At 41.0% G+C, this 71786-nt stretch overlaps 3 protein-coding genes, 2 long non-coding RNA genes and 3 other non-coding genes across 11 annotated transcripts in view; 5 read left to right on the top strand and 3 right to left on the bottom strand.

The window, feature by feature from the left end:
- LOC138964642 (uncharacterized) overlaps positions 1-2255 on the bottom strand; it is a 10882-nt gene extending 8627 nt beyond the window's left edge. Inside the window, exons 1-3 of the long non-coding RNA XR_011455162.1 lie at positions 2097-2255; positions 1683-1805; positions 509-583 (exon numbers count right to left, since the gene is read on the bottom strand). This is a non-coding gene — a long non-coding RNA (uncharacterized lncRNA). The remainder of the gene's footprint in view (positions 1-508; positions 584-1682; positions 1806-2096) is intronic.
- Positions 2256-16553: 14298 nt separating this feature from the next.
- LOC138964640 (uncharacterized) lies at positions 16554-23483 on the bottom strand. 2 transcript variants are annotated; one of them, XM_070336650.1, is made up of 3 exons: positions 23173-23483; positions 20029-20564; positions 16554-17318 (listed from the first exon to the last, which is right to left on the bottom strand). In XM_070336650.1, exons 2-3 carry the CDS (start codon positions 20527-20529, stop codon positions 17028-17030), a joined length of 792 nt encoding a protein of 263 aa, XP_070192751.1. In that variant the 5' UTR covers positions 20530-20564; positions 23173-23483; the 3' UTR covers positions 16554-17027. The 2 variants fall into 2 exon arrangements, with proteins under 2 accessions (XP_070192751.1, XP_070192750.1); XM_070336649.1 differs by having other exon boundaries at positions 23080-23481.
- Positions 23484-26947: 3464 nt separating this feature from the next.
- Positions 26948-43426, top strand: LOC138964639 (solute carrier family 25 member 3-like). Of its 2 annotated transcripts, XM_070336647.1 has the most exons (9): positions 26948-27060; positions 27184-27328; positions 27990-28079; positions 29050-29174; positions 29401-29580; positions 29885-30066; positions 32724-32896; positions 34435-34545; positions 42692-43426. In XM_070336647.1, the coding sequence occupies exons 2-9, from the start codon at positions 27190-27192 to the stop codon at positions 42847-42849; spliced, it is 1158 nt and encodes a 385-aa protein (XP_070192748.1). In that variant the 5' UTR covers positions 26948-27060; positions 27184-27189; the 3' UTR covers positions 42850-43426. The 2 variants fall into 2 exon arrangements, with proteins under 2 accessions (XP_070192748.1, XP_070192749.1); XM_070336648.1 differs by lacking the exon at positions 27990-28079.
- On the top strand, positions 34633-34868 carry LOC138965755 (small nucleolar RNA SNORA53). The gene has a single exon (XR_011455524.1). It is a non-coding gene; the product is annotated as a small nucleolar RNA SNORA53 (small nucleolar RNA).
- Positions 40712-40947, top strand: LOC138965754 (small nucleolar RNA SNORA53). Its single transcript, XR_011455523.1, has one exon. It is a non-coding gene; the product is annotated as a small nucleolar RNA SNORA53 (small nucleolar RNA).
- LOC138965753 (small nucleolar RNA SNORA53) lies at positions 41504-41740 on the top strand. The gene has a single exon (XR_011455522.1). It is a non-coding gene; the product is annotated as a small nucleolar RNA SNORA53 (small nucleolar RNA).
- A 6771-nt stretch (positions 43427-50197) lies between the features above and the next one.
- On the top strand, positions 50198-58536 carry LOC138964637 (protein rolling stone-like). 2 transcript variants are annotated; one of them, XM_070336644.1, is made up of 4 exons: positions 50198-50293; positions 53697-53843; positions 56286-56384; positions 57706-58536. In XM_070336644.1, exons 3-4 carry the CDS (start codon positions 56295-56297, stop codon positions 58528-58530), a joined length of 915 nt encoding a protein of 304 aa, XP_070192745.1. In that variant the 5' UTR covers positions 50198-50293; positions 53697-53843; positions 56286-56294; the 3' UTR covers positions 58531-58536. The 2 variants fall into 2 exon arrangements, with proteins under 2 accessions (XP_070192745.1, XP_070192746.1); XM_070336645.1 differs by having other exon boundaries at positions 50246-50293; positions 53702-53843.
- An 8668-nt stretch (positions 58537-67204) lies between these two features.
- On the bottom strand, positions 67205-68066 carry LOC138964638 (uncharacterized). Its single transcript, XR_011455161.1, has 2 exons — positions 67960-68066; positions 67205-67887 (listed from the first exon to the last, which is right to left on the bottom strand). It is a non-coding gene; the product is annotated as an uncharacterized lncRNA (long non-coding RNA).
- Between the last annotated feature and the right edge of the window lie 3720 nt (positions 68067-71786).

The raw sequence follows: 71786 nt of genomic DNA, 5'->3' as shown, positions 1-71786 counted from the left end.
ACCGCACTCAAAAGACATCCCATCAGTACCACACCGCACTCACAAGACATCCCATCAGTACCACACCGCACTCTCGAGACATCCCATCAGTACCACACCACACTCACAAGACATCCTATGAGTGGCACATGCACCCACGAGACATCCCATCAGTACCACACGGTACACCCCACTAACGAAACATCCCACCACTAAACCCACGAGACATCCCATCAGTACCACACCCCACTAACGAAACATCCCACCACTAACACATCTCCCCAGTACCATACCCCATTAATGAGACATCCAGTCAGTACCATTCTCCACTAACAAGACATTTATCTCTCAAGATTATGGTTTTGTTTATGTATTTCACAGTGTGAACAGCATTGTATGATTAAATGACAAAAATGTAAGTATAGATGATAGATCTGCTACCCACCCTCTATAAAACCTAAAGAAAAACTATCATTATCAAAAGTATTACTACATACTAAAGCCAGGCATGTGATAATTTGAACAGGACCTTGAGACTGAGAGCGAAGTGATATGGCAGGTACAACATCTCATCCATGGGATCTTGTCTTGCTTGAAGCACTGTCTGAAAAGGAAATAGAAATAAGAAGAAAAAAATGAAGAAGAAAAAAGAATGTACACAACCTGTCAGAATCAACTTTTGACTATTGCAATTCAGATGAAGATGTTTCTGTTTATTATATTCCATAGTCAGGAATGTCGTTAGGCGTCGGACATCGGACATTTTACAAAATCCCCAAATGTCCGATTCACATTGCCGCATGTCGGTCAGATGTCCTATCATTTTAGCCTGAGCGTGGTCATTGTCCGATATGTACTCCATTCCTTCGGACAGCGCGATATTCGTTAATTTTCATTTCAAGATACAAATCTTCAAGAAGACCGAACGCTCTCGTGTTCAGCTGACACCCGTAGCGCCAAAGCCAGCAATCTGGATGCTAGCAACGTAACGCACATATACAGATACAGACACTGAAGTTGCCAGTGCCGCGTGCGGATCTTTTCTTTTGTCGGGAATTCCCAAACCGTTTGCGGTATGCGCCGTTTGGGTATAACCGTCTGGGTGCAGCGCACTGATCTAAAAAATAATAGTGGATTACAGGAGTATGGGAGACAACTCCGACTAAATTTGTCGTCTGCTTTTGTTTTCGATACGAGATGAAGCACTGAATTATGCCGCTGAAAAAAAACCTAAAGCCTGCAAAAGATCAGCATTAGATCAAACTGATCATTTTGTTTTCCAACTTTTATCCTGAAGTTGTTCATGTTGGTTTCTTTTTTGTGGTTTCTTTGAAACTAAACAAATACAACATTATACGCACACTGTGTTGATGTATTTACTATATTATGTGTGTATTCTACAGCGTGGGTGTGTGTGTGTGTGTGGGCGCATGATCGACATTGTAACACTTCCATGGAATGTGTTATAAGCTGTTTGGCGCAAAATCATAATTATAATGTCCTATTACACTTTCTGAAAGCGGTCAAATGTCCTAGTGATGCTGAAAAACTCAGGACATTTGTCCTACAGGTATGAATTTGTAGCAACATCCCTGCATAGTGCCTTCTTCTACCATAAAACAGGAAAAATAAATAGCCCTCTATATAATATATATTAATTATATATCATTAATTTATATATATAAATGTAATATTGTACATACTATGATTTACACTGCAAGGACTCAGTTTTCAGTTGATGGTCAAGACAACGTCAAATACAAATTAAGCACTGAACTGTCCTGGATCTGGATAACCGGCCTGGGTTGGTGGTTGGCGGGTGCGTCCTGTAAATAGAAAACATATCTTGCGTCCTGTAAATAGGAAACATATCTAAATGTGCATCTAATATTGTACAACATTAAAGGGCAAGTATGAGGCAAGCTCATTTTGAAAATTATTTCTTTCCCCATGCCTATACTGTCATGTTCAAGGGGCATAACTCATTGAGAATGAGATCATGGCGGGGTCCGTTTCACAAGGAGAATAAATTTGCAGCATTTTTGTGAATTTCACCTTTGAGAACTCATATACTTCAAACAAGTAGCAGCAACATCTCCCGCTGCAACTAGGCTTACCATTTTCAACTGCTGTCAACAGCTTGTGGGGCCGAGTCAGTGTTTTGACACAGTGAACATGCCCGCATGCTTCGCCTTTCCGCGAGATTCAACGTGTCTTATAACCAAAATCAGACAAAATTTGAACATTTTTCCCGAATCGCACACCTTTTGGCAACTGTTCGTGTTCTTGCTTCAACCCCAATGTTTGAGGTCAGTCCTGACCCTGCCAGCTTAGCAATCTGGCGGTGTTCCCGGCGGCATAAATTAGTCCATCATCAAGCTAGGCCCGACAAAAGTCCGACAGTGAAACAGATGATCATATCATTGAATATAGCCTGGTTTTGTGTGCGTGTGTGTGTGTGCGTGTATTACATAATTTCGATAAATCCCTCTCTTTCTGTGCGAGAGATCATTTCAGTCTTATCAGTCTTGGTGTTCCACACGGACCCGGACGGAAAGTCTCAGGGACAGTGAGATTTTGAATGAGACTACACAAAACGTAAACATTTTATTTTTTATTTTTTATTGATATGAAATGCTACTTTCCCTTAAAAAACAACAACCAGATCTGTACCGTGTCTGAATTCAATATCAAGAGTACTTTTTAAATTTTTTATTGCAATCGTCAAATATTTACGAAAGAATCGGCACTGTCTCCGATCTGATCGGCTGTAGAGTATATCCTCGGTGAACCTCGGTGATCCTCGCCGAGACGATCGTAGCTTTGTCGTTCGTCGTTGTAAACCAAAGCTGCGATCGAGCGTAGGGTAATATGCCAGGGGACTCAAGTCATCCCCTGACGCTGCTGCGCAGCAGGAGATATTTACGAGTTGACTCCGATCGTAGCGGTGTGCATTGCCTGCCTGGGGTTTAGGGTGTGTTGCTGAGGCTGCTGCGCAGCACGAGATATTTACGAGTTGGCTTCGATAGTAGCAGTGTGCAATGGGTGATTTTCACCCTCCTCATGGCACTGAAAGAACGCTCGCTTGTAGCATTCGTGACAGGCATCACCAGAACAAGTTTCAAAAGAACACCAAATTGAGACATCAGCGAAATTTGGCTCTTTTGCAGTCCCTGAACTACAGAGATAGAGAACCTGGCACTGTAAATAACCATGCTCAAGAACCTAGGTTGGGTTAGCTTAGAAGATCGAAGAAAAAACAACCGATTGGCCATGCTGTACAAGATCAACGCCGGCATGGTAGGCATTGAACCAACTGCCTTTTACAAGCGCTCTGACCCACAGGAGCTTGTATCAAATCGCCGGTCGATCATTATCTACAGTCCACTACTACGACATACTACTAAGTACTATATACTACAAGGAATATAACGCAGAGTGCTCCGCACTGCCGACTCGCTCCGTTTCAAGCTTTCTACATCACTTTCTGCACCCCCTTCCCGAACGCACGAACATCACACACAAACAAAAATAATTAAGCTTTCACTTCATGCAACAAACTCGAAATAACCATTCACCAACTTCGAGAAGTTTGTCAAGAACGGGGTCGGTGTCCACACCACTCCATGAGAGGAACCTGGAGCCTCGACGAATCGAAAGTGGAACTCGCGCTGATGTTTTCCGCTTTTCGTACGCTCTCAAGGGTGTACAACATTCTAGTGGCCTGTAATTAGTCCAATATAACTGATGAGGGACACAGGAGTCCCCAAACACGTGAAATGATAGACAAAACATTCTTTTTGCGCTTAATATTTTGACTCAGCCGTTTCCTTCGGACGAATACAGAAGGTCATTTCCGCCTGCAATCGGCAGTCAAAAAGCGCGTGACGTTTCGATTGGTCAAAACGAATAATAGAAAGCTTTTTTTTGATTAGTTGTAAATAAATCGAAAGGAAACAGTATTAACAAGTTATCATCGAAGCAAGGATGAAGTTATTAACATGGTAAGTACTTATGTTAATGATTATGATGTGAGTGTGTGTGTGATCGAGTGTGAGTGTGTGTGTGTGTGTGTGTGTGTGTGTGTGAATGTGTGTGTGACAGAGACAGCATAACAAATGTGCTGTTTTGGACCCCTCCCCTTTTTTTTGACCAGCAATGGGAAAAAATGCCATCTTCAGAAGGTGTAAATGTACAGTTATTGTAATATGTGAGTGTATGCTTGAGTGGGGTGGGGGGGTCTTTTTCAGAATGGCTGTTCTGATTTATTATCAAAGTACAAGGAGTGTTTTTCTTCACATTCTGACTGAATGTGCAGTAGAGAGAATCATGAAGGACTGAAAGAATAGATATATATACAAACAAGTACACAAACAAAAATAAGGTATTTTTACATTTAGTAAAGTTTTGATTTTCATTGTCATGAGTTATCTTTTTAATATAAGTCTCCGTTTGGATTAAATAATCTTAATTTGTGATGTTTCATTTTTTAATTATATGAAAGAGGCTATTTCATTTTTCAAATAATGAAGATTTCTATGTCTAAGTGTTATATAATTACACATTAACATGCTTCCATTTGAAACTTAGAGGTCGTCATCGTGGATTGACGCCCGACCAAAGCTAATTGAAGCCTGACAGAGGGATTATGTTGTAATTCAATCTGACGACGATCTCTTTCCTGCTTTAATGCGATGGTAAACAGACAGAATTGGTTCTGTTCTGTTCACACACTACTTTCAGTCCACCTACCTGCAACTGCAAGGGTCAAGTCCCAAGAAATATGTCTCTGTATTCCTATCTTATCACTTTGCTCCTGTTTTGTTTTCTTTCACATACATTTTCCCTTATTTTTTGATGGGTTTCTGGACAGCTAACTCAAAACAAATTCTTTTCATCACAAAAGCGATGTTTGGAATTGACTGACGTAGTCAGGAAGAATTCATGCATCAACTTACATCACTTTGCATACCTTATGGTCTCGGTATTTCGCTGGCCTTCATATTTCCTTGTAAAATGACCCTCAAAGCTAACCGAGACTATAGTTGAGACTGTATCAATGCGCCTTGCCAGCAGGTAGCTAATGGCTTTTTTAGCAAGTGGTTATCGACAATTAGTGACAGGTAATTTTGAATTAGTTGGAGCATTCTGACCAATCACAGTATCTGTTTCATTAAAATGCCAACTTGATTGAATTACAATATTTTTTAATACTTTAACACAAAGTTAATTATATTTGTTCCAATTAAAACACAAAACCAATTCGTCCAACCATCTATTAAGACAAGACACATGTAATGTTGTTTCTGTAGCTGAATTTAATTTTTGCTTCAGCAAAGGAAATGAATTTAAGAATATTTCGAATAACAAACTAAAACATTTATTGTCAAAGCAAGGCAGATAATCCTTTTACACAATGTAACTTTACCACAAACGACTTGCATATTTCCTAACATTCTAGACGATTCATTACATTTTGCTGTTTGCACTGTCAATTACCATGAAGGCATAACAACATCCAGGTAACATTTAACATTCTTGAAATAAGCACATTACTTGTATGGTACTAATTAAATTCATGCTTGCAAAAGTAACCATCAGAAATCATAAGGACATTAATGAAATTACAGACCATAAAATAATGCAGCATAGTCCCCACACTGTAGAGACCTTATAATGTTATTTCAACATAACAATAACAATAAAAACACTTTATTGTCCATAGAGGCTCAAATGTCCGATTCACATTGCCGCATGGCGGTCACATGTCCTATCGTTTTGAACTGAGCGTTGACATTGTCCATAAGAACTCAATTCCTTCGGACAGCGCGATATTCGTTAATGTTCCTTTCAAGATACACATTTTCAAAAAGCGACCAAGCACTCTTTCTTTCTTTATTTGGTGTTTAACGTCATTTCAACCATTCAAGGTTATATCGCGACAGGGAAAGAGGGGAGATGGGATAGAGCCACTTGTCAATTGTTTCTTGTTCACAAAAGCACTAATCAAAAATTTGCTCCAGGGGCTTGCAACGTAGTACAATATATTACCTTACTGGGAGAATGCAAGTTTCCAGTACAAAGGACTTAACATTTCTTACATACTGCTTGACTAAAATCTTTACAAACATTGACTATATTCTATACAAGAAACACTTAACAAGGGTAAAAGGAGAAACAGAATCCCTTAGTCGCCTCTTACGACATCGGGTAAATTCTTCCTCGTCCCAACCAATATGGGACTCCCCCTAACCCGCGGGGCGGGGGGGGGGGGGGGGGGGGGGGGGGGGGGCAAGCACTCTTGCATAAGGTGCACTAAAGTTGTGCAATGCAGATCTTGCGTTTGGGTGACACTTTTCTGCAGCACATTAAAGTTAGGAGTATGGGAGACAACTCCAACTGACTTAGTCTTGCGTCTGCTTTTGCTTTCAGTTCAAGACATTTTGACGAAGCGCACTTAGTTATGCCACCAAATAATAAAACTAAAGCCTGCCAAATAGTATATAGTACTTAGTAGTATGTCGTAGTAGTGGACTGTAGATAATGATCGACCGGCGATTTGATACAAGCTCCTGTGCTCTGACCCTAGATCTAGTAACACGAGGGCCAAATCGAATTAATCAAGAACAAGATTACCACCCGGCACACATTCTTCCACAGAACCATATCATTATGACAAACTATGCACTGAATGTAGTGATGAACTAAAAAGATCTATAGTACTAAATCACAAACTTAACTACACACCTTAGGAAATACGATAGCACAATCTCGTGAAAAAGCAGCAGACACACCAAATCGGAACTTTCTGTCTCTATTGCAAAAGAAGAGCGTTATCGAGTTCTTTCCCTTTGAGGCTCTCTCTCTCTCTCTCTCTCTCTCTCTCTCTCTCTCTCTCTCTCTCTCTCTCTCTCTCTCTCTCTCTCTCTCTCTTTTCTCTTTTTTGTCTTTTTTTTTTAGGGGGGGGAAAGTGGTGGGGCTCTAGCCCCATGGCCCCACCTGGATAAGACGCCCCTGGAACACAGGAGAGTTGTGTATACAACTCTCCTGTGTTCACTTTCAAGTGAATAACTATCGTTCTGATATCATTTTAAAGTGAAGCTAAAGAAACCTGGTATCGGCACTGCTGTGCATCTCCTATGATCTCAATGGTATCAAGGCACGGGTCATAGCCCTTTGCCGCGACAAGGTTTGCCGATACCTATGACGGCTTACTAGCGCCAAAACTAAAAATTAGTAATTAACCCGTGAAAGTTACTAATTTTCACGAGAAAATTACAATTCTGACGTGAAAATTAGCAATTTTCACGTGTTAATTACTAATTTTCTAGTGTTAATAACTAATTTTCAAGTGTTAATGTCTAATTTTCAGTTTTGGCTCGCTTCCTGACGGCTTACTAGTGCCAAAACTAAAAATTAGTAATTTTCACGCGTACCTCGTGACTGTGGGGGCTCAATGCGCATGCGCGACTGTTTCACCTGCCAGAGCAAAACATCCTTCGATTCGAAACTTTTCTGGTCCATAGTTCTTTAATTAGATGTAAATTAACACTAAGAGCTGAGCGCATGTGTAGATAACCGTGACATACAACTGTCTGTCCGAAAACTTGTTGAATAACGAATTCTATCGAAAGATATTTGTGAAAGTGTGTGAGTCTCGATGAAGAGATCCGTCTGCTAGTCGTCGGACCTTTTGCACATGTCCGACCGGCCGCCATTTTTCCTCTCTCGGTTCGAACATTTTCGGATCGATTGTCCTTCCCTAATACACTTTTAAGCAAATGTATGAGTGTGGTAGTGGAAACAAATATGAAGTACAGCTGTCTGCCTGACAACTTGTCGATTAAGGAATTATATTGAAAGATATCTGTGAAAGTGTGAGACCACAGCCGATCAAAAGTCCGTCTGCTACGAACAGCTTCGATTCGAAAGTTTTCGGGGTCGATTATTCTTTTCTAAGATACCCAAAACAACGTTTAGGATAGCGCTATTGTAGAAAACAGTGACATGCATCTTCCCATCGAATAACTTGCTCGATAAGGCCTTCTGTTAAAAGATATTTTAGAAATAGTTTGAGAGTGATGTTTGCCGGACGTTGAAGCCTCTCAGTGCGGACTCTTAAAATCCGACTACTGTGACCGAAAACGAGGCAAAAATGAAAATTAGTAATTAACACTGTTAATTACTAATTTTCACGTGAAAACGATAACCCTAGGTTTTGGCACAAGTAAGCCGTCATAGATACCGGCACTTGTCTTGTCTAGACAGTGACGTCATTCATAGATGACGCCAATCATAAATGACGTTTGTCAAGGGAACTTATGCTTTCAAGTGTTGCTGCTTCCAGTGACAGGAAGGTATAGAGATTGATCATTGTATACAATCAATTTATCATTGTATACACAAATTACACAAACGTCATCTTGTGAGGGACCAAAAAATATTGAAACTCTCGGATGATTTTTTTGTGTGGTATCAACCTCGACCTACGGTCTCGGTTGATACCACACAAAAATCATCCTCGAGTTTCAATATTTTTCGGTCCCTCACTCGATGACGTTGTGTAATCTCTATATACACATCTATGATGTAGCCTACTTACAGGAACACGACTGCCAACAGAGTCTCGGCCCGCTCAAAATAATAATGACCGAGACTTTCAGTACTTCCTTCGCGTGACGTCTAACCCTCTTACGTCATAATGTGACGTCAATGTAATGTGACGTCTTCTAATGTTAGAGTTTCTACCACAGACATACACACGCACAAACACACGCACACACACACGCACGCACAGACAGACCAAGTTACGATCGCATAGGCTACACTTACGTGAGCCAAAAATGGGGAGTAAAAATTTCATGGAGGGAGTAATTTTTTCGTGCCTTGGGGAGTTCTTTTCTCGTACGAAAAGTGTACTCGGAGTAAGAATTTCGTACGAAATATTTGCTCCGGAGTAAAATTTTCGTGGAGTAAAAATGTCGTGTTACACCGGCCAAGTTGTTTACTACACCGGCTAAAAAAGCTATAGATAGGCGGTATACAGCACTGAACAAACAAATCCCTGACGGCATAGCTGCGCAGAGAGCGAACCAGTCTCTTCGATTTTAGTGTACACGATGATTTACACGGAAAGTTTCTACGTAGGCCTATCTTAATAAAAGTTGGTAGACACAGGTAGGCCTACTTCTACGAGAGTTCAAAATTATTGTCGACGCATAACTTATGAAGAACTGTGTGGTTCAGTCGAGGGAAACGAAGCAGGGCGTCGGCCTTTCGCAATGTAACAATTATTGTCAACATAAAATGTAAACATCTATCGACCGAATTAGCAGAAATCCGATGTCTCAATCGCTGTCGTTGCACTTACGACCCAGGTGTGTGCACTGAGCGCCAATGTCATGGCTTTTGATTATGTTATGCTCGTCACTTAATGGTATTTCTGAGACTACTGACGGGGAGCATCACGCAAACACACACGCACACACGCAAGCACACAAACAAACACATACACTCACACGCACACTTACACATCGACACACACACGTGCGCGCGCGCGCACAAATACACACACACACACACACACACACACACACACACACACAAATACATGGGTGGGACTAAAAAATTTCATGAATCCTGACGAATTTTAAGGTGGGCCCCCAGACGCTGAAGGATTTGTATAATTAACAACAACAAAAACGTCACCACAGACATTACGAATCCGGATTTCCGGAATATACCAGAAGAATCCCACCTATGCAAATACACACGCACACACACACACACACACACACACACACACACACACACACACACACACACACACACACACACACACACACACACACACTGTTAAAACAACGTTTAAGTAACTTTATTGCTTCGAAATTGATTTTGTGAACAGCTCAGATCATGGGTAATTTTAACACCTTCACATTTAAATGCTTATTTTATAGCCATCCATTGAATTGAGAAGAAAACAAAGCATACTAAACTGCTAAGCATGAATCAAACAATAAGAAAATAAAAAGAACCAACAGCATCGTTTTGTATGTGTGGGTAGTAAACACGTTTTATTTACAAAACACGGCGGAAAATGGCGACAAATTTGTTGCACAGCGACAGGTCACTTTCTTCAACCAAGGCCAGTACTTTCATACATGACAAAGCAAAGCAAAAATGGCCTGAATAATAAAGTTATAGTGTTCCTTTGCGTGTCTGAGTGATAAACTGTTTTAACCAACTATCTTCTGAAACGTAATTGCACTCAGCAGATTTGTCTTCCGCTCATAACTTTCGTGTCACACGGTCTTTGCGACAAACAGATAGATCGCATTCTCGCAGAAAATCATTGACAACACAGACCAGTCATTTTTAGCATTGCATTTGGGAAGGGCTACTATTATAGTGTGTTTTAAGAAAGAAAAACATTACAGTATCGGCAGAACACGACCAAATGAGTTTTCGTGTCACAGCGTTATGGGCGTGAGATTGTGTTCTCACACTGTTGCAAAATCATTGACAACACAGACAAGTCAGTTTTAGCATAGACATTGGGAAAGGCTACTATTATAGTGTGTTTTAGGAAAGAAAAACATTATAGTATCAGCAGAACACGACCAAATCATGACAAATGAGTTTGCGTTTTGGGCGTTATGGGCGTTTTTTCACACTGCAGATCATATCTCAAAAACTACGGAGTGGATCTTTATGAAATTTGATATGGATATTTTTGACTGGATTTTCTCATAGAAGGTTTTTCCGTTTATTGATAGGACAGTTTGATGACATCATATTTTACCGTTTGCCAAAAGGTCGAGGCAGCACTTTCACAGTTACAGTTTTTCATCAATTTGATCGAATTTCTTATCACACAATCTCAGATCTAGGCCGGATTATGGGATTGCATTTCAGTTTGGTCACTTAAAGTTTTGTTATTGAAATGTTTGTTCGAAATATGTCATTTTTTCAAATTTTTAAAAACTAATATTTGAAACAAAAAATTTATATTGGTGTATTCCCTATTGCGTCCTGTATCTAAAACTATATAGTTTTGTTGTTTTGTATTGATAATTATGCTTAAAAATGAAGAAAACCGATAAATAACCACTATCTTTATTTATGAAAAAAGACACTTAAAAACAACTTCTATCTATTCCTTACCATTTTCTGATTCCAAATATATATAGTTTCATGGTGTTTGACGTTGAAAATAGGCTAAAACTTAACAAACTCGGATCGTTGAATGGAAATTATACTTCCAAGCTCCGTGCAGCTGACAACATGATAAAAACACGTCATTTCAAGTGTGGAACACGCTCATGACGTCATACTGAAAGGTATTGAATTATGGCTTCACCTTGCGATGTTTCATTTCAAACATGGTAACATTTTTAAAGGGGTTTCTTTCTCAGATTTCTGTTTGCCCTCTGTCTGTCTCTCTATGTCTCCGTCTGTCTGACTGATTCAATTAAATGTGTAATTACTTAGTTTTGCAAAAGTCAAACTAAGTAGGATATACCTAATTGATTCAGGTCTCTAAATTCTTATTGTAAAATTGTGAGTTTTATTCAAAACAAATTTAATTGGTGTTTTAAACTCAATAATGGGGCATGCTGTGATGAGTAGAAGAATGTGTACTTACGAGCAGAAAAAGCCCATCAAAGTCAAGAATCGTGTTTTTCTTTTTCTATTTTCACCTTGTAGCTTCATACAGACACTAAGCAACAGTGTAGTTCCACTTCCAGTGCAATATCTTGTACTTTAATTTTGACCATCTGTTTAACACTTTATTGACCCATGATCTGAGCTGTTCACTTTTGCATCCAGAGGAAGACCATAATAATGTTGCCATTTGAACTTACAACAAAACAGGAAAACAACAAACATATTTGAAACAGGGTACATATTCGTTAAAACAAGTGAATTATCCGCAAAACTCAATTAAACAAAGACACGAATTTACAAGAATTTAGTTCACTTTATCCACGACTGGCAACACACATGTTTTTGTTTGCTCGTTTCTTTGAGTTTTGTTTTTTTCAAATTCAACTATGCTTGCAATGAACTTAACTCCAAATTGTAGTTGCCCCACTGCCTTTACCCGCACAATGTAACTAGTTATTTGACAAAGAAATCGCGCAGCAAGCTGGATTGTTTTTAATTATTAACGCGTAAATATTTTTAAAGTACATTGTCGTAATGTAATGCAGTCTCAACCGCCAAAAACAAACGAAAACCTTATAGAATAAACAGTTCAAAACATCCATTCAATAAACACATACATGTGTCTTACTGGCTTGTCATGATTACGCGAGAAAACGCCGTTGCATTCAGTGAGTACAACACAGGCAGCATTAAAAGTCTGTAAGACAGACACAAACTGTGTCTTGTTTTGCAGAGAAAGAAATGGAAATACTTTACGTCGATTCAAGATTTGACTTATGCGGCAGACGAGGCAAACTTGAACGCTCATAAACACTGGCGGCTTACTTTAACAAACTATCACAATATCCAAAAGAAACAAAACGCATTGAAAAAATGCCAAACGGAATGTTGAAATCTTTGTGAAAGCCCTATTTATCTCGCACACATGGAACCACTCTGGCAAAACGACTTAGCATCTCTGGATAGAGTTTTGCGTTGTGCTTGTAATAAGTTTTTATGTCTGTCTGTGTGGGGTTATTGGAGTAGCTGTCTGTCTGTGTGGGGTTATCGGAGTAGCTGTCTGTGTGGGGTTATCGGAGTAGCTGTCTGTCTGTGTGGGGTTATCGGAGTAGCTGTCTGTCTGTGTGGGGTTATCGGAGTAGCTGTCTGTCTGTGTGGGGTTATCGGAGTAGCTGTCCGTCTGTGTGGGGTTATCGGAGTAGCTGTCCGTCTGTGTGGGGTTATCGGAGTAGCTGTCCATCTGTGTGGGGTTATCGGAGTAGCTGTCCGTCTGTGTTAATTATGGATTGTTGTTATCATCATTTACATAAAAACTTATCTGTTAATCCAAACAATGATATAATTACTGTGATGTTCTTAACTACACTTTAACATGGAATGTATGTATGTATGTATGTATGTATGTATGTATGTATGTAGGTATGTATGTAGGTATGTATGCATGTGTGTTGGTGTGTCGGTGTGTCATGTGTGCAAGAAAAAAGGGTATTGTAGTTGTACATATATTACTTCATGGGTTTTATGAATGTTCTTCTCTTATTCTTTTATAATTATTAATTCATGACCTATATGTGCTGATGACCAATTTAATTTCCTTTGTTGGATCAATAAAATGTTATGAGTTATGAGTTATGAGTTATGAGTTATGTGTGGGGTTATCGGAGTAGCTGTCTGTCTGTGTGGGGTTATCGGAGTAGCTGTCTGTCTGTGTGGGGTTATCGGAGTAGCTGTCTGTCTGTGTGGGGTTATCGGAGTAGCTGTCTGTCTGTGTGGGGTTATCGGAGTAGCTGTCTGTCTGTCTGTGTGGGGTTATCGGAGTAGCTGTCTGTCTGTGTGGGGTTATCGGAGTAGCTGTCTGTCTGTGTGGGGTTATCGGAGTAGCTGTCTGTCTGTGTGGGGTTATCGGAGTAGCTGTCTGTCTGCGCGTGGTACCGGGTGTTAAATGAGTGTCTGTGTGTGTGTCTGTTCGTTCGTCTTTCTGTCTATGTGAACAGCTTGCATTATCATGTGTCCTCAGCGCTGAAAGTCCACAAAATGGGGCACTGGCCTTTGGCTAGTACTTCACATAATGTACTAGCCAGAGAGCAAATTTTACTCGTCAAAAGGCCCAAACCAACCATTTTTATCAGCAACTTAACTCGCATTTAGCGAGTAGATTAACATTTCTACTCACCATTTACATGTTTCTACTCGCCATGGCGAGTAAAATACTCGCCACTTTCAGGCCTGGTCCTTGACTTCAGTAATGAAAACCAAGGTGTAGTCGTCATCTGACCCAAAACTCTAAGTAAACAGCAGGGCCGGATCGGGGGGGGGGGGGGGGTTCCTGGGGTTCCGGACCCCCCCCCCCCCCCCCCTGGCCATCCAATGTACCTCTCAGAGAAAAAAATGTGGACTTTGGACCCCTGCCTTCAGTTGGAACCCCCCCCCCCCCCCCTCAAACGAACTTGGTCCGGCCCTGAACAGGAATATATACATGCAACTGGACTGAAATATAATTGATATCCTTCACTGAAGGTTAAGGGGAAATATTTCCTCCGAAAAAAAAAGCTAATGGACATGCTCGTTCTATAGCATTGCGAGATCATTAATAATCAGCCTGGAAGCGCAATCTGCTGCATATAAATCTAAAACAAAATACAGCAGTTTTACACTTTTGATACTTTCAGATAAGCAAAAAATGGATCCCTTCGTAAAATACATGCACGCGCAATATACAATAGTTCAGCGTGAGAGTATAATATCATTCAGAAATGACAGTGAACAGCAGTTAATCTGAGATTCATTAATACCCGTGTAGTGGACGTTTTGCAAAATGCTAACTTAGCATAATAGACGAATTCCGAAAATAACTCTGTCGGGTTTGCATGTGTAAGGAAAGAGTGATTGCCCTTTCTTTTTACTCGGACAAACATTGGAGGGGCGAATCACTAGCGAGGGGTGTGTCGGAAACACGTGAACAGGAACACGTGTGAAGTTATTTGTCAGAGGAAAAGCAAGGGTATTCACTCTTTCACAACCCATACAAACCAGACGGAGTTATTTACGAAAATGGTCTATTCAACAATGACTTCATTCTCGTGTGAACCTCAATAGATAAGTCCAGGTGTTAACATGTGACAAGCGCATCCTCCACCAGGACACATACCAACAATCAACAGCCGTGCTGGGTTTTTTGCACATGATACATAAGGCAGTGAAACAGAGATGATTTTCCTGTACAACATGAAATTGATTAATTGCAAATGTTTTCAATTGCTCACATCAAGTTTTCAACAAAATCAACAAAATATCTGAGATATTGACCTTCACAGTTCAAAAAAAAATCATACCATAATTTTCAAATTAGTATAGGATTAAACTCTTGACGCTCCATGTCGTAAGTTTGAATTTTTGTTCATTTTACAGCTCATATTGTGCACGCTGCATGCACAAAACTACTACTCCATTCAATGAGCCAACGTTTATTTTGAAGACCGGTACAAATGTGACGACGGAAAAGACATGCATTTATTTTACAATGCAACCTTGAATTAATTAATTATATCTCAGACGATAGGATTGTACTTCAGTCTTCTTCTTCTTCGTTCATGGGCTGAAACTCCCAACGGTTTTTACCTGTATGGCCGTTTTTACCTCGCCATTTAGGCAGCTATTCGCCGATTCCTCGGGACGCATGTTTGGTAGGCCTATATTTGTGTTTCTATAACCCACCGAACTCTGACATGGATAACATGAACTTTTCCGTGCGCAATTGGTCTTGTGCTTGCGTTTACACACGAAGGGGGATAAGACACTGTAACAGTTCTTCACACACTGAAGTTGACCTGGGAGATCTGACAAATCTCCTCCCTTTGAGCCCACGGCCTTCCGCTTAGGAGGCCGGCGTCTTATCCAGGGTTCATTGATTTTCTACGACACAGCTGCCGTGAAAAACATGCAACAGGTCCGACATAATCACGGACAAACGCTGCGTGTAACGGTGATGACACCACAATGCATGCAACTGTTCTTTTAACTTAAGTCATCATCATTTCAAATTAGGTTACACACTTGAATGCATAGTGTCTCAGACGTGAGATTAATGCATATAACTTGCGGGGGGATATCATTCATGTATATGGTACATAAAGCAACAGTGAAATCCACGAGAGGAAAAAATGCAACAGGTCAGAATCACAGACAAATGCCAACGTGTAACGGTCGTGTCGTCACAGTGCGTTAAACAGTCTTTTCTATCATAAGTTGTCATCAGTTTAGACTATCCGCCAGAAAGTAAACGACTTCTCTTTTCCGAAACACCGGGCAGAAAACAGACCATTTAGATAGTTTACGTGTTCATTTGCCAGAAACAGATACACCATACTGTCCTGCATTTCACTTGAATGGAAAACAGAGCATCCAGAACACAACGCATCTGTTCATACACCAGACACAGATACACCATAGCTTTCTACGTGCGGACGCCCTCATTACAATCAAATACAATGCTTTTTTGACGCAATGTAACGGTTTATATTCACCAGACACAGATTATGACCGCCCTTGCGCTGACGTATACTATGTGACGCGACGTAACTGTGACCGACGTCATAACCATAACAGGGCCGGACCCAGGGGAGGGTTCCAGGGGTTCCGGAACCCCACCCCTGGAAAAAGCATGTACCTTGCTTTGAGTGGGTTTTTTTTTACTAGTTTTAGCACCAAAACAATGCTGCTCTTAACCCTCAAAACAAGGCCCAGAATGCACCAGATTGCACAGATTTTAACCGTTTTTCAAAAATTTTCCGGGGGAGCATGCCCCCGGACCCCCCTAGTCTTGTGGCTTCGCCACTTCGCTGATTTGCCCCCCAAAAAAGGAGGAACCCCCCCCTTACAACTCATTTGGTCCGGCCCTGCATAAGGCACACTCTGCACCATGAGGGCTTGCGCTTGCTAAAATAAAAACTAACATAAAAGCCAACAAAATCTGTTTCCTCAAAATTCACAAATCACACACAAACTTCAACACAATAACGTTACTATGAACGCCCTTACACCGTGACGTGTGCGCGACGTAACTGCGATCGACGTCATAACATTGGAACTGGAAAGACCTGATCCTACGGCAGCTAGCAGGGCACATAATCCATGTGACGTCATCATTAAGAACGCCCTTGCACTGACGTATGCGCGCCGTTACTGTGATCGACGTCATAACATGTCAAGTAGAAAGACTGATCCAAAAGCAGCTCCCAGGGCAAAAAAATATCTACATGACGTCGTTATGAACGCCCTTGCACTGGCGTGTGCGCGATGTAACCGCGATCAACGTCATAACATTTCAAGTAGAAAGATTGATCCAAACGCATCACGCATGGCACAAACTCCACATGACGTCACAAAGTACGCCCTTGCACTGACGTATGCGCGACGTAACTATGATCGACGTCATAGCCGTTGCGCGCCCTCTCCACCAGGGCGAAGACGAGGACGGCGACGAGGACGAGCAAGATGGCGGACAGGATGATGAGTCGCTCAGTACGTCGAGCGAACTTCTGAGCACGGTCGATGTTCCCGCGTAGGATTCCCTCGTCAAACTCCCGCTTAGTGCGCCAGGCGTAATGCACTGCCGGGATTCCCGTGGGGAAGAACATGACCACTGCCAGCACGCTCAGGGCCTTTAGAATCTGAAACGACACGTGGAGGAATGATTATATTATGGGTTGGTGAATTTCAAGATTAAAATCGTGAGTTTTAATCTTAACTGGTCCAACAGCAATGAAAGCGTAGGGCATCTTCGTTAAAATAAAAAGAAATAAAAACAAGTCGCGTAAAGCGAAAATACAATATTTAGTCAAGTAGCTGTCGAACTCACAGAATGAAACTGAACGCAATGCCATTTTTCAGCAAGACCGTATACTCGTAGCATCGTCAGTCCACCGCTCATGGTAAAGGCAGTGAAATTGACAAGAAGAGCGGGGTAGTAGTTGCGCTAAGAAGGATAGCACGCTTTTCTGTACCTCTCTTTGTTTTAACTTTCTGAGCGTGTTTTTAATCCAAACATATCATATCTATATGTTTTTGGAATCAGGAACCGACAAGGAATAAGATGAAAGTGTTTTTAAATTGATTTCGACAATTTAATTTTGATAATAATTTTTATATATTTAATTTTCAGAGCTTGTTTTTAATCCGAATATAACATATTTATATGTTTTTGGAATCCGCAAATGATGGAGAATAAGATAAACGTACATTTGGATCGTTTTATAAATTTTTATTTTTTTTTACAATTTTCAGATTTTTAATGACCAAAGTCATTAATTAATTTTTAAGCCACCAAGCTGAAATGCAATACCGAAGTCCGGGCTTCGTCGAAGATTACTTGACCAAAATTTCAACGAATTTGGTTGAAAAATGAGGGCGTGACAGTGCCGCCTCAACTTTCACGAAAAGCCGGATATGACGTCATCAAAGACATTTATCAAAAAAATGAAAAAAACGTTCGGGGATTTCATACCCAGGAACTCTCATGTCAAATTTCATAAAGATCGGTCCAGTAGTTTAGTCTGAATCGCTCTACACACACACACACACACACACACACACACACACACACACACACACGCACAGACAGACAGACACACATACACCACGACCCTCGTCTCGATTCCCCCTCGATGTTAAAATATTTAGTCAAAACTTGACTAAATATAAAAACGGAACCACATCTTGTTTCTCAAATAAACATACTATTTATGACATTAACAACTCACTCGTGTACCGTTTTACTCAACCTTTTTCTGCTTAAAGGCTGACATATAGTCCTATTTAATTAGTTTAATTACTTCCAGGGCTTTTCCCATCGTTGCGGGGATGTATAAATTAAGCTTCCTGCAAAGTTTTAGGTTTGAAGTCCTTACCAATTACGAGAAATAATTAATTCTTTATTGCATTGTTTAGCAACAGTTCTCCAGGACTTGGGCTATTTTTAGACCGTTGACGTCACTTCGTGACGTTTCGTAAACCAAAGATGGCGTCGGAGACAGTCAAAGCGCGCTTGCGTACAATGGCAAAAAAAGATAGAAGTAAACCCGTCTAAAGCTGTCAAGGCCACTAAATCTGCTGAGAAGAGAAAGTGGACTCCTTGCTTTATCACCACGCAGCACCAGCGCTGGGTCGCGCTGAAAGAAAGATTGTTTTCGTCAGAGGCCCATCGCTTCAAATTCAGAACCAAGTAGTGAAGTACAAAGGGGATACTGAACTCGCCAAAGTTTTGCTGGACACGTGAGTACATAGGCCTATTAGAAAATTAGATGTACTTGTAGCTTGTCAGCTGAAGCCTGTGGCCTTATTCTTGCGAATATGTGCTGTGAGAGATCGTATATTTCCGCCTGCGCAATTTCCGGAAAACATCCACTTTCACTTTGAGACTGTTCTGTTTACATTCGACACTATCAACACCACTTTGCAATACTGAAATAATGTTTTCTGTGTTCGAAAGCTACAGCCAATCGTTATTATATCCCCTTAGGTACAGTTTTATAACATTATTGGCACATGTAAACGATATGAATTAATTAATGAACGCTACGAATATGACAGCCTTTAAAGGGATACTACATAAAAAATAACAAAAGAGTCTGCAATTGCCCTAAGTGTTACGAAGTTCGACAATGAACTGATGTCACCACACATAAAGAATACCTTAAAATCAGTGCTTGAACGTTCAGTTATTCACGTGTTATACGCTACAGGTGCAAGGGTACTCTTTACAGACTGTGCAGTCTCCACGCAGTCCGAGCCTTTGTTTTCGCTTCGTCCTGCTTTTCTGCCTCTGACAGCGGTGTAACTTGCACGCGTCTCTATATTCGCACATGTTTCGTTCGCGTTCTGTGTAGCTGTTAGCACTGGGATACAAAGTCGATGAGCAGAATCTAGACATAACGAAGCCGTTCTCCTATTTACATTAACTTAAATCATTAGAAGAGTTTACTTGGCATTATAAAGTGTATTATTATAGGTGGGTCTAAATTACACCACAGCGATTGCCCATTGGACTTTAAATTCGCCAGAGAACTCATTTCTCCAAAATGTCGCCTTCAATCATGATACTATTCTTAAAAAGCGTTTTATCAATGTGTAAAAAAAAGTTCTAAAACCATAAAACTAAGCATGAAAACGGGCCGCCAGAGAAGGGTTGGTGTTTTTTCGGTGCCAGGTTTATACAGTGGAACCCCCATTTTAAGACACCCCAGTTGAGGACTTTCCCCCGTTTTTAGGACGTTACTTTTTAAGATATTCTGTCCACAACCTCTGCAAATCAGCCTCCATTTACCGACTCACTCACTCAGATTTTTGTAGCGTTTGGAATTCCATTGTATGCGCCAAACTCACCTTCATCTGACGAGCTCTCAACGGTCGCTCCATTTCACGCCACCGCTCCGGGATGTGGCTCGTGGCGATCACCGTGGTGCCAGACCCGGGGACAGTAGCCGTCGCGTTGCCAGGGACAACCACCGCCTCCCCGCTCTGGCAGTTGTAGAACACCGGGTGCTGCCCTGTCGTTGTCGTCTGCTGCTCTGGAAGCACAGTCTTGGAAGCACTACTATCAGGCACCTTGCCGTTGCTGTGAATGTTCGCTGCTGCTGACCCGACGTCGATTCTGTTGCTGTTCGGGGAAGTTGCTGGACCGTTTCTGTTTTCAGCATACCCTGAGTCGTCTTGGTCGAACCTCTCCCACGTGCGGTTAGAGGAAGAGGCGGGTGCGTGGTGAACGTTGACTGTGACGTCATTCTCGCTCAACGTCATAACAGGGTTGTCGAGGCCCGCGGTGTGTGTGGAGGCCAGGTGAGGTTGAAGCTGTCGGTCAAAACCGTCACTCCCTTCGCTCGTCATGGTGTGGGGTTAGTTGTGGTGATGGTTGTGAAGAACTGTGTAACAAAAACATCGTCATGGTGGCTGAGTAACTTTAAATGAGGGTCATGCTTTTTTTGGAAAGAAACAGAAACTAGTAGCAGAGGGGAGTAATTGAGTGAGTGAGTGAGGGAGTGAGTGAGGGAGTGAGTGAGGGAGTGAGTGAGTGAGTGAGTGAGTGAATGTGTGTGTGTGTGTGTGTGTGTGTGTGTGTGTGTGTGTGTTTGTGTGTGTGTATGTGTGTGTTTTCGAGTGTCTGTGAGTCAACGTTTGTGTCTGTATCACTCAAGCATTCACCTACTTTATCGAATATTTTGTTCTGTTATATTTCTTGTGATCATCTCTCTCCAATATCGTGAGGAGAGTTAAGACCGGGGGATAATTATAGCCACTGCGGAGTAGAAAAAAACAGTTCAGCACGGAAAGAGGCGGAGTGGATATATGCACGTTTTCAGTGCTGTAACCATGTGCATGACTGCCTGTGTTTGCATAACCATAGTTGATTTTCCACGCACTCACAAATTAAGAGAGAATGCAGAACTGGGTGGCCGAGTGATAACGCACTTGCGCTCGGAAGCGAGAGGTTGCGAGTTTGACCCTGGGTCAGGGCGTTAGCAATTTTCTCCCCCCTTTCCTAACCTAGGTGGTGGGTTCAAGAGCTAGTCTTTTGGATGAGACGAAAAACCGAGGTCCCTTCGTGTACACTACATTGGGGTGTGCACGTTAAAGATCCCACGATTGACAAAAGGGTCTTTCCTGGCAAAATTGTATAGGCATAGATACAAATGTCCACCAAAATACCCGTGTGACTTGGAATAATAGGCCGTGAAAAGTAGGATATGCGCCGAAATGGCTGCGATCTGCTGACCGATGTGAATGCGTGATGTATTGTGTAAAAAAAATTCCATCTCACACGGCATAAATAAATCCCTGCGCCTTGAATATGTGCGCGATATAAATTGCATAAAAAAATTTTAAATTTAAAATAAAAATCCCTGCGCTTAGAACTGTACCCACGGAATACGCGCGATATAAGCCTCATCATATTGATTGATTGATTGATCTATCCGACCATAATATTCTCTCTCTCTCTCTCTCTCTCTCTCTCTCTCTCTCTCTCTCTCTCTATCTCTCTCTCTCTCTCTCTCTCTCTCTCTCTCTCTCTCTCTCGATTGTTCTTTTAACATTTAATGATTTTATAAAACGTAGGTTAATTATCATTAGATTATTCCCTCTCATGAGCGAGGGCTGGATGTAAAAAAAAGCACGTGTTTGCTTAAGCCACTAATTGTTCTTGTCTTGAATGTCTCGTCCTCTCTCTCTCTCTCTCTCTCTCTCTCTCTCTCTCTCTCTCTCTCTCTCTCTCTCTCTCTCTCTCTCTCTCTCTCTCTCTCTCTCTCTCTCTCTCTCTCTCTCTCTCTCTCTCTCTCTCTCTCTCTCTGTTTGTAAATTTGATGTTAACGTGTGTATGCGTATATACCTCATCCACCCCACCCCACACACCCGCGTGCGCAAACCGTCATTTGAGCTCGTCAGTTTGCACTACTAAATACTTTCTGAATAAAAAGATCAAAAACCAAATCCATTTCACTTGTTTCCTTGCGAAACGCAACCAACTGAATACTCCATAGGCAAATTCAGGTCACAAAATTAAATTTGAACACAAAAACAAATAGTATTAGCAATGTTCACTTGTTTCCTCTCAAAACACAACCGCCCCCCATAGTCATGTCACAAAATCATTTTTGAACACAATTCATGTTTAGGCCCTACTTGTTTCCACCAGAGATTGTACAGATCTTTGTTTCCACTCAGAACACGATTGGTTGAATGCTGGTTGTGTCTGAAAATAAAATTGTAAAATATAACAATTCATTTTCATTTTCTTTCTTGTATAGAAATTTAGAACACAACCGGTTTGAATACTCTACATTCCTTTTGCTGAAATTTAAATACAGACTTAAGAAAATCATCGCCCACCTGTGACTTTTCAATGTGTTTTCTTTCGAGGCACATCTGCTTGAAAACCTAACATTCATGTCCAAAGAAATTAAATGTGGACTCAAACATCAGCGTCCACTGTCACTTGTAAACACGATGGGTAAAACGCTCTACATTCCTGTCACTGAAAAACAACACTCATCGTCCCGACCCACGTGTCTCTCGGTAAACAGGAAAATGATGTAACTCTCCGCCACTGCCCGTGCGCTACTGTATGCATAGCCGCTGAAACGTGGGTTTTTAGTCGACACTCGTAAAAAAAAAACCAAGCGCTGGGAAAGCGTGTCTGCTCAGTCTTCACTCCACGTGGAAGAAATAACTATAGCTCCAAAAATGGGATTCGCTACGAAAGGAGATTAACTCAGTGTTGATTAATTAAAAATCCACAGTAGTTTCAGAAAAGGTGCCATGCGGCAGAAGTGTACTGATTAGAACGAAACATGTCGGAGAACATCAGTGGTACTTCACACATAAACAGTCACAAAACAAGGCAAAAAGGCCCAGCAGAATGACAACAATCGTTTCACTTACAGGTAAGAGAACTCGATCCCCAGACAAAACCGCGATAACTTGGTTGAACTGAAAGAAGCAGTAGCCAGTGCCAGGTGAGTGTTTGTTGTTTACCTGTCTCGCAGTACACGCGGGAGCTACGACACGGTAGCGAAACACGCAGACGTCGGAAGTTCACACAGCAATGAATGACAACGCACAGCCGTCAGCCATGTTGTGACGCATTGCATCGCGGGTGTGTGTAGCGGGGACTCGGTCAAAATGACACACGTGCAGGTACGAGTGTGAGTGACACAGCCGCGGCCTCACCTGTGTGACGTAGCAGTAGTGTGCAGTGATCCGTGACCACCGCGGCAAAAGCTAGGGTATGCGTGTGACTGTGTTCTTTGTAGTCCTTGGCGAAGTCACTGAAGAGCGAGTGCTTACTCGACAACCTGTTGACGCTGTCCAAGTCAGTCACGTTGATTCTAGACCGTGTCAGTCGGCGTAAACTGAAAACACTTTAAATTAAAAAAAAGAAACACTTAAAACTCACGGCCCACACACACACACACACACACTGGCACACTCAGTCACTGACACATACACACACACACACACACACACACACACACACACACATACACACTGGCACACTACGGTACTGACACACACACACACACACTGGCACACACACGACACACACTGACACACTGGCACACACACACAGACACACACACGCACACACACACATCATACACACACACACACTCACACACCGTCACACACACACACACACACACACACACAGAGTTGCCGGAGCAACCACACAGCAAGACATTTTACTAATCTATTTGAGATCTGATAGTTTTGCAATCCGAAAATCTACCACGCACACACACAGAAATAAACACACACGCTCACACACACACGGACACACACACACACACCATGTAAGCACGCATGCACGCACTGACGCGCGCGCGGCACCCTGACATAAACACACTCATGCACGAACGCGTGTGAGTGTATATCTCAGCCAACTATATGTCAATAGGCAGTTAGGCAGTGAAGTAAATGTTAAAATGGCTCTGTTGCTTTTTATATTTAGTCAAGTTTTGACTAAATATTTTAACGTAGAGGGGGGAATCGAGACGAGGGTCGTGGTGTATGTGTGTGTGTGTGTGTGTGTGTGTGTCTGTCTGTCTGTCTGTCTGTCTGTCTGTCTGTGTGTGTGTGTAGAGCGATTCAGACCAAACTACTGGACCGATCTTTATGAAATTTTACATGAGAGTTCCTGGGATTGATATCCCCGAACTTTTTTTCATTTTTTTGATAAATGTCTTTGATGACGTCATATCCGGCTTTTCGTGAAAGTTGAGGCGGCACTGTCACGCCCTCATTTTTCAACCAAATTGGTTGAAATTTTGGTCAAGTAATCTTCGACGAAGCCCGGACTTCGGTATTGCATTTCAGCTTGGTGGCTTAAAAATTAATTGATGACTTTGGTCATTTAAAATCTGAAAATTGTAAAAAAAAATAAAAATTTATAAAACGATCCAAATTTACGTTCATCTTATTCTCCATCATTTGCTGATCCCAAAAACATATAAATATATTATATTTGGATTAAAAAAAAGCCCTGAAAATTAAATATATAAAAAATATTATCAAAATTAAATTGTCCAAATCAATTTAAAAACACTTTCATCTTATTCCTTGTCGGTTCCTGATTCCAAAAACATATAGATATGATATGTTTGGATTAAAAACACGCTCAGAAAGTTAAAACAAAGAGAGGTACAGAAAAGCGTGCTATCCTTCTTAGCGCAACTACTACCCCGCTCTTCTTGTCAATTTCACTGCCTTTGCCATGAGCGGTGGACTGACGATGCTACGAGTATACGGTCTTGCTGAAAAATGGCAGCTACTTGACTAAATATTGTATTTTCGCCTTACGCGACTTGTTATATTTAGTCAAGTTTTGACTAAATATTTTAACATCGAGGGGGAATCGAAACGAGGGTCGTGGTGTATGTGCGTGTGTGTGTGTGTGTGTCTGTCTGTCTGTGTGTGTGTGTGTGTGTGTGTAGAGCGATTCAGACTAAACTACTGGACCGATCTTTATGAAATTTGACATGAGAGTTCCTGGGTATGAAATCCCCGAACGTTTTTTTCTTTTTTTTGATAAATGTCTTTGATGACGTCATATCCGGCTTTTCGTGAAAGTTGAGGCGGCACTGTCACGCCCTCATTTTTCAACCAAATTGGTTGAAATTTTGGTCAAGTAATCTTCGACGAAGCCCGGGGTTCGGTATTGCATTTCAGCTTGGTGGCTTAAAAATTAATTAATGACTTTGGTCATTAAAAATCTGAAAATTGTAAAAAAAAAATAAAAATTTATAAAACGATCCAAATTTACGTTTATCTTATTCTCCATCATTTGCGGATTCCAAAAACATATAAATATGTTATATTCGGATTAAAAACAAGCTCTGAAAATTAAATATATAAAAATTATTATCAAAATTAAATTGTCCAAATCAATTTAAAAACACTTTCATCTTATTCCTTGTCGGTTCCTGATTCCAAAAACATATAGATATGATATGTTTGGATTAAAAACACGCTCAGAAAGTTAAAACAAAGAGAGGTACAGAAAAGCGTGCTATCCTTCTTAGCGCAACTACTACCCCGCTCTTCTTGTCAATTTCACTGCCTTTGCCATGAGCGGTGGCCTGACGATGCTACGAGTATACGGTCTTGCTGAAAAATGGCATTGCGTTCAGTTTCATTCTGTGAGTTCGACAGCTACTTGACTAAATATTGTATTTTCGCCTTACGCGACTTGTTCTTTCTCAAGTGAACATTCGCTTAGTTAAAACTTTATGTATCGATTGAACACTGGATTTCCCTTCTTTGAGCCATGTGACGTCAGAGGCCGACAAAACTTCATATTATTTTAGGCGGCCAGCCGAGACTACAAAATAGTGCATGTTTGTGTGCGTTCACACGCACACACACACACACACACACATACACACACCACACACATCACACACACCATACACACACACAGACGCGCACACACGCACACACACGTGACACACACACACACACTGCACACAGAGAGTCAGTACACACTGAGTCAGCCCGTGGCACACACGACTGACACACACACACACACACACACACAGGCACACGGCACACACTGACACACACACATACACTGACACTCACACACACACACACACACACACACACTGACACACACACACACACACACACCGGCACACACATAGGCCCTAGGCTACACGGCACAGACGAAACGATGTGACACACGGCACACACACACTTGGCACACACACAAACACATTCCGATCTCGATTTATTCAGTGACAACGTCGAGTACAGACAGAAACTGAAACAATTTGGAACCTGGGTGTGTTATTCAAGACTAATAGTTATTAAAATGGTACTTTAATTTTAAATTCAGTTTTTATCACTTTAGTGTTTTCATTGAGATTCCTCAGCTTGTGGCAACATGCAGAAAAAAATCGCTTACCGTCGTTGAGAATTGATTTTATTTTATCTTATTCAATCCAATCTGGTTCAGTTTAAATTATGTCAATCTAATTACGTTTGTCATCCGATCAATGCTGCTCAGTTTTGGTATTTTGTACCGCCGTTACGCTGCATATATCGACTTTCCAGCCAGGGGAAGCAATCGCGTACGTAGAACTGTTCAGAAAAGATGTAGAGTTGCTTCTCTTGTAAGCTCATTTTTCATGTTTCTGCGCTTTGTTGATCGTTTATTTGGTGTAAATAACACAAGAGAATGAAGTTTAAATTGACGTTAAATGATTACCGATTTTTTGCCAACTGTGATGCAATACACCACTTTTTTCTGCGGCAATCGTGTGTCGCCGGCTAGCGCTTTTGTTATGACGTCACAGTCATGTTCCACATCTCGTCCACGTGACCTCCCACGGTCTCTTTAGACGAGCACGCCATATTCGACAGGTAGAGGACGTTCGGTCAAATGAATTTTTCGTAATTGCTCATGTTGAGGGGAATTTAGCGTCGTCATATTGTGCATACAGGATCATCTTTCTCTGGGGATTAATTCTGATCCTTGTTTTTCAGATCATCATGTCGACTTCACTCTTTTCGGCGTGGCGAAAGAACATCTTCTCCAGTCCGTTCCACGCTTCGTGTGACGATGGAGAAGCCGCCGAGGCCGAGCCTTTGGCAGTGAACGAAGAAAGAACAATCGCCGCTGCCTCGTCAGGTTTGTTGCTATTTCATTTTAAAAGCCGGTTTAAAAAGAACATTCATTGTTAGATTTTCAGCCCCAGATTGAGTGTCACACGACCTGTTGGAGGTCACAGAAGACACGGCATGAGTGAAAATTAAATGACAGACTAATCTCTTGACTAATAACCTTGGCTGATTGTCATAGAGTTTGTTGGTTAAGAGCATGCACATACTGTGTATGTATGTGATAACATGTCAGATTGTTAAATGATTCTGATCAGAACTGCATCGTGTTCAGCTATCAGACAGTATTTTGACAATTTAACCTCAGCTTACTCTACTGGAAGTGGAAAGTCAATAATTTTCAACTGAGCAGCCAGAATGTCTTGTCAGTTTGTGGCATGGCTGTGGCTATAAAGCCTAGAGATACATGTCAGTGACTTTAGAAAGTGTCCAGGCTATATCCTCGTCACTGACATCATCAGTCTCCGTTCTACACTACTCGGAATCACTTCGCAGTGGTCGGAATCCTTGCCATTGCCGGGTAAAAGTTTGTAGCGGGCAGATATGTTTTGGCATCCAGTGAGGTGGGAGACGCAGTTTTTTGGTTAAATACATCACTAAACAAGGGCCTAGGCCGGCCCCCACACTGATTTCTTCTTTTTAGTTATATTCTGTTCCCTTTCCTGAACCAGAACCAGCAGCATGGAAATCCAAAGGTCGCCTTATATCAGACTGTGTGTCAACAATTCCGTGTGGTAGCTCTGTCGTGACCAGGGTATATGGCAAGTGTATGGCCTTGAATTACCGGTGCTGTTTTAGTTTGACTTTGAGACGACTTTTGGGTTTTCAGAGTTATTTGTTTGGTTTCCATGCAGGGTTGATTGAACTCCAAGCATGTTCAGACACAATCATAAATCATACCAATCAAATGGTTAGTACATCAGTAATGCTGGTTTTGTTCATGGTTGCTTGTGGTTTTGAATCGATGTGTTTGTGTTAATTGTTATTCTGTGAGGCATGCCACCTACATTTGTAATTTTAAATGGATAATCCAGCAAGGATAGGTATCAAATATTAGTTGACCTGCCAGAAAAAAAATTTACAACTCTGGAGTCGTCATCATTAATTGTCCAGGAACATAAAATGTATATGAATTTAAAATTGATAAGAATAACATGGCTCTGCTGAGAAAAAAGCCTGTTCTGAATTTCCTTTCGCCGATTAGTTGGCTGTGCCTCATGTTAAACATTTGAAATGTCTTTTCTGTGACATAAACACTCGCACAGGTAACACAATATATCTGCTAATTATCAAATTGCACCATTTTGCATCTTTGGTCAAAAACATATACTTGCTGCCTAAAAACCCTCTTGGCATTTTTTGCCTTTGACGATGTCCAAACGGAATTTGGTTTTGGGAGACAAATATCCCATTGCCTTTTTCATCCAGGCTAAACCCTGCGATCCCATAACATTCTTATCTATAGGTAGTCTTTTTCTTACCGATTGCATTTTGGTATTATTTGGTATATTCCTGTTCGTGCTGGACTTGCTTGTTCTTATTTTAGTAAGGTTTCAACTTTTAATTCAATCACCATCACATTTGATATCAACCGATACCAGTGAACACACTGTCTTATTCTTCATGATTTAAAACACGTTTGGAGGGGGGGGGGGGGGGGGGGTCTGAAAACACACATTGTAAAACTGAGGTGTTGGTCCTGAAACTGGATATGACAATAACTATTTTCAGAGGAGAACAGCTGTGAGTTCGGCTCAGCAAAGTACTATGGACTGTGCGCCTTTGGTGGTCTCCTCAGCTGTGGCCTGACCCACACCGCAGTTGTCCCCCTTGATCTGGTCAAGTGCCGCATTCAGGTTGGTATCTCATTGAAAGAATACATTTCATTTTCTATGAAGATTGATGGCATGTAGGTTGCTTTTCAGCATTTCAGATTTAGTTGAGTTTGCTTTTAGGATTCATGTGTATATGATGTTTGGATTTTGTGTGTTAATTCTTGGTGTTACAGAAACAAATACCTACCCTGCTGTGAACTCGATAAAGCATGATTATAATGGGCTATTTTTACATATTTATTTTCAGGTGGATGCTGCTAAATATGGGAACATCATCCAAGGCTTCAAAGTTTCACTGGCTGAGGAGGGTGTCCGGTCTCTGGCTAAAGGCTGGGCTCCCACCTTAATCGGCTACTCCATGCAGGGAGTGGGCAAGTTTGGCTTCTACGAAGTCTTCAAGATCCTCTACGGTGATATGCTCGGAGAGGTCAGTTTGTAATTTGTAATCTGTTGCGTGAGCAAAGGGCGGGGAATAGCTTCCTTTTTTTGTGGGCAGTCAGTAAAAATTGACACATCACAGAGAGAACACTTTTCCAAAGCTAAAAATTTCCGAGTTATGAATTTTGTTTTTTATAATAATCTGGTCACAAGAAAGAAGTCAAAATATGTACAATGTACTTATGAAACTTTTTCACTATTATCTCCGCATTATTCGCCTCGTTTTTACGGGGCCCACATGTCCATGGCATGATCTCTGTCCCATATTAAATTTGACCCTCGGTGGCTTGCAGGAAAACTGCTACTTGTGGAGAACGTCTCTGTACCTGGCTGCCAGTGCGTCTGCCGAGTTCTTCGCCGACATCGCCCTGTGCCCCATGGAGGCTGTCAAAGTCAGGATCCAGACCCAGCCCGGCTTTGCAAGCACCCTCAGGGAAGGCTTCCCCAAGATCATGCAGGACGAAGGAATTTCAGGGTAAAGCTCAAATTAAACATTCAACACCAAGAGAGTTGTGAACACAGAAGCAAGGCAAATGAATCATGCACAAATCTCTTGTAAGAAGATTTACCTCCCTTCCCAAAGAGGCAGTGCTGGGATTTAGCTGCTGCTCCCAAAACAAAAGAAACCACACACAATTTTGTCTTCTAAAGTACAGCAGATGAGGGTTTTTTCCCTCTGCTCAAGGCGTGTGTGTAAGGTTGTGTTTTTGAGATGGTTGTGGGTTTTTTTAACATTGGTAATCCAGGTTGCTTAGCAACGCTGAGTTACCATTAGGCCTAAAAAAAAATAGGTGTGGTTACGGTAACCCGACCTACCCTATTTTTAGGGGCCGACCCTATAACTTTTTATTACATTTGTCAAAACAAAACACAAAAAAAGAGTGCAGAAAACGCAATGAAAGCGAGAGCGCTCGAATCGCACACTTATTTCCCTGTCAAGTAGGTTTAATTTGTACACATTAGAAAAAAAAGTGATTGCCTACCTTCCTACCCTATTTTTTTGGCTATGTTACCTTAACCACACCTTTTTTTTTCTTTTTTTTTTGCCTTATGAATGAACATTTGGTATATATAATAAATATTTCTTTTTACATTTAGTGAAGTTTTGACTAAATGTTTTAACATAGAGGGAAAATCGAGACGAGGGTTGTGGTGTGTGTAGAGCGATTCAGACTAAACTACTGGACCGATCTTTATGAAATTTGACATGAGAGTTCCTGGGAATGATATTCCCGGACATTTTTTTAAATTTTTTCGATAAATACCTTTGATGACGTCATATCCGGCTTTTTATAAAAGTTGAGGCGGCACTGTCACACCCTCATTTTTCAATCAAATTGATTGAAATGTTGGCCAAGCAATCTTCGAGGAAGGCCGGACTTTGGTATTGCATTTCAACCTGGTGGCTTAAAAAATAATTAATGAATTTGGTCATTAAAAATTGGAAAGTTGTCATTAAAATTATGGGTTTTTTAATCGATCCAAAAACAATTTCATCTTATTCTTCGTCATTTTTTTATTCCAAAAACATATACATATGTTATATTAGGATTACAAACAAGCTCTGAAAATTAAAAATTTGAAAATTATGATTAAAATTAATTGTCCGAAATCGATTTAGAAACAATTTCATCTTATTCCTTGTCGGTCCCTGATTCCAAAAACATATATGGATTAAAAACAAACTCAGTACAGTAAAACCTGTCTCTAACGGACACCCTTGGGGAATGGTAATACATGTAGTGTCCCTATTAGACAGGTGTCCCTTCTTCACAGGTGGAGGGGCCGGGGCAATATTTTACAAAGAGCACGTAAAATGAACAAGACACTTTTTGTCAGTCCTGTAGTATGTATTTATTGGATTGAACATGAGACTCACTGAAAATGTGAGTAAACAAATGATACATGTAGCAAACAACAACAACAACAACAACAACAACAACAACACCCCCCCCCCCCCCCCCCCCCCCCCCCACCTAACCCGTTCCCTACACACACTGTGCATCAAACTTACGCAAGTCGGACGTCACAAAGCTAAAAATAGCTGACTCTTCATCAGTCATTCAACGGGAAATTCCGCAGTGTGTCTCGACCAAATTGGGTCAGCTCTTGTTTCATTCAGTTTTTCTAGTCTCAGCATAAATGCATGGAACAAAAATTTAGCTGTGTTAACTATTGTTTCCTTCGAACGATTGCTTACAAAGAGAGAGAGATCATCACGTCTTCTTTTTCCGATTTGATCCTCGCGATCTGTGTTTTACCACATCCCATCTCCTTCGCCACATCTTGGCATGATTGGCCGCTATCTAGTTTTTTCAAGGCAGCGACACGCTGCTCTAAAGTCAACGCTTTTCTTTTTCCTGCTGGAGATTCCATTTTCAAACACAGTAGTCTACTGTTGCTTTTGATTGTGACTGTATCCACAATGCGGAAAAGCGAAAGTGAGTGAGCGAAAGTGGGTCTCCATCTAAACAAGCCACTGATTGGTCAGAAAAGGGACAGGACAACCAATCAACAACCATTTGTGCTACGGCTACGGCTGCCGAGCACTGTCTGCATAACAGTCGAGTTTTCGAAGTTGCGTTTTTATGTACCTTGTGTCCGTTTGTGACAGTGTTTACATTTCCTACGGTCCGAAAAATCGTGTCCGCGTCCGTAAGTGGCAGGTGTCCGCCCGTTAAAGGTTAGTTATTGTTGAAATCGTGTTCATGCCATGATAAACTGTCCGTATGTAGCAGGTGGCCGTTACAACAAGGGTCCGCTAGACTCAGGTTTTACTGTACGCTAAAAAGAATGGAGATACAGAAAAGCATGTTATCCTGCTCAGCGCGACCATTACCGCACTATTCTGGCTTGTCGATTTCACTGCCTTTGCCCCGAGCGGTGGACTGACGAAACTACGAGTATGCGGTCTTGGTGAAAAAATGCAGTGCGTTCAGTTTCATTCTGTGAGTTGGACAGCTTCACTAAATGTTATTTCGCCTTACGCGACTTGTTTTTTTTTTTACCATCCCTAACAACACATTTCCCTCACACAGGACAAAACGTTTCCCTCGCACGTTATGAACAGAAAAGAATGTATATGTGAGAGGAGACGTTGCAAAGTTTTTGACCGTTGTGTGTTGGTTTCAGATTCTACAAAGGCCTGGTTCCACTGTGGGCCCGACAGATCCCCTACACCATGATGAAGTTTGCCTGCTTTGAGCGCACGGTGGAGGCCCTGTACAAGTTCGTGGTACCCAAACCACGCGCTGAGTGCAACAAGCCTGAGCAGCTGGTCGTCACCTTCACTGCTGGTTACATCGGTCAGTCTTCCCCATTTCATTCTTTCCCTTTATAGGGGTGGCCAAATCGTCCGCTTGATCGCCAGGGGCGAGTAAAACATCCGCTGGGCTAGTAGAAACTGCCTGGCAACTCGCCCGGCTGACCAATGAAAATTCTGGTCAAATGCAACACTTTTGGTTTTAATATCGAGTTTTCAAGGCATATAAAAACTGAAGATCGACTGTAGTGTTCACTGGTCCAGTCACATTTCTGCCGGGATAGTGACTTTCTTGAAGTTAATCGCATGATAGGCGAGTTAAAATGTTGAGATTTGGCCATCCCTGCCTTTAGTTTTCCTCATGCTCTTGTTTCACCTCTTTTTTAAACCTATGACATTTGTGACCCTCCACCAAGGAATGAGTCGCATGTCACCTTTGCATAGTTTTCATATTGTTACATTTTCATAAAGACTTTCTTATGCTCTATCCAGTGGTGAAAATCGTTTTAGAAAAGAGCGAAAACTGTTTGAGTTATAAGCCTGTGACCCTCACACTGTTACTAGACACTCCCCAGACTTATATTAAGCCTAGCGCAGAACCGCGCGAGGTGACATGCGACTCATTTCGTGGTGGAGGGTCACATTTGGACTTTGGAAGTTTACATATATTTGCAAGTTTCCGTGGAGTTCAAAGACCTATTCTCAACATTTGCGCAAATCCATTGAGATTGTGTTGGGGAATTTGTGTGCATATATACCTTTCAAAACATGTTAGGACTGGTCCATATAATGTATACAATCTATAACCTGTTCACTGCCAAGAAACATTTGTATACAAAGCATTAGCTGTATAGACCTAAATTGACAACTTACAGTGTGCCCTTGATGTATACATAAAAATACACCAAACATGCATTGATTGTTTGTTTTTCTTCTTCTTCTTCTGTTGTTGTTGCTAATTGCATGGTTTATTGCCCGTTAAAGCAAGTTACCCAGGAAGTAAGCTGACATTCGACAGGCAGTGAAAGGGTTAAAAATAAATTCTAAAAATAAAGGGTCCAATATTTGATGAAACTTTTGCCTTTCTATTTTTTTGGATTCACAGAAGGACTGAATGTTGTTGGAACCTTTTGGGCCATGCTGATCACAAAGAAAGATTCTGCCTTGGGGAAAAAGGGGGTGGTTTTCCAAGTTCTATGAATTTGGCGCTGAACATGCCATGGCACCCGTCGCGATATAACCTTCGTGGTTGAAAACGACATTAGACACCAAATAAAGAAAGAACTGCCATGGCAAAAATGTGTGATGCACATTATAAGGTGCTGGTCATGAGCGGTGCTCACCAGTTTGTGTTTAACAGCTGACACACTAACATAATGTACTTTAGCAACATGCATCCACAACAAAAAAGGACACGTTTTCTTGATGAGTCCTTAACATTTTTAGAAGAGCATTGGTGTACGTGCAATGTCCAGTGATCCAAGTTGCGGTGTTGTGTTCAAGGAGGGCATTTAGTAGTCTTTGTCAGAAGTTGTAAGTGCCCTGGTTTTAACACAACCTTTGTATTTGTGTACGTTACAGCTGGCGTGTTCTGTGCTATCGTCTCACATCCTGCAGACACCATCGTTTCCAAACTCAACAATGCTAAGGGATCCAACTTTGTGGACATCGCAAAACAGCTTGGCTTCATGGGTAAGTAGATTGCTTCATTCACTTTTCACCCTTGTGGCGGTACCTTCAACATTTCTATTTTGTATGGCTCCTGAATGCTGTTTGAAATACACGCTCCTTAGATCCACCTCTGGGCCTTGCTGGCGTCTGCCGGTGTCTGGTGGTGCCAGCACTGGCCAGCAACTTTTCTGTTGTTCCATCGGGGGTGCTTGAGTCATTGGTGTGTTAGAGCAATATACCTGGACAGGCAGACTTCGACCATCACCCTGCGGTCATACGCTGCTGTCCTCTTTAGCGGCAGGCTGTGCTTTTATGGAGGTGGTCTCTCTGCCTGTTCGGACAATCATTCATAGGTTAGCTTTACTTGTGTTTGCAACATGAGGAAAATGTTCATGTGAACCTCACTAGCGTATTCACTTCGTCCATCTGTTTTGCCTTGTGAACTCTCCTTTTTCTGCTTCTGTGTTTGTGGACTTCTATTTATATAGACATTCCCCGAGGTGTACAGTGGATTCTTAGATTTACAAGAAAGCGAATTCTGCTCTTATACTACTGGAAGGCAATTTTATGTGCAAGGAGGCTGGTTCTAACTTTCTGTACAATTAGAATTCTATCTGAACCTCTTCTTTTTTAGCAGGGCATATGCTCAACGTATCAATTCCCAACCTAAGAAACATTTTTCCCAGTCAAAACAGTCTAATGCAGTCTTAGGTTAGCTATGCCATTGGAATTGTATCTGCACCCCTAGTGTTTTAGCAGGGCATATGCTCAACATATCAATTCCCAAGCTAAGAAACATCAGACCTGTTTACCAGTACGATTTGGGCGTATTTTGTACGCCAAATTATTATCAGTACGCAAATACGCGACACACGCACAAAATACGCCTAAGAAAAAGTCTACAATACGTTTTCCGGTGTTGGTGTGCTGATTACGGGATGGTACAACTGATACCGGTTTCGGTCGAAGGGAGATAACTATGACAGCGAGTCTTCAGCTGTGGAAACCTTGTTCAGTTGTTGGCACGTGCGATCGTCTGGACAATCGTGGCAAAATGAAGCGGTAAAATGTGACAGTTTCGGATGACTGTACCAAGTCTAAACAGCAGAAGCAGCAGATGGAGAAATATAAGAAAGAGCCAGGAATTGTGGAGTCTACTATGGGAAAAAGTCATGCACACTGCAAGTATTGTAAATCAGATTTCTCCGTTGTCCATGCTGGGAAATATGACATCGAACGACACTGCAGTTCCAAAACTCACATGGACAAGGTTGCTGCAAAGAAATCCGCTGAAAGCTGCCAAAGAAATATTAAGTTCATTCCCGCAAAGCAAATCCTGCCAGAAGAAAAGGCTGTAGTCCGTGCTGAAGCACGGAGTGTTTTCTGAGATGATTGTAAAAATGAACTTGCCACTGTCAACCACAGATGTTATTTCACGAACTTCATCTTTTCATTATCAATCTGCTTGGAAGACACTGGTTATAATGTTATAAACTGACAGGTAAATAAAATTGTTTTATCCCTGTTGTATCGGAAGGAGTTAAATTTTGAAGATGTTCACAAGACATGCTATTCTTACACAAACACGTTTGCACCCACGGCCCACGTACGTTTTGCCTAGCCCATATGGCTTTGCTTGCAAAGTACACCAACTTTTTGAAAAAGTACTCTTGCCTCGGGTTTAGGGTAAACAGGTCTGAAACATTTTTCCCAGTCATAACAGAGCCTCGCTAATGCATAGTATGAGATCACATGCAAACTTTCAGTCCATTTACACGCAAAGCTGGTATTCTTCCTCAGTAACTTTTCTTCTCATGGTGATGACAAAGTCAGGAGTTTGTATGCAAATCCAGAATTTCACTGCCCAATGCTTGAGGGAGTAATGGGACTTTAATGTCCGCCATTATTTTTCGTCGCGGCGTCAAGGCCGCAACAACGCGTTCTGATTGGCTCTGTTGGCTCTGCCCCTGTGATTGACCGACAACTGGATCGCACGAATAGAACATGTTCTAAACCTCAAAGCTACGAGGGAATCGCATGAGACTGAGTCGCAGACTTGTCGTAGCTGTTTTCTACGACTGAGTCGGCTGTGTGACAGGGGTAAATCGCGCGACTCAGTCGCATGTGTGACGGCCCTCTTAGAGCAATATACCTGGACAGGCAGACTCCGGCCATCACCCTGTGGTCATACGCTGCTGTCCTCTTGAGCGGCAGGCTGTGCTTTTATAGAGGTTGTCTCTCTGCCTGTTCGGACGAGTATTCTTAGGTTAGCTTTACTTGTGTTTGCAATGTGGGGAGAAAAATGTTCATGTAAAGTTCACCAGCATGTGCACTAAGTCCGACTGTTTCCCCTTCTTGTGGACTCTCCTTTTTCGGCTTCTGTGTTTGCGGACTTCTGTTTATATAGACACTCCCAGAGATGTACAGTGGATTTACTAGAAAGCCAATTCTGCTTTCATACCACTGGAAGACAATGTTATGTACAAGGAGGCTGGTTCTAACTTTCTGTGCCATTAGAATTGTATCTGCACCCCTTTGTTTAGCAGGGCATTTTCTCAACGTATTAATGCCTAACCTAAGAAACATTTTTCCCAGTCAAAACAGGGCCTTACTCAGACCTGGGAACCCATACGATTTCGCCGTATTTTGTACGCATGATTGTCTAGAATAAAATCAGTACGGTCAGTGGAGAAAAAAAATATGTTGAGAACAATTCCTAGACTACTCTCTTTTTTACAAACGCATCCCGAAGCCGATCAAGTATTTTGACACAGGATTCCAATTTTTGTCAGTAAACATTGAAAGAAGCATTGTTTTAAATGCATTGGAAATCTTAATTAACGGTGTGACCAACGCTTGTGAAGTATGTTTAAATCATAGATGTTCAAATGCTGTGTGGAGTACGCTCATTTTTTCTGAAAATACACCAAGTTTGTTTGAGAATAAGTGCAAAACAGGGGTTCCCAGGTCTGCTTACACCCCCCACGGGTTAGAGGGAAGAATTTACCCGATGCTCCCCAGCATGTCGTAAGAGGCGACTAACGGATTCTGTTTTTCCTTTTACCCTTAAGGGGAGGTGGGCCAGTGCACTACCTTTTTTTTAATTTTCAATGTTTTATTGTGTCTGAATGTTATTTTATGAAAGAAATGAACAAATGATGACAAAGAATAGTCACTTTTTGTATTTTCGGTTGCTGGTTTTTGTTTTACGCGACAAAAACAGTCAAAATACAGACAAAAGTGGAGTACAGGAGATACACGGATTTTCATCAGATGTGATTGTCACACTTCTAATTATTGTTTTATTTTATCCTTCTGGGTATGCTCTAGGGGATTACGAAGCAGATCTTGTTTATTATACTTATATTTGGAGTTAGGAACACTTCTTTGTTACAACTGTCAAACTTTAGGGTAACGCTTGCGAAATTATTTTTTGAAATAATCTGGATATGACTATAATAAAATTTCAGCAAAATCCCTTCGTAATCCCCCAGAATGTTATATTCTGCACAAACTACAAAAGAAAATATTGCTCTAGCTAAATTACAGCCAGAGAAATCGCGTAACCCAAGACGTAACCGTAGGCAAAATGGCTGAACTGAGAAAAACGACATTGAAGATTGAACACCACAGAAACACTATTGAAACAGACACACAAGGACAAAACTGTGTTATGAATGAACAGCTTAGTTTATTTGAATTGCAAACTACTTAGCCTTTAGCACGCCAGCAGAGAATTTATGCGTCCATCCTTTCTTTCCCTCTGTCAACCAGCATGGGGATACTGCCCCAGCGCTAAACGTGTATCAATGACCCGATTCTCGTTTGTATTTGCATGCGAGAATAACGGTATTTTTAACGGTAACTTACTTGAGCCAGAACGAGACTTATTTCCTTCCGTTATCTCGTCGATTTGTTGGTTTCCTCGAAGTTTTCTGCTTTTGTTTTTACATCGATACAGTACTTTGGTGCTTCGACAAGCAAGATGGAGGATGATGAGTTTGAAACTTTCGTTTGAGTTGTTTTTTGACAACAAATCGTACGTGGAATCTGAACGATTTACTGAGGAAGCTCTTCGCAATGAACTGTGTATCGCGGTGAAGAAAATGACACAGTTCGTCAAGACAGTGACGGAATTTACGAAAGCGCAGATTGATACAAACAGTTGCTGATCCAGTTTCGTTCGGGAAATGGCAGGCCCAGCAAACATTACCGATAATCTGACTGATGTTGGATACTTTCTCCTGTTTTTGTTTTTTTGCGTAGCAAATGCTCAACTTGCTTGTCGAGGAGATACTGCACAGAAACTGACTCAAATTCAGCGCAAAGCAAGCCAGTGCCGAGACGTAAAAAGTCTGCTGCATGGCGTGTTCGGAAATGGCGACCTGTGGATCTGCGTGGAGATCAAAGCTTTCCTCTGTATCGGAAACACCGACAGAATCCAAACTTTGGCCTAGTGCCAGCGGAACTACTTGTTGTTGCTAACCGAACTAATAAAGACGTTGTCCTCTTTCTTATTTCGAGCCATTGTTATCGTATCAAAGGTTGTTTCTCAAGGAAAAATTCGCTTTCGGTTGTCACCGATCGTTTGATGTGTAACCAGGATGTTGTAAAACCGAGTGAACTTCGGGTGTTCCCGTCATGGCCGAGAGTCTCTTCGGTAGTTTCCGTATGCAAAATTCGTAAGCTGAGCATGCGCACTCACAAAGTAAACTGGTTCCCGATTTCGGTTTATGACACGAACCAATGGATGTCGAGTACCTTCCAAATAAGGACATTTCCGTTCGATTACGATTGCTGCCTTTGCAACGGACAAGTGGCTGAGTGAATGGAACATTCATCAAAACACTGATGTCATGTTATAGGTCAAGAGCTGCTGCGCAGTTTCGTATGTCGTGAATGCACTGTTTTGCTGAGGACAAAGCCGTAACTAGCCTTTGAAATGAGACATTTTTTGGCGGGGGAATATCGACTACAGAAGACAATCAATGCCACACATGTTCAGATTTTGTCTTTATTGACAGATAAATAGGACACTTTTGACAAAAACACCGACACACATGGATGATAGGTATGTTATGGAAACATAATCTGCTAAAATACCCAAAACAGTGTTTTGAACGATTTGGTCAATTTTGCACTGGCCCACCTGCCCTTAAGTGTTTCTTGTATAGAATATAGTCAATTTTTGTAAAGATTTTAGTCAAGCAGTTTGTAAGAAATGTTAAGTCCTTTGTACTGGAAACTTGCATTCTCCCAGTAAGGTAATTATTGTACTACGTTGCAAGCCCCTGGAGCAAATTTTTGATTAGTGCTTTTGTGAACAAGAAACAATTGACAAGTGGCTCTATCCCCTCTCCTCCCTTTCCCCGTGGCGATATAACCTTCGTGGTTGTAAACGACGTTAAACACCGAATAAAGAAAGAAAGGTAGGTCTGCTTACTAATGCATTGTAAGAGATCACATGCAAACGGAAGTCCCGCAGTGGGGCACTGCGGTTATGAAATTAAAGGCCCCTCCTGTTTTTGGAACCGCAGGAGCTTTCTAGTTTGCTGTTAGGTAGATTTTTGGTTCCTCTTTCCTGTCATGCTCTCTTTTTCTTCATGAATTCTTTTCTTTTTTCTGCCTTCTTGCTCATTCACCTGTATTTTTTCCAAAAATCTCTTCTCTTGCCACTTGTCTCGCGATTCATGTATAGTTTAATCTGTTAGTGTTCTGATGTAAGTCCAGCAGTAGATAGGTTAAGCCTATTTTAACATACTGGAAACTGGTAATCTTCCAGTAGGTATTAATTTAGTTTTACTAAAGCCTGCTGGGACACAAGTAATGGGTTAGTGCATTTGTAAACAGGAATCGCTTGACAAGTGACCCCCTTCATCCCCCCCTTCCTCGTCCTGATATGGCTCTGCGTAGTCGGCTGGACGTTAAGCAACAAATAAACAAACAAACAAAATGCAAACGGAAGTCCATTTTCACACAAAACTAGTACTCCTCCTCAGTAATTTCTCCTCTCACAGTAATAACATATATATAAAAAAAAAGTCATGAGTTTGTATGCAAATCCAGAATTTCACTGTCCAATGCTTGAGGAAGTTAGTTTTTATTCTCTTTATCTTGCTCCACCCTTTTGGTGGTACAGTATTTTAAGCATGTCTGTTTTCGTGTGGGACCAGGGTGGTGTTTGTGATACACACTCCTTAGATCCACCTCTGGGCCTTGCTGGCGTCTGCCGGTGTCTGGTGGTGCCAGCACTGGCCAGCAACTTTTCTGTTGTTCCATCGGAGGTGCTTGAGTCATTGGTGTGTTAGAGCAATATACCTGGACAGGCAGACTCCGACCATCACCCTGTGGTCATAAGCTGCTGTCCTCTTGAGCAGTAGGCTGTGCTTTTATGGAGTTGGTCTCTCTGCCTGTTCGGACAAGTATTCTTGGTTTTTGCAACAAGGGGAGACAAATGTTCATAAAAACTTCACCAGTCTGTTCACTCAGTCCATTTGTTTCCCCTTGTTGAGTTACCCAATCCTGTATGTTCATGTTTTCCTTTTTTTCTTCCAATTCTGTGTCCGTGGACTGCTACTTATGGACATTCCCCTAGCTGTGTACAGTGGATTGTTGGGTTTACAAGAAACCAAATGATACTTTTATCTGAACCCCTAGTGTTTTAGCAGGGCATATGCTCAACATATCAATTCCCAAAGTAAGAAACATTTTTCCCAGTCATAACAGAGCCTCGCTAATGAGTAGTATGAGATCACATGCACACTTAAGTCCATTTTCACGCAAAGCTGGTACTCCTCCTCACTGACTTTTTTTCTCACAGTGATGACAGAAAGTAGGAGTTTGTATGCAAATCCAGAATTTCACTGTACAATGCTTGAGGAAGTAATAGACTTTTGTTCTCTAACTCGCCCACCCCTTTTGGCGGTACATTATTTTGAGCATGTCTGTTTTCCTTGTGGGACCGGGGTGCTGTTTGAAATACACACTCCTTAGATCCACCTCTGGGCCTTGCTGGCGTCTGCCGGTGTCCGGTGGTGCCAGCACTGGCCAGCAACTTTTCTGTTGTTCCATCAGAGGTGCTTGAGTCATTGGTGTGTTAGAGCAATATACCTGAACAGGCAGACTCCGACCATTACCCTGCGGTCATACGCTGCTGTCCTCTTGAGCGGGCAGGCTGTGCTTTTATGGAGGTGGTCTCTCTGCCTGTTCGGACAAGTATTCTTAGGTTAGCTTTACTCGTGTTTGCAACATGGGGAGATGCTCCCGCAGTGGGGCACTGCGGTTATGAAATTAAAGGCCCCTCCTGTTTTTGGAACCGCAGGAGCTTTCTAGTTTGCTGTTAGGTAGATTTTTGGTTCCTCTTTCCTGTCATGCTCTCTTTTTCTTCATGAATTCTTTTCTTTTTTCTGCCTTCTTGCTCATTCACCTGTATTTTTTCCAAAAATCTCTTCTCTTGCCGCTTGTCTCGCGATTCATGTATAGTTTCATCTGTTAGTGTTCTGATGTAAGTCCAGCAGTAGATAGGTTAAGCCTATTTTAACATACTGGAAACTGGTAATCTTCCAGTAGGTATTAATTTAGTTTTACTAAAGCCTGCTGGGACACAAGTAATGGGTTAGTGCATTTGTAAACAGGAATCGCTTGACAAGTGGCCCCCTTCATCCCCCCCTTCCTCGTCCTGATATGGCTCTGCGTAGTCGGCTGGACGTTAAGCAACAAATAAACAAACAAACAATGGGGAGATGCATGTTCACATTAGCTTCACCAGCGTGTGAACCGAATCAATATCTTTTCTCCACCTTTAGGGTTGAGTGACCCTGAATGCTGGTTGCTTATGTTTTCATTGTCTTGTCTTCAGTTTTTGTGGACGGTAACTTCCATGTACAAGTATAATTCTTACAGGTGGACTTCACGTGTAAGAATGTTTTCTTCTTTGTCATGAAGGCTGTCGCCCTACGTTTTGGGGGGTAATTAATTAAAAATGTAAATTGAAATACTAATGATTTGTGCTGTGTACTACAGATATGTGAGAAGGCCTGTTATGTAGTGTGGGCGATTAAAAATGTGTGTGCTAGTGATTTGCGCTTTTTCTCACAGGTATTTGGAAAGGCCTGTTGTGTAGTGCTGATGATTTGTTGTTTGTGCTGATATGTGCTTGTTTTTACAGGTATGTGGAAGGGTCTGTTCCCCAGGATCATCATGATCGGTACCCTCACCGCCCTGCAGTGGTTCATCTACGACTCCGTCAAGGTCGCGTTCCGTCTGCCCCGTCCCCCACCGCCAGAGATGCCCGAGTCACTGAAGAAGAAGATGGGTCTGGCTTGATAACACACACAAATAGTCACGAGTCCGTCGCTCCACAAATCTTGTGATCGAGATGTGCTGTGCTATCTCAAGAACTTTTTCAAAACATTGTAGTCGTGTCCACATTTGCTAGGATGTTGCATTCCTTGGCGTAGTCCTGTAGGCTCAAGTTGAGAGGTCCGTGCGGTGCAGTCAGAGACGGTACCAGCTATTCAAGTGACAGTTTTAGGTGTGCTCGCTGTACTAACAGTGCCAACAATTAGTCTTCGGCCTCTCCGTTTGAACTTTGGTAGCACAGTGTTTCGTTCTCCAATCAGTTCTCTACACTGAGTTGTTTGGGTGTATGATTGCACGGATTGTCAAGGGTCTGTGGGGTTTGTTACCCTGGATACCTGTGTGAGAAGAGTGTATGCTGTAAGCAATTTTTAGAATTCTCTGAATTTTTTTGCTGGGCCAATTTTTTTTTCAACACAATACAAGAAGAAAGCAGCACTGTATGGAGAGACTTGAATGCAGATAGCAAAACACGTGTACTTATGTATTTATGTGAAACGAAACGTTTGAAAATGAGTGAACAAGAATAAAAAATAAAGATTTCTTTTCATGGTTGAGTGTGGTGTGAATCTGTCTGGCTTCCAGAGGTGTTTGTGTGTATATATATGTGGTAGTGTGTGTAATATTAGTGTGTGTAGCCTTAAAGCTGTGGTCTATTTATGACTTTTCGGGGCTACGAGGTTGAAAAATTGGGACACAATCATGTACAGATTTCTGTACAGCAAACACTACACGAAACCCCACCTATACGGCGTGTATGACCTTGATAGCTTCAGTCAACGCTTGAATTTTGCAGTGGTAACATCCGGTTTGCTCTCGCAGAGCTGAGCATATTTGTCAAGAAGGATCGAGCAGAAAAAATAAACGACTTGGCAGGGATTCGAACTCAAGGCCTCGGGGCCTCGAAATGTCGGGGCCGATGTCTTCACCGCTAGGCCACTTCACCAGTGTTGTCAAAGATAAAAAATTGATAATTTTATATCATTCTACGCTTGAATTACCATTCATGCGTTGCAAAAACGTAAATATTGACATTAAAATTTGCCTTTATTTGCAAACATGTTTTACGGAATCGCAGTACATTTTTACACCGTCATGCTACACGAAATTCGCGCCATGCAAATAGCTGGGATAACTCTATTTACAACATGCAAGAAAATGACAAGAACAGAAATTGAATCTCTCCAAAGCTCTGTGCAGTTGAAACCAGACATCAAAGAAATAGTTATACATGTATTCACTTCTGAACAATGGGCGGATAGAGATATAAATCATGCTGCTTGAAGAATAACATAACATGGATTCATATCAATGTTTTTCCTTCTTTTTCTCAATTGGCGCAGTAGCCTAGTGGTTAGGACATGAGACACGAAGTCTCGAGGTCTCGAGGTCGAGAGTTCGAATCTTCGCCGGGGCGTTATTTTTTCCCCTTGATCTCTCTTGAAGATAAAATATGATCAGTCTTGAGAGAGCAAACCGGATGTTATCCCTGCAAAATTCAAGCGTTGACTGAAGCTCTCAAGGTCATACACGCCGTATAGGTGGGGTTTCGGGTAGCGTTTGCTGTACAGAATTCTGTACATGATTGTATCCCTATTTTTCAACCTCGTAGCCCCGGAAAGTCATAAATAGACCACAGCTTTAACGGGCGCTTGCGTGTGTGTCTCAGCTGATGTAAAATGTTCAGATAGAGAATTGTCTAGTGGTTTGGAAAAAAAAAATATTGGTAGATCACACAGAGAAGAGTTTCAGTGTAACGCGTTCAGCTTTCTCATTCGACCTTGTTGATCTTGCATAAACTCCATGCTTCCCTTGTGTGTGCGGGAAAATAGCTCAGTCAGTAGCCGCTCTGGCTTCAAAACAAGTTGTCGCTATCTGCGTGGGTTCGATCCCCACGTTCAACTTTGTGAAGACTGTCCTCGGAGTCCGAACACCCAAGTTCACAGCGAAAGTCTCAGGGCTTGGAAGCATGAATACACATATGTAGTAGTAGTTTGCCGTATGGGACTGGCGTACATTCGCCTCTAGACCTCGCGGCCCATCAGTTGTCCCATTCTTTGGTTACGTACAGTTTGGAGTTTAATTTCTTCACTCGTCAAAGTCGACGAAACTTTTTAATAATTTTGTGGGCTTATCCAGGACATTTTTTAAACTGTGGTTGGTGCAAATTTGAAGGTATCTGGAAGTGGATTCCAGAACGGTGCTACCCTGTTACTGAACGTGTTTTATCTTGTGTTAGTATTACAGTGCTCTAAAAATATTTTTCTCTGTGAATTTCTTGTGCTCTCTAACTTTGGAAGTCAGAATATACGTCCAGGGTCAACGTCCACGAAGTTGTTAAACATTGTACAAGTTTTAATTAGGTCAACTCTAATTCTTCTGCATTTTAATGAGTATAAATTAAGGTAATTCAGTCTCTGACTATAATAACATGCTATGGCATTCCCTTAGCAACTTTGTTGCTCTTTTCTGCACTTTCTTAATGGCAATGGATTGGTTTTTTAGAAAAGAATGCCCGATAACATTTCCGTACTCAAGATGAGGTCTCACCAGGCTTTTATACAATTTAATAAAAAAAATATCTTTATTCAGATAACAAAAGGTCCTTTTAATCAGCCCCAGCATCTGGTTAGCTTTACTGATTATTTTCTCAATATGAGTCAAAAGTTAACAGGGTATCAAATGTTACACCCAAGTCTTTTTCCTCGGTTCAACTTTGAATATAATGACTGTCTTTTTTTATTCATGGTTTTTTTCTTACGGATGTGCATGGCCTTGCACTTTCACACATTAAAATAAAGTTTCCATTTTTCTGACCATTCCTGTAATTTAAAAATATCTTGAATAACATCCCTCCTGGATGTTTTGTCGTACATTTTTGTGTCATCAGCACACGTGCTTTCCATACATTCGGGAAGGTCATTAATCAAAACTGGGCCATGGATGCTCCCCTGGGGGATTCCACTCAACACACTTGCACTTGAAACATGTCGTCCCACAGCTGCGCTGCCAGTCATCGGGGAACGAACCCAAAAAACATCAAGAACATTCTTATGCCATCCTGTCTCCCACCTCACCTAATGACAGAAAATGACGAACCTGCCTGCCACAAGTGGGAGAAAAACTGTGTCATATGTCAAGAACATCTGGTCGAAACCGACACCTTCCACAATGACATAACAAAAGAAAACTTCCGACAGAATGTCTTGTGACACTAAGAACATCATGTACATGTCGTTTTGTGACCGATGCCCCAATGCCCAATATATTAGAGAGACAAGAAACACATTCAAGACCAGTTTCTATCTTCGCCGTTCGCACATCCGAAGTGACGAAGGTACTCATGTCACAAAACATTTCAACAAGAGACATAACTTAAAATGTCTGCCAATTTAACTTATTTTCACGGACAATCATGAAGCCAGACACACAAGGGAAACCTTCTGGAGCAACAAACTTAAAACTATTTTCCCCAACGGACTTACCAAATCGTGACTTTATCATGCCCAGATACGCGTCTGTGTGCAAGTGTGTATGATTTTATGTTGATAAATGTGAGAATGTGCCTGTTCGTGTGCATGTGTGCCAGTGTATGTAGGTATGCCAGTGTGTGAGTTGGTGCGTGTGTGTGTACATAGGTGTGTGGATGTATGTATGAACGGATGAGTGCATGCATGTTTGTTTGCGTGTGTGTGTGTGTGTTAGAGGGAGAGGATGTCGGTGTGTATGTACATTTATCCTACATACGTGAGAGAGACACTCGTGAGATAATAATCGTTCAAATCACACGTGTGTATATCATGTTAATGAGGTCATGTCAAACAAGTCTGGCGGGGACCTGTTTTTTTCACTGCTTATGATGCCAAAGTCACCGAGACAAACGTCATTATAGAAAAAAAAATTGCGCTCGCTAATTACCCTCGATGAATTTTTAGAACTAACACGTCACGCCACACTTTCAGAGTGACGTTTCTTTGCTTTGACGTAATAGATTTGACGAGACTTTGTGACGTGAATTTTGCGACAAACAAAAAATGGTTTTAATCATGAAATCACTGTGTCCATTGACTGCCATCCTACCCCCTGTTATGAGGAGTAGTTTTGAAGCCTCATTCTGGGTTGCCTGATTTTGATTACTTTGGGCAAAGAAGAAAAGGGACAGTGACTGAGTGTGACGTGGACAGTCACAAGAAACTATATTTTCAAGTGTTAATTTCATAACTTAAACATATATTTTCAAACAAAAGAATGTTCCAGAACGTAGAAACAACTTTATGTAACATGTAACAATACCTAAAATAAAAAGAAAACAATTATTTTATTATCAAATGTTAACTTTTCTGATCACACCAAAAAACAAGAGGCGAAGCCTTCAAGGCTCACGTAAGAAATCGACAAACAGTAACACAAACTCAATCACTCCGTCACACATACACACACACACACACACACACACACACACACACACACACACACACACACACACACACACAGTAAGCATCTGTGAAACTATGCAAGAAAGCGAGACCCTGGATCTGCCAAGAAGTCTCGGCCCGCTCACAATAACAATGACCGAGACTTTCAGTAATTCCTTTGCGTGACGTCTAACCCTCTTACGTCATAATGTGACGTCTTCAAATAGTTTCTATCACACACGTCGAACACTTTTGACCGAGACTGACGTAATCCATAGACTCGGAAATGTTAAAGTTTCTACCACAGACATACACACATACATACGCACGCACGCACGCACGCACAGACAGACAAAGTTTATCATCGCATAGGCTACACTTACGTGAGCCAAAAAGGTGGGAAAACACAGCAAAAATTGGGTATACATTTATGTTTGAAATTCAATAAAACTGAATAGAAATACATTAGTATTTGCTACAAAACTTTGATATAATTACATTCAAACATTTCAGATTACAGTGAAAGCAGCTTTAACATGTGTGCGTATTGTGGTCAGTACAGTGACACATGTTTGCAAAATAACGGGGAATTGCAAAGCTGAAAGGGCAATGAGCGACGAAAAAGTACAGGAAGAAAATAAAAGTGTATCAATTAATGCGCCCAGCGTTATGGGCCCAAGAAACGGTTTTTTCTTAACTGTTTCTTAACCACTACCGTTCGCTGTTAGTGTTACGAGCCCCACGGTCATGGTAAATGGCCACTAGGCTCCCTTTTTCACACAAAAAGGCATTTTGAAACCACATTTGCTAGATTTTACGTGACAGTGTTCAGAAGAAGTGCCTTTCAGTCAAGAAACTCATGCTTCTTCCAGTTTCTCTGTCACAAATAAGCATAGGGATTTCAGATGCTACTCATACACTCGTATATATGTACTCATGTACAGTCCTAACCGGCCATTGATGACAGCGAAATTAGATGACGGATTCTCTCATTAAATTCCCAGGCGATGAAAAGATCGTTCGCACGGTACAACAAATAATTCCATCCGTATGTCAAAAGCAAGGTAGGCTAAAGCTATCGTCGGGAAAGTTGTCCAAAAACTTGAAATTGTGTAAGCTTTAAACGAAACCATTATTAGAATATTATTCTCATGGGAAGGGGAAATAACGAATCTGACAGCAAGCGCGGCAGAGACTGAGCTTGAAAGACAGAGAGAGTGAATCGATCGAAGTCCGTCTAGTCAGTGCCAAAGACCCATAATACAAGGCAACTCGAGTCAAACACACACACTGGCACGCGCGCACACAAAGCAAGGCTGAGGCGGGCCGGACCGGGGGAGGGGGGGAGGTGCGTGTTCCTCGGTTCCGCACCCCCCCTGACCGCCTGATGTACCTCGTCTCATCTTCTTTTCTTTCTTTTTTTACCCAAAAATTACCATTGAAATGTAAAGTGTTCGCTCCCCTGACCCCCCAACTTGACGTTTCCCCTTAGGTACCCCTGCCGGCCTCGAGTCATTTTTGGATCCCCCCTCCTCTATTATACTCGATCCAACCCTGCATACGTGTGCACGCACACACATTCACACACACTCATTCACTTATCATTTCCTGAATTCATTATTATTAAGATGTCATGTTTAATCTGAAAATGTGCTCAAAATTAAAGAAAATCGGTGTATCAGTGTGCATTTGAGTGTGCCTGTGTGATCATGACTGATACATAACGTGCACTAATACTAATAGGCACCCATGTCAAATATCATTAAGCTGTCAAAAAATTTGCAACATCCTTTGGGGAACAAAGTCCAAATTGTCGCATTTTCAAACTAGAACGTCAGATTTGCGTCTACGACTCCGCAATTTTTGTAGTTTCATTCATAGACCTATACTAAATATAGGTCCCTGTTTCATTGGAGCCGGACTCAAAAACCTGATATTCCAATTCCGTCTGTAATTTGATTTCTCGGTTCAGTGATTACTGTTGGGCATCATGCCATTCTTTACTTTACATTTAGTCTAAATGTTTTAACATAGACTAGGAATCGAGACAAGGGTGGGTGCGTGTGTTTGTGTGTTTGTGTGTGTGTACTGAAAAGCGATTCCAAGAAAACTACCGTAATGAGCCGGAGTTCCTGCAAATGCTATCCCAGACTCTTTGGTTCAATAAATGTCTTTGATGACGTGTGACATATCTGTCTTCTTGTGAAAGTTGAGGCGGCACTGTCACACGGGTCCTCATTTTTCGATCACATTGCGGGATTGAAATCAGTTGTTGTCAAACAATCTTCGACGAAGCCAAGGCTATGGGATGGCATCATTTTTTTATCAGTTGGAAGCTTCAAAAATGATAAATGAGTTTAGTCATCAACAACTTGAAAATTCTAAATAAAATTACAATTTTAGTAATTGATCCAAAAATGATATTATCTTTGTCAGCTTTATCATTTCCTGATTCAAAAAACATAGATATGTTATCATCAGTGTTTGGAAAAGAAGCTCAGAAAGTTAAAAAGAATAAAGAAAAGCGCCGCTTTAATTCCTGTTATGCGCACGCGCCACTGCGCCAGACTGGCTTGTCAATTTCTCTACGTCAGTTTTCACGTGACTCGAGAGTGTGAGCGATTTGCTGCAGGGCCATTCACCAAGCCGCTATGAAGAAATGCAGTGCGTTCAATTTCATTCTTTGAGTCCGACAGATTGACTAAATGTAGTAATTTCGCTTCACGCGACTTGTTTGATATCTCTCTGTACGAAAGGAAAAAAATTAGGAAGAGATTTTGTAACTTCATTAGCGCTGAGAGAACAATACCTCTTAGCCACCACAATGTCCGACGTTTGTGTCGTCTGCTTCGGAACAAGGCGAGTTGTACCATATTTGGAAAGCCCCGTGACCCGAGTGAGATCTCGTACATTTCTGTGACCCCGGAAATTGTCACATGCTCCAGAGTGTTGTTATGATCACAAGGGAAGCGATGAATGCAAGCTGAAAAGCTGAGGTAAGACGGTTTTGCAAGATTTTCTTGTGTGAAGTATTCTTAATAGTTCGAATTAATCCCACAAACGTATTCTTAATACATTATTTGAGGAGATGCATTGAGCTCGATTGTTGGTGTGGTTTCGATGAGAAGAAAACGCACCAAAAGAAAACTTGAATGGCTTTTGCGAACTCCGCAAATTCTGAGATTGACCGCTGTTCGAGGCATGTGACTGCATACATCAGAAGAAGAAAAAAAAACCTTGATGAGCCACGAGTTCGAATAATTTACCGTGTACATCTGTCTGCTGTTCATCTGAGCCTCTGCAACTCCCGTAGATTTCAGAATCGGAATTTGTTTGTTTGTTCGTTCATGGGCTGAAACTCCCACGGCTTTTACGTGTATGGCCGTTTTTACCCCGCCATTTAGGCAGCCATACGCCGCTTTCGGAGGAAGCATGCTGGGTATTTTCGTGTTTCTATAACCCACCGAACTCTGACATGGATTACAGGATCTTTTTCGTGCGCACTTGGTCTTGTGCACGGGGGTGTTCGGACACCGAGGAGAGTCTGCACACAAAGTTGACTCTGAGAAATAAATCTCTCGCCGAACGTGGGGACGAACTCACGCTGACAGCGGCCAACTGGATACAAATCCAGCGCGCTACCGACTGAGCTACATCCCCGCCCTCAGAATCGGAATGAAATCGGAATTACTAATTTTCTGTCAGCTGTTTTTAGTTTGCACCAACACACCTTGTCTTACAAAACTGTTGTTACAGGTATAATGCTCTTGTTAACATTGTCAATTGATTGTGCAATGTATAACTGGTTTATCTTTTGTGCATGATATGTCATCTCCTTGATAAATGTTACAACATATATAGCGATTATACACACCCCCACAGATTCGCCACAGCATAGACGTAACCCACAGGGATTATTATGATAAGATACAGTGACACTCTTTTCTTATCAAGGTCTCTCCACCATCCTACCAGTGGTAGACTCATGTCGCATGTGTCATATCACTGCAATGGCTTTATAAGCCCACAGACGCTGATAAAGATAAAATTATATGTATAGGTGACCTAAGGGCAAAATCTGGCGAGTCTGCAATTAATACATTACTTAGAAATTTGACAGTCATCTGTTACAAAATGGTGTTTTCAACTAAAACCTGTTTTATACCAGCTAGGAACTAGGAAGGTTAGAAAGCTAGGGGCGGCTTACTTGATGATTGAGTACACAAGTTTGTGGACTACAAAACAATTTGTACTCGCTAGACACTAATTTAATTGATTTGTTTACATGAAAAGAGTAGTCAATAAACGCTAGAATGATCAGCCAAAATGCCAACGGAATCCCCAGCTGTGCAGCCGCCATGATTTAACTTCCGCGTGAGCATCTCCAAAAAGATGCTCTCCTATTCCAACAATATCCTAGCTATTCCTAGCCTAGCTTATTGCTGCGAGCGGTCTAAAAGGGACACTCTTACCTAGCTTTACCTTTCACAACAAAATCTATTCCCATCTCACCGCTAAAAAAAAAAAAAAGACTGATGTCAAGTGATGATGTATCAATAAAGTTCATTGAAAATGTTTGCCTATGTAAACAGGGCAACAGTCAGTCTAATTTTAAGCAAGCAGTTAAAGATTTGTCCTACCTTGATCTGAGAGACATAACAAAACAAGACAATGTATGGTATGCGAGCACACAAAAAGCTAAATTTAACCTCCAACCATGGGGTAAACCGCTTGAGAATTGAGGAGAGTTGATTAATTGCCATCACATAAATGAGAGCAGCGCTTAGCGGTTTTCAAATCGCTACTAAATCAGGGCAAAATTGTCCACGCTGATCTATTATGACATATCAGAAATTGTGAAAGAAACAATTGAAAGTCAGCAGAGACTTTCTTCCGAGATTTGTTAAAATCTCTTAGCAGAGAAAGAGAGAGAAATAAGACAGTATCCCTTCACAGACAGCCTATTGGGAGCATCAGACCCTCCTCAAGGGGGACCGAGATTTACAGAGCAAAGTCCCTTTGTGGGGGACGTATCACAAGGTAATCTAGTCCTGAGGAGGACCATTGTGTTTGTACCTAGACCAGACACCTGTTTGGACACTATTGTGTCTCATCAGTGGTCAGGTGGTACTGAAGGCGAGAGTTGTCAACCCATGGTATCCAACTAAGAAGCAAACCACTCTCTGAATGAATGACTACATATTGTCAGCGTGAGTTCGTCCCCATGTTCGGCGAGAGATTTATTTCTCAGAGTCAACTTTGTGTGCAGACTCTCCTCGGTGTCCGAACACCCCCGTGCACAAGACCAAGTGCGCACGGAAAAGATCCTGTAATCCATTATATATATGCTTGACTTTTTGCCAATTTGGTGTCACTGTCAGCGTATTACATCTCAGCGACTTCAAACCAACCAAAGTTAGCGGAAATGAAGTACATGTGTAAAGTTGACCATGTATACAGCACTTAGAATGAGTTTTTGTTTCCTTCAGGTATTTGACACTCTCATGGCCTATAACACTAACAGTGCAGTACATAGCACATCAAGATGAGTGGGTGGTATATATCGTTTTAAACCAGTAAACCTAGGTTGATATCTCATAATCTGCATGATTGTGTATCATAGACATGTTTTGCAACAACACTATTGACTTTGTCTCTACCATCCTCAATCGTACAGTTATTACTTTTGGTTTCAATAGATGTTAGCAAGCTCTTATCACAGATATGACAGAATACAGAAGAGGGTTGGGTATGTTTATGTGCAACAGTCTGAACAGACATCAAGCAGGACTTTCAGCTTTCAAAAGGTCATACCTTTGTAAACTGATACTTTGTTATCATATTATAAATTGTCATTTGTTGATAGCCTGTGTGTGTGTCACTGTGTGTGTATGGGTGTGTACTGTGTGTGTGTGTGTGTCTCTCTCTCTCTCTCTCTCTCTCTCTCTCTCTCTCTCTCTCTCTCTCTCTCTCTCTCTCTCTCTCTCTCTCTCTCTCTCTCTCTCTCTCTCTCTCTCTCTCCCTCCCTCCAGATTTTTTGCTTGCCTGTCTGTCTCTCTGTGTCAGTGTCACTCTATGGCTTTGCATTTGTAACCAAACTTGTGTGTTATCTCTCTCAATGTGTCATTGTCATTGTCATTGTCTCTCTCTCTCAGTCTCTCTCTCTCTCTCTCTCTCTCTCTCTCTCTCTCTCTCTCTCTCTCTCCCTCCCTCCAGATTTTTTGCTTGCCTGTCTGTCTCTCTGTGTCAGTGTCACTCTATGCATATATGGCTTTGCATTTGTAACCAAACTTGTGTGTTATCTCTCTGGTGTGGGCGTGTATTGCTCAAGATACAGTAATGATAGGTGGAATTAACACTACATAAAAAGCTTACAAGCAGTATTTGTTTACTTCGCAGTGTAGCAAGCTATCTGGCTGACGATCGTTGATGTTGAGCTGCAGTAGGACGCTGGTAATTGCCCGCTGTCCACGTTACTTGATGATTGAGTGGTGAACAGGGTACTTTGTCTTAGACAGAAGACTTACAAGAAGAACGCCAAGAAAGGTATGGTTTATTTGTTTACATGTATTGATCTCTGTCTCACTGTTCTGTGTGTGTGTGTGTGTGTGTGTGTGTGTGTCAGGATGTGTGTGTGTCTGGATGTGTGTCTCTCTATCTCACTCTCTGTTTTTGTCTATGTGTCGCTCTGTTTCTATCTCTGCATGTCTTCTCTCTCTTGTGAGATCAGCTCACTTTTATCGTATCAGTTTGATTGTTTCGAAAGAATTTGTCCCCTCCCCAAACGCCCTCTTTGTGTTGATGAGCAAAAATGCTTAGACACAATAAACCAATCTCTCTCTCTCTCTCTCTCTCTCTCTCTCTCTCTCTCTCTCTCTCTCTCTCTCTCTCTCTCTCTCTCTCTCTCTCTCTTTCTCTCTCTCTCTCTATCTCTATCTCTCTCTATCTCTCTCTCTCTCTCTCACTGTTCTGTGTGTGTGTGTGTGTGTGCGGGCGCTGAAACTAATTTTACTGAAACAATCCAGTCTTGTATTTGATGATTATAAGAAACTTAAGATTCTCCCACTAAAACAAAGATTTAAATTAAATGAAGGCGTGCTCCTTCACAAAATACTTTCCGGCCGTGCACCACGAACTTTCGTTGCAAACTTTAAAGTCAAACCAAACCGAAAGTTTTACGTCCCAATTCCAAGGATAGATCTCTTCAAATCAAGCTTAGCCTATTCTGGTAGCGTCCTGTGGAATTCTCTCCCGGAATTTGTGAGAGTCCCAATGAGTCTCAATACTTTCAAAAAACACCTTTCACTGTATTTAATGTTAAATTACGAAAAATCACAGTGATGGAAGACTTCGTTTGGTTATATTTTCATTTGTCCAAAGCATCAGTGTTCATTATATCGCACACAAAAACACTCAAATTAATAACACATTTACTCATGCATGTGTATTCAGCATTGTTTTCACTACGTTACATATACGACGCTTTATATTTGTGTATAATATGTAATGTGTAAATATTCATATGTTGTTGTTTTTCTCTACCTTTTTTGACTCACATGCGTAGCAAAAGTGAGTCTATGTACTCACCCGAGTCGTCCGTCCGTCCGTCCGTCCGGAAAACTTTAACGTTGGATATTTCTTGGACACTATTCAGTCTATCAGTACCAAATTTGGCAAGATGGTGTATGATGACAAGGCCCCAAAAAACATACATAGCATCTTGACCTTGCTTCAAGGTCAAGGTCGCAGGGGCCATAAATGTTGCCTAAAAAACAGCTATTTTTCACATTTTTCCCATTTTCTCTGAAGTTTTTGAGATTGAATACCTCACCTATATATGATATATAGGGCAAAGTAAGCCCCATCTTTTGATACCAATTTGGTTTACCTTGCTTCAAGGTCAAGGTCACAGGAGCTCTTCAAAGTTGGATTGTATACATATTTTGAAGTGACCTTGACCCTGAACTATGGAAGATAACTGTTTCAAACTTAAAAATTATGTGGGGCACATGTTATGCTTTCATCATGAGACACATTTGGTCACATATGATCAAGGTCAAGGTCACTTTGACCCTTATGAAATGTGACCAAAATAAGGTAGTGAACCACTAAAAGTGACCATATCTCATGGTAGAAAGAGCCAATAAGCACTATTGTACTTCCTATGTCTTGAATTAACAGCTTTGTGTTGCATGACCTTGACCTTGGGTCAAGGTCACATGTATTTTGGTAGGAAAAATGTGTAAAGCATGTGAGTCGTATGGGCTTTGCCCTTCTTGTTTTCTACGTTAATATCCGTGTAAATATGTGATTAGATTAGTCCCCTCTCTGGGCGAGGGCTGGTTGAAAAAAAGCTCGTTGTATTGCTTAGTTAAATGCCACAACCCTCGAAAAATAAAATTTGATTTGATTTGATCTCTCTCTCTCTCTATCATCCCTCGGTAATAAAGTTTTCGAGTTCTCTCTCTCTCTCTCTCTCTCTCTCTCTCTCTCTCTCTCTCTCTCTCTCTCTCTCTCTCTCTCTCTCTCTCTCTCTCTCTCTCTCTCTCTCTCTCTCTCTCTCTCTCTCTCTCTCTCTCTCTCTCCCCCTCCCTCCGTCTCTCTATCTGACATTGTGCTTGTCTGTCAGTCTGTTTTGACTGTATCTGAGGGGAATTCTCTGTGTTATTGTTGATCAAGATGCTTTCATTGAAACTTGTTTCTGAAGGAATAAACTGTTTGACAAAAGAATGTGCACAATGAATGTATTTGTTTTCAAATTGGGAATATCTTCACTGACTTCAGGTATTTATAAACATCTGCTCTGCCTGTATGCTAATTAGCAGCAGCAGGTACAGTGAATATTTCAAGCAGATAATTATTTCTTAGAAAGCTATGGAATATTTTCAGGTGTGTTCACATCCGTCATTTTAGAAATACTTTTGTAGCAGCAGAAATGGATACACTGCTAGCAGCTCTCATGATTGATTATAATTTTATTTTGTGCAGGCATTCACAATGGGTTTCTGTCTGGCATTAAGGCAGGAGTTTCAGCTGAAGAAGTTTGGCTTCTGCGGTGTCAAGGCTGAGCGATTCTGCACTTTTCAGGTTGGTTTATACAGTGTCTCTGTCTGTTGTTAATTATTTCAGCCAAACAATCTGATTCTGCGCAAAATGCAACCACGTTATTTACATATTAACATGCTTCCATTTGAAACTTCGAGGTCTTCATCGGGGATTGACGCCCGACAAAAGCGCCAGATGTAACCGAGTGCCGTAACACTACGATCACCTCGGGAGGCGAAGTGCAATCAAACAGGATTGAAAGACTTTGGGAGGGCGTCAATCCACGATGAAGACCGAGAAGTTTCAAATGGAAGCATGTTAATGTTATTGTAATTAAATCTGACGACGATCTCTTTCCTGCTTTCATGCGGTTGTAAACAGACAGAATTGGTTCTGTTCTGTTCACACACTACTTTCAGTCCACCTACCTGCAAGGGTCAAATCCCAAGAAATATGTCTCTGTATTCCTATCGTATCACTCTGCTCCTGTTTTGTTTTCTTTCACACACATTTTCCCTTCTTTTTTGACGGGTTTCTGGACAGCAAACTCTAAAACAAATTCTTTTCATCACAAAAGCGATCTTTGGAATTGACTGACGTAGTCCGGAAGAATTCATGCATCAACTTACGTCACGTACTCGACGTCATCACTTCGCATACCTTATGGTCTCGGTATTTCGTTGGCCTTCATATTTCCTACTTGTAAACTGACCCTCAAAGCTAACCGAGACTAGTTGAGGCTGTATCAATGCGCCTCGCCAGCAGGTTGTTAATGGATTTTTTAGCGAGTGGTTATCGACAATTAATGACCGGTAATTTTTAATGAGTTGGGGCATTCTGACCAATCACAGGATCTGTTTCATTAAAACGCAATCTTGATTGAATTACAATAATTGTTTGTTTGTGTCTAAGTGAAAGGATGCTTTTACAGTGGAACGCCCCTTTTAAGACCCCCCAATTTAAGACTCCCTCCTTTTTAAGACCTTGTTTTCTCAGATTTTTGGAGGTCTTAAAAGGGGGGTTCCACTGTATTCCATATCGGCATTTGTGTTCAGTGTTGACAAATAAATGCTTTCTGCCTAGTGTGCAGTGTGGTGGCTACCGGTGTTAGCCTACCTGTGTTACAGTGTTGTCCTGCTGGTGTTTTGTTCAGTTTGAGTTTTCATTAATTGTCAATCATTAAATGCTTTAATTGTTCTGAATGTGCAGTAGCATCTACCAATGGTTTGTTCTGTTTGAGTTGCCATTTGTTGTCAATTATGAAATGCTTTGTTCTGAATGTGCAGCAGTGCCTCCTGATGTTTTGTACTGTTTGAGTTGTAATTTGTTGTCAATCATTAAATTCTTTGTTCTGAATGTGCAGTGGCGCCTCCCGGTGTCAGTCTACCTGGTTTACCGGGTGGTGCTGATGGTGTATGCGGTGTTCTGGCTGGGCTACACAAACAGCATCCACGGAACACCGCCTCAGGCTTGGGGGGCGTACCTGACCAACTGGACGTACATCATGCTCAACATCTACCTCGTCTCGCACTGCCTGGCCGCGCTGTACCACCACACACACTGCACGCTGCGGCGCAGAAACTACGGCCAGTATTGCTGCTCTCGCCCCAGTTCTCACGAACACAACCGCATCATGGAAGACCTCGGCGAACACGAGCAGACAGGATACGAAGACATCCCTGGCTCTGTCGCGGGAAGGGAAGGGGGAGGGGGAGAGTCCGGGGAGGTGCAGGTGGTGTCCCCTCTCCCCCGCCCCCCGTGGTACATCTGCTGGGTGTGGATTTCGTTCAACGTTATCTCCTCAGCGGCCTTGATGGTGACTATCGTGTTCTTTGCGTTCCTCTTCCGTCAGCTGTCGGACTACCCGAACATAAGCCTGGAGAATTTGCAGGTGCATCTGCTGAACTCCGTCATCGTGTTCATCGAGCATCTCGTCAGCGCTGTGCCTTTTCGTCTGCTTCACGTCATCTACCCTTTCGCCTATGGCGTCATCTACATGGCGTTTAGTGTCATCTACTGGGCCGGGGATCACAACAGAGTTATGTACCCAAACATCCTGGACTGGAATTACCCGGGCTCGACGGTCCTTTACGTGTTATTGATCGGTTTCATTCTCATTCCCTTGCTGCACTTCTTCTTTTTCCTTCTTCATAAATTAAAGGTGCTTATCAACAAGCGCTGGTGTTGAAATGATGATATTGTAGTGTATTTGATTTATTTGGTTTAAAGCTGTGGTCTATTTATGACTTTCCGGGGCTACGAGGTTGAAAAATAGGGACAAAATGTACAGATTTCTGTGCAGCAAACACTACCCGAAACCCCACCTATACGGCGTGTATGACCTTGAGAGCTTCAGTCAACGCTTGAATTTTGCAGTGGTAACATCCGGTTTGCTCTCGCAGAGCTGAGCATATTTGTCAAGAAGGATCGAGCAGAAAAAATAAACGACTTGGCAGGGATTCGAACTCGGGGCCGATGTCTTAACCGCTAGGCCACTTCACCAGTATTGTCAAAGATAAAAAATTGATAATGTTACATCATTCTACGCTTGAATTATCATTCATGCGTTGCAAAAACATAAACATTGACATTAAAATTTGCCTTTATTTGCAAACATGTTTTACAGAATCGCAGTACATGTTTACACCGTCATGCTACACGACATTCGCGCCGTGCAAATAGCTGCGATATCTCTATTTACAACATGCAAGAAAAATGACAAGAACAGTAATTGAATCTCTCCAAAGCTCTGTGCAGTTGAAACCAGACATCAAAGAAATAGTTATACATGTATTCACTTCTGAACAATGGGCGGATAGAGATATAAATCATGCTGCTTCAAGAATAACATAACATGAATTCATATCAATGTTTTTCCTTCTTTTTCTCAATTGGCGCAGTAGCCTAGTGGTTAGGACATGAGACACGAAGTCTCGAGGTCGAGAGGTCGAATCTTCGCCGGGGCAATTATTTTTTCCCCTTGATCTCTCTTGAAGATAAATTATGATCAGTCTTGAGAGAGCAAACCGGATGTTATCCCTGCAAAATTCAAGCGTTGACTGAAGCTCTCAAGGTCATACACGCCGTATAGGTGGGGTTTCGGGTAGCGTTTGCTGTACAGAATTCTGTACATGATTGTTTCCCTATTTTTCAACCTCGTAGCCCTGGAAAGTCATAAATAGACCACAGCTTTAAACAGAGTAATTTTGAATGTACTTTTCTCTGTTTTCTGTACAGAGTAATTTTGTATGTACTTTTCTCTGTTTTCTGTACAGAGTAATTTGTATGTACTTTTCTCTGTATTCTGTACAGAGTAATTTTGTACCGTACTTTCCGGGTCATAAGGCGCGACTTTTTTCCTCGAGTTTGACCCCTGCGTCTTGTATAACGAACGACCGTTTGTTACCGGTATACTTTTTTAATTTTGGTGCGCCCTATGGGCCCCCTGCGCCCAATGGGTGACTAGATTACAATTTTGTTTAAAAAGAAGGGGGTGCGCCTTATGCGCTGTAGCGCCTTGTAACCCGAAAAATACGGTATGTACTTTTCTCTGTTTTCTGTACAGAGTAATTTTGTATGTACTTTTCTCTGTATTCTGTACAGAGTAATTTTGTATGTACTTTTCTCTGTATTCTGTACAGAGTAATTTTGTATGTACTTTTCTCTGTATTCTGTACAGAGTAATTTTGTATGTACTTTTCTCTGTATTCTGAACAGAGTAGTTTTGTATATATATATATATATATATATATGTACTTTCTTTTTTGTTTTGTTTAATCTCATGGTCGAACATTTGTGTCTCAGCATGGGGACATACCAGCCTGTTCAGTGTGTTATCCTTGAACATGAATGAAAACTTCGTTTTGTACAAGTTATTCATGACAGGTTTTATTGTGCCATTTTTGGGGAACAAGATATTACATTGTACAAGACATGATTTTCAACCGGCATATATATATATGTAGGAGAGATAATCAGTTGTGCATTTCTAAAAGAATCAGCAACAAAATACTTTAAGCAATCTGCTTCGTGTGCCTATGCAAAACGCTCATTTTTTGACGGATTGACTGAATATGATTTGATATGAATCTATTTTATTGCAACCCTGTCAAATAATTTATTTTATCTATCAACTCAACATAAGTTATTGTATTTGCCACACTTGTCCGCTGTCTTGCAGTGATGCAGATATATATGTGCCTTAATATTTCATTACAGAATGAGGCCTTGATGTTAGAGCTTTGTAAAATAAATGTTAGACAAAGGGTTTCAGATGCTAGTCACAAGAGAAAGATGCTCCTCCTCCCTGAACCCCCCCTCCCCACCCCTTTGTATTCAAATATATTCAAGTAATACACTACTGTAAGTCTGTAACTGTTTTTCTTTTAGCTTAACTCATTGTCTCCCAGGTACGGATATATCCGTACTCGCTCATATGGCTCTATCTGACCAGGTACGGATATATATCCGCTCAGACTGTTTGCTTCAGTCGCTTCCTGTAACGTCAATCTAACGCCTGCATTCCAGCGTGTTGATACACATTTTATACACAGTTACTACAATTCTGAGTGACCAGCTGCAGCACAGCTGGTCTCGGCTAAAAATAACTTGGTCAACATAGGTGGGGAAGAAAGTGTTAAAGGTGCCTTAATTTTTTTGTAAACTGTTATGTAAACCAACTCAGATCTGTCCAGGTTTTACATGGTATAAAAACCTCCCTCGTCTTAGCCACATACCAAAAATTATACCCCCCGCGGGTTAGGGGGAAGAATTTACCCGATGCTCCCCAGCATGTCGTAAGAGGCGACTAACGGATTCTGTTTCTCTTTTTACCCTTGTTAAGTGTTTCTTGTATAGAATATAGTCAATTTTTGTAAAGATTTTAGTCAAGCAGTATGTAAGAAATGTTAAGTCCTTTGTACTGGAAACTTGCATTCTCCCAGTAAGGTAATACATTGTACTACGTTGCAAGCCCCTGGAGCAAATTTTTGATTAGTGCTTTTGTGAACAAGAAACAATTGACAAGTGGCTCTATCCCATCCCCCCCCCCTTTCCCCGTCGCGATATAACCTTCGTGGTTGAAAACGACGTTGAACACCAAATAAAGAAAGAAAGAACCAAAAATTATATCTACAGTTGACTGCATACTCTGTGCAGAGTTGGAGTTTTGTTCTGAGTTAATTTCTTCTTCTTCTTGTCGTTCGCTGTTAGATCGTCAGTCCGGACTGCAGGGCGAAACGTGCTGTCCTCTCCAAGTCCTCTCTGGGGCCGTATAGCTTCTTTTGTAGCGCTGTCTCCTCTGGCCAGGTGGTGTCCCTCAGAGCACTGTGGTATGGACAAGCCTGCAGGATGTGCTCTGCTGTCTGATTCTTGCCACACGGACATAGGGGGGAGGGAACTAGCTTCAGCTTTGTGGCCAATTAATTTGAAACTGATCTGTCATGCTGCAAAATTAATTGAGCAGAAAATACACGGAAGCAGCCCGGCTGTTGATGGTTGGTACGTGTCCAAGTGGAGGGATGCTTTTATCTCAGAAAAGATCTGTTGTTGTTTGCATAAAATTAGGACAGTTATTGACTGGAAATCCACATGAAGTTGTGGTCCCGTTCGTACAAATGTTTGGCTTTCATATATATATATATTTACATGTGTCTTGTCAGTATGCCTTCGGTAGTTCTTCTTTGTATGGTTGCTATGGATATGTGGCACATTTTTCAGGCTGATTATCCAGGCTGAATTCACCTTCTCTCAAAGTGCCATGGAGATTTGGAGGAGTATTAGTAAGGTCATTATACTGTGTCATCTACATGACAAGCAGTCTTTCTTTTCTCTCTTTTTAATCCATGTAAGCAGACTTTACAATGTATGCAATTAATTGATCAAGTCAGATATGGTCAAACAGAAAATGAGATTGAAGCAAGTCAAGCAGATACTGGCCCCCTTTTGCACAGCCTGGTACAGTCAAACCTGCCTATAACGACCACCCAAGGGACTGACTAAAAGAGGTCGTTATAGACAGCTGGTCATATGGAAAGGTGAAATGTATTGAAGAAAAACTTGTCTGGGATACTTCTGAGGGGTTGTTGCGGACAGGTGGTTGCTTTCAAGAGGTGGTCGCAAGGGCAGGTTCATCTGTACTTATAGCATGATGCATCGAATTCTGTTGTTATTATTGTTGTTAAAGTGTTTTCAGTATATCCATGTGGAACATACACGTGTTCAGGGTTTCATTTACTAGTGCGCCCTGCGCCATTGGCGCATTAATTCTGAAAATGTCCCATCACAATTCCCTTATGTGCGCCAAAGGGCGCATTGAGATTACGTACCACTGCGCCACCAAATGTACACTTTACATAGGATTAAACACACACACACACACACACACACACACACACACACACACACACACACACACACACACACACACACACACACACACACACACACACACACACACACACACACACACATACTGAGATAACACAATATAGCAGCTAATTCTCAGATGGCACCATATTGCAGGCAGGTTTCACAGTATTGTGTTCAGCAATTTACTATTTACACACTCAAATTCTACAAAATAAATGTTGGCACACAATTCAAAGGACATGTTTTTCCAACAAAGTGAGTTTGTTACAACTAAAAACAGTAATTTTTTTTATAGTCCTGGTCCTTATTTATATCTAAAAACCAGGCGCAAAGCGGCATACCCTGAAAACGCAAAAAAAACAATACCGTCATCCTATGCATGCATATAGCTCATATAGCCAAAACCGTTGAAGATAGAAAGACATTTATTGAACAAAAAATATGCCCCACATCATTCTTAACAAGTTTTGTTCTTGTATGTATATCAAAATATTGATTCTCAAATGAATGGTTTGAAAAAATACGACTTCCGGCAGACCTAGACCGTTTTGAAGGAAAAAACCGTCTTTTTTTTCAAACCATTCCATGGCCATCAATATTTTCATATACATGTAAGACCAAAACGTGTTAAGACTGGTGTTGTGCATCTAGTTTGTTCAATAAATGTCTTTCTATCTTCAATGGTTTTGGCTAGATGAGGTAACAAGAGAAGGATATGGGCATTGGAATTACGTCAACATTTCGAGCATTGTCACAGATGAAACATTTACTGCAGGGTGCTCCTGATTAACAAACCGAGCAAAACTGAAAATTATTGAAGAGAAGACATGTCTGAACAGTTTATAAAGAGACAAGTTTGCAATCATTTGTAAACACCATTATTGTATGGAGGAGTAACTGTTCCCCTACCCCCTAAGAAGGTATTTCTGTCCGTCAACCACGTGGGCGATCGCCACAAATCGAGGCATCACTCGCATTTCAGTTTGGACACACCGGCTGATTGCAAATGCACAGTACGTGTTTCGACACTGAAACGTGACGATTGAGCGTCAAAATAGTTTCTTAAAACAGTCGAAAATGGAGTTAAATGTGACTTCAACACTCAGTGGCGATCGCTAGAGTGGCGATTGTTACTAGACGGACACTAGAAAACCTCAGAAAATGTAATTACTTTGCGATTTTTTTAACTGAAAAACTGTTGCGGTCTTTTTCTGTCGAGCGCGAGCGTCAACGTAAAACAACGTGAGGTCACTTCCTCCCCAAACGGTTAGTTTTTGAATGAAAAGAAAAATGTGGCGATCGTTACATTGTTTAGACGGACTGGATCGCAACTTTGAAACTCGGGTCACCGTGCGTCGATCAAGGGCAAATTGACCTCGGCAACATTATAACTCACTTCAAGGGTGCACAAACTTGTATTTACAGTATACAAAATTAGGTAAACTTGTGTTTTTGTCCTGTGAAATCACAATTAGTTTCGATGCTCTTGATATCGCTATGCGGACGGACAGATCCGAATCCCCATACATTTTTTTTGCGGAGCTAGTATAAGTTAGAATTTGTGTTATGGATATCGATTGTTGTTGAAAAACAATCATTTCAATGTGTTCTAGCACTCTCAACCACCACAGCATTGATACTTGTGCATGTGTGTGTTGGAATTTAGTTCTTTGTTTAGTGATGCTGTGGCAAAAGTAAATTCATCCGTCCGTATTTTGACGATCGCCACCATTCACACGCACATAAATAAACACATTATCAAAAATTTCAACTTTTATTTTCAAAAAAGTATTTAAACAACAACTAGTTTGCATGTTAATACAACAAATACAGCAGATTCTCACAGATATGGATTTAAAAGACTAAGCAAATCTGAGACTATCAAAATGGCCTAATACCATGAAACCTGCCTGCACCCTTTTGCATCTTTGGTCAAAACGCGTACAGTCTTCTTTGTAGCTTCTTGCCTTCGACTATGTCCCATTGGAATTTGGTTGAGGGGGACAAATGTCCCATTGCCTTTTTCTCCCAGGCTAAACCCTGCGTGTTAATCAGAAATATTGCTATGCATCATGAATCCCAGTCATTGCTTCTTTGCTTTTATTGTTTTCTTCACCGACGATCGTTTTGATTCCCCCCGCGGGTTAGGGGGAAGAATTTACCCGATGCTCCCCAGCATGTCGTAAGAGGCGACTAACGGATTCTGTTTCTCCTTTTACTCTTAAGTGTTTCTTGTATGGAATATAGTCAATTTTTGTAAAGATTTTAGTCAAGCAGTATGTAAGAAATGTTAAGTCCTTTGTACTGGAAACTTGCATTCTCCCAGTAAACTAAACAACGAAGTGACTGTGGTAAGATGAACAAAGTTAAAAAACAAAGGAATACAACACGTGTTGCGTCTGCTTTTTGTTGTCTTTTGTGTTCTTGTTTTTCCTGATGAAGCTTCCATAAGCGAAAATTCGTACCGTCTTGTCTCGTTCTTGTATTGGTGAGTACAGTATTCCTTTGTTTTTTAACTTTTTTCTCCCAGTAAGGTAATATATTGTACTACGTTGCAAGCCCCTGGAGCAAATTTTTGATTAGTGCTTTTGTGAACAAGAAACAATTGACAAGTGGCTCTATCCCATCTCCCCCCTTTCCCCGTCGCGATATAACCTTGAATGGTTGAAAACGACGTTAAACACCAAATAAAGAAAGAAAGATCATTTTGATTTTGGGGTGAAGGTGGGTGGGGATAATGATGAGAGGGGTATGGGGAATGAGACTGGTGGTTGTTGCCAGCCCTTGTTTTTATCAAGTTTGTAAATTGTCACACAATCTCAAGTCAATTGTGGATCTGATTGTTTTATTTTATTTTTTTTCCCTGTTTGTGTACACGTACAGACCTTTTCTTTGTTCCGTATCTGTGTGCAGCATCAATTTTTGTTTTTAATTGTTCCTGTTCACGTGCAGTTGTAACATTGTGTACTTTGTTCGATATTTCGTGAATTGTGTTTGTGCATGCATTTTTCTGAGAAAAGGGATCATAAGTGAAAGTGATTTAAAGCAACTATTCCTAGCAGCTGTCTGTACTTGTATAACAACTCTGTTAGTGTTACAAGTGAACGCTCATGGGACCTATAAAGAATAATGTATTGATTGAAGATTTCCCTTCTTTGAGCCATGTGACGTTAGAGGCTGACTTGAAACTGATATTTAAGCTGCTGGCGGGGACTACGAAAGAGTGCATGATTGAAACTCTGTTTGTCACTTTGACCATTTTGGTAGTATTCTTAATTTTCACTGTACTTCTTGGGTCGTGGATGACCCAGAGCTTCATCAAAGAGTCTAGTCTGTATCTCTAAAACTATTTGGAGTTTTTGATTGAGATGTCATGAAATCCTCAAACACTATAGAACCTTCCTATCGACCAATTTTTAAAGGATTATCTTTGTAAACAAACAAATGAAGAAGGACGTCATTTGAAATTGAACTACACACATAGTCTGATGTTGTGGGTCATGGACAACCCATATGGAATTAAAGAAGGAATTTTACGATGTTTATCCATTATTCGAATGGCATTAGCGCCTGGAGCCAATTGATGGGACTCGCGCTATAGAAAAGTTATTTATTATTATTATTATTATTAGTCGTGTATGACCCATACTCTGCAAAGAGGCGGTAAAGAGTTTATCCCTTTTTTAGATGGCATGGGCCGTGTACGTTGAATCTTTCTTTAGAAAGAATGGAATCAAAAAACAAGAAAGGTAGGTTGTTGGAACGTTTGTTATTGACAAAACAATACATTCACAGATTCAAACAAACTGTTCAAAGATTGGAACAAACGTTCCAACAACCTACCTTTCTTGCTTTTTGATTCTGAATTTTGGAACGTTGGCAGTCTCTTTGTTTTTGGATTTAGAAAGAATGGGTCGTACACTACCCACATCATCCAGACTGTAGTCCAAAGCGTGATCCGGTGAAGGTTAAAGTAAATAAATCAAAGAAACATCCCAGTGCCAGTATCTGCACTTTGTTGGTGCATGCGTACAAAGAGATCCATACATTCCTTTTAACTGTTTGATCTTTGTATTATTCTCTTATCTTTATTTTGTTCAGGGGACCATTATTTCAGCAGCCTATTCCAGTACTTTTTTGCCTTCAGTTGTATTTTGATTGTGTGGTTTGTGTTTGGAATCTCAGGAAAATAAACCGCTGAAATGTAATAGCAATAAATGTCGTTTGTGGGTCAAGTGTGTACTACAGTGGAACCCCCCTTGTAAGACCCCCCAATTTAAGACTCCCTCCTTTTTAAGACCTTGTTTTCTCAGACTTTGTGTTCATAACCTCTGTAAAAATACCCCCCTTGTAAGACCCCCCAATTTAAAGGTGGTCGTCTACATTTTTGCTTTTTTTTCAATAATCTTATGGTTAGATTTCGCTAAAAAGTTATGTCAGATGATGAATGAACCACGGGGAAAAAAGTTATAGAAAAAAAAATAGATGTAAAAAAAGATTTTATTTTTGGGTAGCGTGACTCACGCTTCCAATATTTTGTTTTCTGTTTGCTGAGAACATGTGCTTTGCCTAAAAATACTGACCAATCAAATTCATGTCACTATGCTTATAGCCACGCCCAAACAAGTGCAGCAACAGTTTGACACTGGAGCGCTGTCCAAGCTTTTTTTTAAACGCACGAAATGCACGGGATTTGAGAGGAGTTTTGCGCTTGGCATTTTCCAAATAAGGATATCCTACTATGAGTACTACGCTGGAATACTACAATGAATTTTCAAACGGCTACACTGGCTTCGTCTTTCCTGGTCGAAAGGGGGTGTATTGTTGATATTTGTAGATAATAGACTCTGCATTTTAATGGTCAAATGGCGATTTCGGTATAAAAATGTAGACAAGGACCTTTAAGACTCCCTCCTTTTTAAGACCTTGTTTTTTCAGACTTTCTGTTCATAACCTCTGTAAAATTACCTCCATTTTAAGACTCCCTCCTTTTTAAGACCTTGTTTTTTCAGACTTTCTGTTCATAACCTCTGTAAAATTACCCCCATTTTAAGACTCCCTCCTTTTTAAGACCCTGTTTTCTCAGACTTTCTGTTCATAACCTCTGTAAAATTACCCCCATTTTAAGACTCCCTCCTTTTTAAGACCTTGTTTTCTCAGGCTTTCTGTTCATAACCTCTGTAAAATTACCCCCATTTTAAGACTCCCTCCTTTTTAAGACCGTTTTCTCAGGCTTTCTGTTCATAACCTCTGTAAAATTACCCCCATTTTAAGACTCCTTCCTTTTTAAGACCCGATTTTCTCAGAATTTTTGAGGTCTTAAAACAGGGTTTTCACTGTATAGAGAGAATCTTAAACAAATGAAGCGGAGCGCTGTTTAGAGATCTGATAAATGAAGGGAAGTAAGCACTCCAAATGCATGAGAATTCTCTAACCAGGATAATGGTTCTCAATAACTCGGACTTACTCTGTTAGGCCACACACAAAAATAGTCTGTTTACGGTAACATAGGCAAAAAAAATAGGGTCGGTAGGTCGGGATTTTTAATATTTTTTTTATTTTTTTTCTCCAAATAAACATTTTTAAGTTATTTTGCCCAAAAACAAAGACTTTTTTTTTTTCTTTTTTTTAAATTTTTTTTTACCAAATGCCAATTTTCCTATCGACCAATTTTTAAAGGATTATCTTTGTAAACAAACAAATGAAGAAGGATGTCATTTGAAATTGAACTACACAGTCTGATGTTGTGGGTCATGGACAACCCATATGGAATCAAAGAAGGAATTTTACGATGTTTATCCATTATTCGAATGGCATTAGTCGTGTATGACCCATACTCTGCAAAGAGGCGGTAAAGAGTTTATCCCTTTTCAGATGGCATGGGTCGTGTACGTTGAATCTTTCTTTGGAAAGAATGGAATCAAAAAACAAGAAAGGTAGGTTGTTGGAACGTTTGTTATTGACAAAACAATACATTCACAGATTCAAACAAACCGTTCAAAAATTGTTCAAAGATTGGAACAAACGTTCCAACAACCTACCTTTCTTGCTTTTTGATTCTGAATTTTGGAACGTTGGCAGTCTCTTTGTTTTTGGATTTAGAAAGAATGGGTCGTACACTACCCACATCATCCAGACTGTAGTCCAAAGCGTGATCCGGTGAAGGTTAAAGTAAATAAATCAAAAAAACATCCCAGTGCCAGTATCTGCACTTTGTTGGTGCATGCGTACAAGAAGATCCATACATTCCTTTTAACTGTTTGATCTTTGTATTATTCTCTTATCTTTATTTTGTTCAGGGGACCATTATTTCAGCAGCCTATTCCAGTACTTTTGCCTTCAGTTGTATATTGATTGTGTGGTTTGTGTTTGGAATCTCAGGAAAATAAACCGCTGAAATGTAATAGCAATAAATGTCGTTTGTGGGTCAAGTGTGTACTACAGTGGAACCCCCATTTTAAGACCCCCCAATGTAAGACTCCCTCCTTTTTAAGAACTTTGTTTTCTCAGACTTTCTGTTCATAACATCTGCAAAAAAGTACCCCCATTTTAAGACTCCCTCCTTTTTAAGACCGTTTTCTCAGGCTTTCTGTTCATAACCTCTGTAAAATTACCCCCATTTTAAGACTCCTTCCTTTTTAAGACCCGATTTTCTCAGAATTTTTGAGGTCTTAAAACGGGGGTTTCACTGTATAGAGAGAATCTTAAACAAATGAAGCGGAGCGCTGTTTAAGAGATCTGATAAATGAAGGGAAGTAAGCACTCCAAATGCATGAGAATTCTCTAACCAGGATTATGGTTCTCAATAACTCGGACTTACTCTATTAGGCCACACACAAAAATAGTCTGTTTACGGTAACATAGGCAACAAAAATAGGGACGGTAGGTCGGGATTTTTTTTATTTTTTTTATTTTTTTAAACCATATTTTTAAGTTATTTTGCCAAAAAACAATTTTTTTTTTCTTTTTTTTAAATTTTTTTTTACCAAATGCCAATTTTCCTATCGACCAATTTTTAAACGATTATCTTTGTAAACAAACAAATCAAGAAGGACGTCATTTGAAATTGAACTATACAGTCTGATGTTGTGGGTCATGGACAACCCAAATGGAATCAAAGAAGGAATTTTACGATGTTTATCCATTATTCGAATGGCATTAGTCGTGTATGAACCATACTCTGCAAAGAGGCGGTAAAGAGTTTATCCCTTTTCAGATGGCATGGGTCGTGTACGTTGAATCTTTCTTTAGAAAGAATGGAATCAAAAAACAAGAAAGGTAGGTTGTTGGAACGTTTGTTATTGACAAAACAATACATTCACAGATTCAAACAAACTGTTCAAAAATTGTTCAAAGATTGGAACAAACGTTCCAACAACCTACCTTTCTTGCTTTTTGATTCTGAATTTTGGAACGTTGGCAGTCTCTTTGTTATTGGATTTAGAAAGAATGGGTCACACACTACCCACATCATCCAGACTGTAGTCCAAAGCGTGATCCGGTGAAGGTTAAAGTAAATAAATCAAAGAAACATCCCAGTGCCAGTATCTGCACTTTGTTGGTGCATGCGTACAAAGAGATCCATACATTCCTTTTAACTGTTTGATCTTTGTATTATTCTCTTATCTTTATTTTGTTCAGGGGACCATTATTTCAGCAGCGTATTCCAGTACTTTTGCCTTCAGTTGTATTTTGATTGTGTGGTTTGTGTTTGGAATCTCAGGAAAATAAACCGCTGAAATGTAATAGCAATAAATGTCGTTTGTGGGTCAAGTGTGTACTACAGGGGAACCCCCCCAATTTAAGACTCCCTCCTTTTTAAGACCTTGTTTTCTCAGACTTTCTGTTCATAACCTCTGTAAAAATACCCCCATTTTAAGACTCCCTCCTTTTTAAGACCTTGTTTTCTCAGACTTTCTGTTCATAACCTCTGTAAAATTACCCCCATTTTAATAAGACTCCTTCCTTTTTAAGACCCGATTTTCTCAGACTTTTCGAGGTCTTAAAACGGGGGTTTCACTGTATAGAGAGAATCTTAAACAAATGAAGCGGAGCGCTGTTTAGAGATCTGATAAATGAAGGGAAGTAAGCACTCCAAATGCATGAGAATTCTCTTACCAGGATAATGGTTCTGAATAACTCGGACTTACTCAATTAGGCCACACACAAAAATAGTCTGTTTACGGTAACATAGGCAAAATAAATAGGGTCGGTAGGTCGTGATTTTTTTCTTCTTCAAAAAACCCATATTTTTAAGTTATTTTGCCAAAAAACAAAGATTTTTCCTATCGACCAATTTTTAAAGGATTATCTTTGTAAACAAACAAATGAAGAAGGACGTCATTTGAATTTGAACTACAGTCTGATGTTGTGGGTCATGGACAACCCATATGGAATTAAAGAAGAAATTTTACGATGTTTATCCATTATTCGAATGGCATTAGTCGTGTATGACCCATACTCTGCAAAGAGGCGGTAAAGAGTTTATCCCTTTTTAGATGGCATGGGTCGTGTACGTTGAATCTCTCTTTAGAAAGAATGGAATCAAAAAACAAGAAAGCTAGGTTGTTGGAACGTTTGTTTTTGACAAAACAATACATTCACAGATTCAAACAAACTGTTCAAAGATTGTTCAAAGATTGGAACAAACGTTCCAACAACCTACCTTTCTTGCTTTTTGATTCTGAATTTTGGAACGTTGGCAGTCTCTTTGTTTTTGGATTTAGAAAGAATGGGTCGTACACTACCCACATCATCCAGACTGTAGTCCAAAGCGTGATCCGGTGAAGGTTAAAGTAAATAAATCAAAGAAACATCCCAGTGCCAGTATCTGCACTTTGTTGGTGCATGCGTACAAAGAGATCCATACATTCCTTTTAACTGTTTGATCTTTGTATTATTCTCTTATCTTTATTTTGTTCAGGGGACCATTATTTCAGCAGCCTATTCCAGTACTTTTGCCTTCAGTTGTATATTGATTGTGTGGTTTGTGTTTGGAATCTCAGGAAAATGATTTTCTCAGACTTTTCGAGGTCTTAAAACGGGGGTTTCACTGTATAGAGAGAATCTTAAACA

The sequence above is a fragment of the Littorina saxatilis genome, linkage group LG4 (assembly GCF_037325665.1).
Source record: "Littorina saxatilis isolate snail1 linkage group LG4, US_GU_Lsax_2.0, whole genome shotgun sequence".
In the NCBI taxonomy this organism is placed as follows: Eukaryota; Metazoa; Mollusca; class Gastropoda; order Littorinimorpha; family Littorinidae; genus Littorina; species Littorina saxatilis.
Note: the sequence above shows the minus strand (reverse complement) of the source record. Positions and strands in the feature narration are given on the sequence as shown.

Coding starts and splice junctions, on each gene's coding strand:
- LOC138964640 (XM_070336650.1), bottom strand. CDS start 20,529: ATGACGAGCGAAGGGAGTGACGGTTTTGACCGACAGCTTCAACCTCAC. Junction 17,319..20,028: donor TGAGAGCTCGTCAGATGAAG/GTGAGTTTGGCG, acceptor GTGTCGTTTCAG/ATTCTAAAGGCCCTGAGCGT.
- LOC138964637 (XM_070336644.1), top strand. CDS start 56,295: ATGGGTTTCTGTCTGGCATTAAGGCAGGAGTTTCAGCTGAAGAAGTTT. Junction 56,385..57,705: donor AGCGATTCTGCACTTTTCAG/GTTGGTTTATAC, acceptor CTGAATGTGCAG/TGGCGCCTCCCGGTGTCAGT.
- LOC138964639 (XM_070336647.1), top strand. CDS start 27,190: ATGTCGACTTCACTCTTTTCGGCGTGGCGAAAGAACATCTTCTCCAGT. Junction 27,329..27,989: donor AATCGCCGCTGCCTCGTCAG/GTTTGTTGCTAT, acceptor TTCCTGAACCAG/AACCAGCAGCATGGAAATCC. Junction 32,897..34,434: donor CTTCACTGCTGGTTACATCG/GTCAGTCTTCCC, acceptor TGTACGTTACAG/CTGGCGTGTTCTGTGCTATC.